The sequence below is a fragment of the Tasmannia lanceolata genome, unplaced genomic scaffold (genome assembly GCF_043159265.1).
Source record: "Tasmannia lanceolata isolate RefF3 unplaced genomic scaffold, GAP_Taslan_0.1 ptg000025l, whole genome shotgun sequence".
In the NCBI taxonomy this organism is placed as follows: Eukaryota; Viridiplantae; Streptophyta; class Magnoliopsida; order Canellales; family Winteraceae; genus Tasmannia; species Tasmannia lanceolata.
This window is the reverse complement of record NW_027518702.1, coordinates 1,830,678-1,891,301: the sequence shown is the minus strand read 5'-3', so window position 1 is coordinate 1,891,301 and position 60,624 is coordinate 1,830,678. Positions and strand designations below refer to the sequence as shown.

Genomic DNA, 60,624 nt, shown 5'->3' with positions numbered 1-60,624 from the left:
TGCAGCCTGAGCCTCGGCTTCGTAGCCGCCTTCAGGGTCAGGAACAACGTCAACTGCTACTTGATTCAGAGCCATGCGGTTAAAGGTCTGCTCATCAAACGGGGCAATGGGTGTCATGGTCATTTCGCCATCCAAGGTGATGCCAAAGTGGCGGAAGACACGAGTGAGAATCATGCCATAGGGCAACGAAGAGCGGTAGCGGCCAGCGGTCTGAAACATGTAGCGAAACATGATGTACGGCAGACAAAGCTGGCGGCCCTCGAGAATGCTGTAGATAAGATAGGCCTCTAAGGGTCTAAGGGCTTCACGCATCCCACCACGAGGGATGAAGATGTGGTACATAAAGTTGTGAAGCATACGCGCTACCGGAATGAGGTCGGCGGATTGGACGGGCATATCTGAGTGGTAGTGCCGCGTAATCCTACCATAGACCGTGTCATGATCGAGATCATCAAGTGAATGGGTCCCATCTTCCGGCCAGAAATAGTGGGTGAGGCCATCAGAGCTAATCCCAAGAAGAGTGGCAAAGGTGTGATAGTTGAGTTTGATCACTGTTTTCTTGATTTTGGATTCAATTTTGAAGAAGGAAGGAGAAATTGTGAGATTGGCGTAGAAGAGACGCACCAATCGAGGGTATACTGGTTCATTGAGGTGTAGGATGGATGTCCAGTGAAGGGCATCAAATTTGGCTTGTAAGTCAAAATTTTGAAGGACAGGGGGATCAATGTACCTGCCGGTGAGGATGCCCCTAGTGCCGATGTCGGCCCAGAGTTTCTTGGCTTTATCCCCAGTAAAAAATGAGTTAGGCACAACCTCAGCCGCTACAGCCTTTGCCTTTGCCTTCTTCCGAGAAGGCCCTTCTTCCTCGGGAACTTCTTCAGGAAAGTATTCAGGGTCTGCAGCTTGGGAGGAGCCTCCAATGTTGAGATTTTTGGTTTTGGGAGGCATTGTGAGAAGAAATGGGAGTGGAGAGATAGCCCTAAAATGAAGGAAAATAAGAGAAATAGAGAGAAATAGAGAAGGAGAATGGTGTAAAAAAACAAGGAAATAGCCCTAGAAGGGAAGAGAATAGAAGAAGGGGAGAAAGGAAGAAAAAAAACGAAAAAAGGGAGAAATTCTAGGGTTTGAAGGAAAAAAAAGGTTTGTTAGGAAGAAGAGAGTGATTTTGAAGGGTGAAAAGGGTTGTGGAAGGAGAAAAAAGGAAGAAAAACACCGAAAATGGAGGTAGGGTTTTAGGAGAAAGGGAAGGAAGAGGGAAAGAGGAGAGAAAAAGAAGTAGAAATGAACCGGATCCAGGGGTTTTAACGCTCCTGGACCGATTCTCGGAGCTCCGAGAAATATTCTCGGAGTTCCGAGAACACACGCAATTTTTTATTTTTCTACTGTCCGATTCTCGGAGTTCCGAGACATTTTCTCGGAGTTCCGAGAATCCTGGAAGAAATCTCGGAGTTCCGAGAAATTTTCTCGGAGTTCCGAGAAACGCTCCAGAGCCCTCTGTTCATTTCCTCGGAGTTCCGAGACAAAATCTCGGAGTTCCGAGATTTTTTTTTTTTTTGGAATTGAATGGGAGGAGAACATAGTTACATGTGATATTTTGAATTGCAACTTAACCATGATCCAATGCATGAACACACAGATGACTTTTCGAGGGTTTTGATGATGGCGCAAGGCCAAAGTTTTAAGTATCTTAATTTAGGGTGATGGTACCGACTCCCCCTTGAAATGAAGTGGGCTATGGGTACCAATTGAGTGATTTTTAGAGTTAGGGTTGGATCATCTAAAACCATGTAGTCACAATCAAAATATGAGATATATAGACATATACAAAGATAATTATGTTTTCTATTCATGCTTCATGTGCAAACTCTTTCATTTGATCTAGACTCCAAATGTTGAGTCCACTCCTAAGGTCACAAAATCGATCCTCATTAAGGGGTTTTGTGAAGATATCCGCCAATTGTTCATTGGTGTGGATGTACTTAATTTCAATATCCCCTTTTTGAGAATGATCTCTTAAGAAATGATGCCTTACCTCTATGTGCTTAGTCCTAGAATGTTGAATTGGATTTTTTGTCAAGTTGATGGCACTTGTATTATCACAATGGATTGGAACATTACTAAATGCAAGATTATAGTCCATGAGAGTGTTCTTCATCCATAGGATTTGTGCACAACAAGCGCCGGCCGCAATGTATTCTGCTTCGGTTGTAGACAAGGCTATCGAGTTTTGTTTTTTGCTAAACCAGGACACTAGAGACCTTCCTAGAAATTGACAAGTGCCACTTGTGCTTTTTCTATCAATTCTACAACCGGCAAAGTCGGCATCCGAAAATCCTACTAGGTTGAATTCATTCGATCGTTCATACCATAATCCTAAAGGAGTTCCTTTGAGATATTTGAATATCCTCTTAACGGCACTCAAGTGAGACTCTTTAGGACCAGATTGAAACCTAGCACAAATGCACACACTAAACATTATATCTGGCCGACTAGCGGTCAAATATAATAGACTACCTATCATTCCTCTAAACTTTTTCTCATCAACCGGTTTCCCACTTTCATCTTTTTCTAATTTGGTGGAAGTGCTCATAGGGGTTGGCTTGATTTGGGAGCTATCCATGCCAAATTTCTTAAGGAGTTCCTTAGTATACTTCTCTTGGTTGATGAAAATTCCATTTTTACATTGTTTGATTTGAAGTCCTAGGAAATAGGTAAGCTCTCCTATCATACTCATCTCAAACTCTTTTTGCATGGATTGTGCACACATCTTATCATTGGTAGCACCAAATATTGTATCATCTACATAGACTTGAACAATAAGCATATCTTTTCCTTTTCTTTTAATGAACAAGGTTTTGTCAACCGTGCCCATTTGAAAGCCACTCTTTAATAGGAAGGAGCTAAGCCTCTCATACCAAGCTCTAGGAGCTTGCTTTAGACCATACAAGGCTTTGTCCAACCTATATACGTGATTAGGGTATTTGAAATCCTCAAAACCGGGAGGTTGTTCAACATAAACTTCCTCCATAATATACCCATTTAGGAATGCACTCTTCACATCCATTTGATACAACTTAAAGTTTTTATGGGATGCAAATGCAAGTAGCATCCTTATGGCTTCCAATCTAGCAACCGGAGCAAAGGTCTCATCATAATCGATACCTTCCTCTTGGTTGTAACCTTGGGCTACCAATCTAGCTTTATTCCTTTGAATATCTCCATGCTCATCGAGTTTGTTTCTAAACACCCATTTAGTCCCAATAACCGGGTGATCACTAGGCCTAGGAACTAACCTCCATACTTGGTTTCTCTCAAATTGGTTTAGTTCCTCATTCATAGCAATCATCCAAAATTCATCCTTTTCAGCTTCTTTTATGGACTTGGGTTCTATTTGGGAGATAAAGGCCATGTTGGCACAAACATTCTTATAGTGAGATCTTGTCTTAACTCCTTGTGAGGTTTCACCTATGATTTGAGTAGAGGGGTGACTAGACATGATTCTACTATGTTTAGGAAGACTTTCTACTTCAAGTTCTTCTATAGGTTGACCTTATAAATTAAGATTTTCTAAGGGTTGGACAATGGACTCTACTTGACTAAGAGGCTCTAGAAGATTGACACCATCATCATCTTCATTAATGACATTAGGAGGTTCAAATGATTCGTCAAATTTGACATGCACGGATTCTTCCACAATTTGAGTTCTTTTGTTATAGACTCTATAAGCTTTACTATGGGTTGAATAGCCTAAGAAGATACCTTCATCGGATTTTGAATCAAACTTATGCAAGGTGTCTTTCATGTTTAATATAAAACATTTACAACCAAAAACTTTGAAATAGCTAACTTTGGGGGGTGTTCCACTCCATAGTTCATAAGGTGTTTTGTTAAGGTGAGGTCTAATGAGCACTCTATTTAAAATATAGCAAGCCGAGTGAACGGCTTCCGCCCAAAAGTTTCTTGGAACATTGTGCTCATTTAACATGGTTCTAGCCATTTCAATAATAGATCTATTTTTCCTTTCAACTACCCCATTTTGTTGGGGAGTTCTTGGAGCCGAGAAATTGTGCTTGATTCCATTTTCATTGCAAAAGGTATCAAACTCAAAGTTCTCAAACTCGGTTCCATGATCACTTCTAATTTCATTTATGAAAACCCCTTGTTCATTTTGAATTCGCTTGCACAAGTTGACAAATTTCTTGAAGGTTTCATCTTTACTAGTTAAAAATAACACCCAAGTGAATCTAGAGTAGTCATCAACAATCACATATACATATCTACTTCCTCCTCTACTACTAGTCTTCATGGGACCAAATAGGTCCATGTGAAGGAGTTGGAGAGGACAAGAGGTAGATAATACACTTATGGGTTTAAAAGAGTTTTTAGCATGTTTTCCATGAATGCAAGCACTACAAACTTTATCTCTAATGTATTTGAGTTTAGGTAACTCTCTCACAAGATTCTTAGAAGATAATCTTGAAATTAAATCCATATGAGCATGACCAAGTCTCCTATGCCATAACCAAGGGTTATCATCCATGGCGGAGAGACATTGGATGTTTTGATTTTCAAGGTCTTCTAATGCTAATGAATACATATTGCCATCTCTATATGCAACAAATTCAACTTCATTATTCTTGGAATTCAAAATTTTACATCTATCTTTTTCAAAAAGAACTTTGTGACCAAGATCACATAGTTGACTAATGCTTATCAAATTAAATGAAAGACCGTCAACGAGCAAAACATGTTCAACCTTAATGTCCTTAATTTTAATGGTACCTTCACCGAGGATTTTGCTTCTTGTATCATCCCCAAAGGTGACATTTCCTTGATGACTCATGGTGACAAAGGCGAACTTGCTTACATCTCCCGTCATGTGCCTTGAGCAACCGCTATCCAAAAACCACTTGTCCTTTGAGGGTTTTCCTTTCAAGCACACCTACAAGAATCAAAGCTCATGTTGAAGTTTTAGGTACCCACTTTTTCTTGGGTCCTTCAAGGTTAGCAACATCATAAAGCTCATTCTTTTTAACCCACATAAATTTTGTTGCTTTTGATTTCTTAACATTGCATGCAAACCTTAAGTGTCCTATTCTACCACAATAGTGACAAGTGGGAATAAAGGCACTAGTGTTAGCATGGATGTAGGAGAAATTTCCTATAGCTTTATTTTTGAATGAGGCTTTTCCTTTAGAAAAGGGTTGGTAACCAAGACCATTTTTTTCTAAAGAGACAAGCTTATTTTCAAGAATTTCATCTAGTTTATTTTTGCCACATGAGAATTTTTTAAATGTTAAATCAAGTTCTTTGCATTTCAAAATAAGTTTCTCATTTTCTTCTTTTAAGCTTTTATTTTCAAAGATTAATTTGTCTACTTCTTCATTCAAAGCTTTGTTTTCCAAAAACAATTTTTCACTTGTATTGGTTTGCAAATCGAATTCATTTTTCATGAACCCAAAATCCCTAGTGACATTTTGTAAGGACTTTTTCATTGTTTTGTTTTTGGCGAGTTGTAAATCTAAATTTTCATGAAGTTTTTCACAAGCAAAAATTAGTTCATCATTAGAGAATTCATGAGATATATCATCAACATCATTTACCTCGGATAAGGAGATGTCTTGTGTTACATCGGCGAGTCCCATGAAGCAAAGGTCATCTTCATCCTTTCCGTTTGATTCATTTCCGGATGAAGCACTCCCTTCATCCCAAGCCGCCGCACACAAGGCCTTTTTGCCATGTCTTCTATTCTTCCTATCCTTGTCATTGTTGTTGATGAGTGGGCAATTTGGCCGAATATGACCAACCTTGTTGCACTTATAGCATCTCATCTCCTCTTTGTTTGAAGGCCTATTTCTTCCTTGGCTAGAGTTGCCTCCTTTCTTGAATTTTAGAAATTTCTTGAATCTCTTGGTGAAGAGAGCAAGATCATCTTGTGTGTCTTCTTCACTCTCAACTCTTGCTTTGAAAGCTATTCCTTTCCTTTTTGTATCTTTCTTTTGTTTGTTTAAGGTTTCTCTTCCTTTTATAACCATTTCAAAAGTTATTAAGGAACCTATTAAGTCTTCTAAGCCCATTTTTTATACGTCTTTTGCTTCTTCAATGGCGGTGACCTTGGGATCCCAATCTTTAGGTAAAGACCTAAGTATTTTGGTAACTAAGTCCTTGCTAGACAATTGTTTACCCAAGGATCTTAACCCATTTGTTATGTTTGTGAACCTAGTATGCATTTCGGCAATGGTTTCATTTGGGTCCATCATGAATAGCTCATACTCTCTAAAGAGAAGATTCATCTTGGACTCTTTCACTTGATTTGTCCCTTCATGAGCTATCTCTAGCATATCCCAAATCTCCTTAGCGGTTTCAAGAGTAGAAACTCGATTGAACTCCTCGGGAGATAAGGCACAAATCAAGGCATTCATTGCTTTTGCATTGATAGTGGATTCTCTTCTTTCATTTTCATCCCATAGTTCCATATCAATATTAGGTTCATTATATCCATTTTGGATGCTTCTCCAAACATCAAAATCCAAAGATTTTAAAAACACTCTCATTCTAGCTTTCCAATATGGATAGTTTGAGCCATTGAAGAAAGAAGGTCTAGTGGTGGATTGCCCCTCATTGCTATGAGAAAAGGTTGCCATTTGAATCTTTCCCTTGTAGGTTTTCAAAGAGAATTCCTATGTAAGAGCCTATGCTTGATACCAAGTGAAATTCCACTTAGCAACCCAAGAGGGGGTGAATTGGGTATCTTTTCAAATTTTACGAATTTTGAGAACTTAGATTGCACTAGTTTTAGATTGAATAGGAAATCAAAAATAGTATTCAAAGCAATAGTGAAAACTTACCACACAAGAAGAGGTGAAGAGGCAAAGAAGCTTTGACACAAAGATTTTTATAGTGGTTCGGTCTTATCTCAAGACCTACTCCACTCTTCTCAAGTTACTCTCCTTGAGGATTCCACTATCTTCTCCAAGGAACTTAAATACGGCGTTCCTTCCGCCTTGTACAAATTGAGCTCTACGCTCCAAGGGTCTTCTACGGCGCCCTTTGTGCCAAATACAAAGAAGATGAAATGAAAAGGCTTGCTTGCCTCTAGATAGGCTAATTTAAGGTAAAGCTCACTCACTCTCACAAGAACAAGATGAACAAATGAAAGTCCTAAGGTCTCTCAAGAATAATCTAAGGTAAATGGCACAAGAGAGAGATTAAGAGTGAAGATCTTCAAGAGAGGGAGAATAAATAGCTTTTAGTGCTCTTGAAATATTTGTAAAATCCTTAGGTGAAAAACCCAAGAGTTCCTAGGTTCATATATATAGGGAGGGGAAGGAAAACACAAAATTTCGCTCCCCAACGGTCGTCTCGGACTCCGGGCTCGGAGCTTCGAGCGGCTATTTTTTTTGAACCTGGAACCATTCTCGGAGCTTCGAGAATTTTCTCGGAGTTCCGAGCTCGGAGCTCCGAGAATATTCTCGGAGTTCCGAGAAGCCTACGAACAGCAGAGTTTCCTTATATTTTTGCTGTTTTTGTTTGGGCTTTTGGAACTTTGATTTTTCAAGTGAAATGGAATGTCATGAGGGTCCAACAATGTTAGGACACCACTATGTTCATTCACAAACCCATTAAGTTCAAATTTGTTTGATTTTAGATCTCTTTTGTGCCATGGACCTAGATTAAACATAAGGACCATTTACATTCTAAATTTACTTGATCTTCGATCTTGTTGGCACCTTGTAGAGGCTTTGACATGTCTTCATGCAATTCCATCGATGCTTGAGCCAAGCTTGAACTTTTAAGATGATTTGCCATTCTTGTGCTTGAGTTGAGTTGCCATTCTTGTGCTTGAGTTCACCCTTGTCATGCACTCTTGAGGATGGTACACTGTGAACATCATAACTTTGCCGATGGAAATCATTAGTGTAAAAAGCCTTTCTTTTATAACAAATTTAGTTTGTTAATCATCAAAACAATTCAATGGGAGTACTTGTTGAACCCTTGGGCTAACAGGGGAGCTATGCATGGTATTAGAGAAGGGATTATGGGCCCTCAAATGGGGTAGAAGAAGTACCCTCGGAGGGTCCATCAAATCCAGAAGATGGTCCTGAAGTTGAAAGTCATGGGTTTTCAGCTACAAAAAAGGGGTTATTAGTACGTAAGGGGGGCTTCTCAAGGGAAAGAGAGGGGACCTATGGATGGTATTAGAGAAGGGATTATGGACACTCAAATGGGGTAGGAGAAGTACCCTCGGAGGGTCCATCAAATCCAGAAGAAGGTCCTCAAGGTGAAAGGCATGGGTTTTCAGCTACAAAGAAGGGGTTATTAGTACCTAAGGGGGGCTTCTCAAGGGCAACCGAGGGGAGCTATGCATGGTATTAGAGAATGGATTATGGGCACTCAAATGGGGTAGAAGTACCCTTGGAGGGTCCATCAAATCCAGAAGAAAGTCCTCAAGTTGAAAGTCATGGGTTTTCAGCTACAAAAAAGGAGTTATTAGTACCTAAGGGGGGCTTCTCAAGGGCAATAGAGGGGAGCTATGCATGGTATTAGAGAAGGGATTATGGGCCCTCAAATGGGGTAGAAGAACTTCCCTTGGAGGGTCCATCAAATCCAGAAGATGGTCCTCAAGTTGAAAGTCATGGGTTTTCAGCTACAAAAAGGGGTTATTAGTACGTAAGGGGGGCTTCTCAAAGGCAATAGAGGGGACCTATGGATGGTATTAGAGAAGGGATTATGGGCACTCAAATGGGGTAGGAGAAGTACCCTCGGAGGGTCCATCAAATCCAGAAGAAGGTCCTCAAGGTGAAAGGCATGGGTTTTCAGCTACAAAGAAGGGGTTATTAGTACCTAAGGGGGGCTTCTCAAGGGCAACCGAGGGAAGCTATGCATGGTATTAGAGAAGGGATTATGGGCACTCAAATGGGGTAGAAGAAGTACCCTTGGAGGGTCCATCAAATCCAGAAGAAAGTCCTCAAGTTGAAAGTCATGGGTTTTCAGCTACAAAAAAGGGGTTATTAGTACCTAAGGGGGGCTTCTCAAGGGCAATAGAGGGGAGCTATGGATGGTATTAGAGAAGGGATTATGGGCCCTCAAATGGGGTAGAAGAAGTACCCTTGGAGGGTCCATCAAATCCAGAAGATTGTCCTCAAGTTGAAAGTCATGGGTTTTCAGCTACAAAAAAGGGGTTATTAGTACGTAAGGGGGGCTTCTCAAGGGCAATAGAGGGGACCTATGGATGGTATTAGAGAAGGGATTATGGGCACTCAAATGGGGTAGGAGAAGTACCCTCGGAGGGTCCATCAAATCCAAAAGAAGGTCCTCAAGGTGAAAGGCATGGGTTTTCAGCTACAAAAAAGGGGTTATTAGTACGTAAGGGGGGCTTCTCAAGGGCAATAGAGGGGACCTATGGATGGTATTAGAGAAGGGATTATGGGCACTCAAATGGGGTAGGAGAAGTACCCTCGGAGGGTCCATCAAATCCAGAAGAAGGTCCTCAAGGTGAAAGGCATGGGTTTTCAGCTACAAAGAAGGGGTTATTAGTACCTAAGGGGGGCTTCTCAAGGGCAACCGAGGGGAGCTATGCATGGTATTAGAGAAGGGTTTATGGGCACTCAAATGGGGTAGAAGAAGTACCCTTGGAGGGTCCATCAAATCCAGAAGAAAGTCCTCAAGTTGAAAGTCATGGGTTTTCAGCTACAAAAATGGGTTATTAGTACCTAAGGGGGGCTTCTTAAGGGGCAATAGAGGGGAGCTATGCATGGTATTAGAGAAGGGATTATGGGCCCTCAAATGGGGTAGAAGAAGTACCCTTGGAGGGTCCATCAAATCCAGAAGAAGGTCCTCAAGGTGAAAGGCATGGGTTTTCAGCTACAAAGAAGGGGTTATTAGTACCTAAGGGGGGCTTCTCAAGGCCAATAGAGGGGACCTATGGATGGTATTAGAGAAGGGATTATGGGCCCTCAAATGGGGTAGGAGAAGTACCCTTGGAGGGTGCAGCAAATCCAAAGATGGTGCTCAAGTTGAAAGGCATGGGTTTTCAGCTACATAGAAGGGGTTATTAGTACCTAAGGGGGGGCTTCTCAAGGGCAACAGAGGGGACCTATGGATGGTATTAGAGAAGGGATTATGGGCCCTCAAATGGGGTAGAAGAAGTACCCTTGGAGGGTCCATCAAATCCAGAAGATGGTCCTGAAGTTGAAAGTCATGGGTTTTCAGCTACAAAGAAGGGGTTATTAGTACCTAAGGGGGGGCTTCTCAAGGGCAACAGAGGGGACCTATGGATGGTATTAGAGAAGGGATTATGAGCCCTCAAATGGGGTAGAAGAAGTACCCTCGGAGGTTCCATCAAATCCAGAAGAAGGTCCTCAAGTTCAAAGGCATGGGATTTCAGCTACAAAGAAGGGGTTATTAGTACCTAAGGGGGGCTTCTCAAGGCCAATAGAGGGGACCTATGGATGGTATTAGAGAAGGGATTATAGGCCCTCAAATGGGGTAGGAGAAGTACCCTTGGAGGGTGCAGCAAATCCAGAAGAAGGTCCTCAAGGTGAAAGGCATGAGTTTTCAGCTACAAAGAAGGGGTTATTAGTACCTAAGGGGGGCTTCTCAAGGCCAATAGAGGGGACCTATGGATGGTATTAGAGAAGGGATTATGGGCCCTCAAATGGGGTAGGAGAAGTACCCTTGGAGGGTGCAGCAAATCCAAAGATGGTGCTCAAGTTGAAAGGCATGGGTTTTCAACTACAAAGAAGGGGTTATTAGTACCTAAGGGGGGCTTCTCAAGGGCAACAGAGGGGACCTATGGATGGTATTAGAGAAGGGATTATGGGCCATCAAATGGGGTAGAAGAAGTACCCTTGGAGGGTCCATCAAATCCAGAAGATGGTCCTGAAGTTGAAAGTCATGGGTTTTCAGCTACAAAGAAGGGGTTATTAGTACCTAAGGGGGGGCTTCTCAAGGGCAACAGAGGGGACCTATGGATGGTATTAGAGAAGGGATTATGGGCCCTCAAATGGGGTAGAAGAAGTACCCTCGTAGGGTCCATCAAATCCAGAAGAAGGTCCTCAAGTTCAAAGGCTTGGGATTTCAGCTACAAAGAAGGGGTTATTAGTACATAAGGGGGGCTTCTCAAGGCCAATAGAGGGGACCTATGGATGGTATTAGAGAAGGGATTATGGGCCCTCAAATGGGGTAGGAGAAGTACCCTTGGAGGGTGCAGCAAATCCAAAGATGGTGCTCAAGTTGAAAGGCATGGGTTTTCAGCTACAAAGAAGGGGTTATTAGTACCTAAGGGGGGCTTCTCAAGGGCAACAAAGGGGACCTATGGATGGTATTAGAGAAGGGATTATGGGCCCTCAAATGGGGTAGAAGAAGTACCCTCGGAGGGTCGATCAAATCCAGAAGATGGTCCTGAAGTTCAAAGTCATGGCTTTTCAGCTACAAAAAAGGGGTTACTAGTACCTAAGGGGGGCTTCTCAAGGTCAATAGAGGGGACCTATGGATGGCATTAGAGAAGGGATTATGGGCCCTCAAATGGGGTACGAGAAGTACCCTTGGAGGGTGCAGCAAATCCAAAGATGGTGCTCAAGTTGAAAGGCATGGGTTTTCAGTTACAAAGAAGTGGTTATTAGTACCTAAGAGGGGCTTCTCAAAGGCAACCGAGGGGAGCTATGCATGGTATTAGAGAAGGGATTATGGGCACTCAAATGGGGTAGAAGAAGTACCCTTGGAGGGTCCATCAAATCCAGAAGAAAGTCGTGAAGTTGAAAATCATGGGTTTTCAGCTATAAAAAAGGGGGTTATTAGTACCTAAGGGGGGCTTCTCAAGGGCAATAGAGGGGAGCTATGCATGGTATTAGAGAAGGGATTATGGGCCCTCAAATGGGGTAGAAGAAGTACCCTTGGAGGGTCCATCAAATCCAGAAGATGGTCGTCAAGTTGAAAGTCATGGGTTTTCAGCTACAAAAAAGGGGTTAATAGTACCTTGAAGAAGTCCTCATAGAGGGGCCATCAACTGCCCAACATGGTCCCCAAGTTCACAGAAAAGGATTTCCAGCTACTAGTACCAAAAGAGGGTTTTCAAGGCCAATATAGGGGAGCTCTACATGGTTTTCAAGAAGGTGTTTTTGAAATCCCATTTCTCCACTCTACAAATTGTAAAATTAAAAGCCTAGCATTAACATATGTACATGAAACGAAATTGCATTTGTCCATTCCACAAATTAACGTCAAAAATTAAACCCTAGCATCAACAAATACCGTAGCATGCAACTCTATTTTACTCTGTAGGTGGATACGCATATATGAAATGAAATCCCATCTCTCCATTTCACAAATTAATGTACAAAATAAAACCCTACAATAAATAAACAGCAGAACGTTTCTCCATTTCACAAATTATTGTAAAACATAAAACCCTAGCAGAAACAAACAACATTTAAAAGCATTTACAACTATTTTACTCTGTAGGAGGAAATGCAGTAACTGACATGTATATGAACTGAAAAAAATAAAAAACATATAGCATGAAAAAGGATTTCCCCCCCCCCCTTTGCATCTCTCTCAACCTGATTTTCCTCTTCAAAAATAAATAAAAATGAGATTGAATAAAGGAAGGGAAGGAAACGACGTACCAGGTAGGGTTTCCTTCAAATGCGAGGTTTGATACGTACTTCACCTTGGTCGAGATCGCCGTCGAGATCGCCGGAGTGATTGCCGTAGAGATCGCCGGAGGGAGGAGAGGACGAAAAAAATTTAACAGAGACGAGAGGAGAGAAGAGGGAAGAGAGAAGAGGGAAAACGTAAATGTTTTATTTTTTAATTTTTCTAAGTCATTTCATTGTTTCTGCCAGAGGGGCATTTTCGTCCCACAAAATTTCAAAAACCAAATTTTGACCCCCTTCTGTCATTTCCAACAAACACTTGACCCCTCTGATATTATGTCTTTTATTAGTCCCCCCCTGTGTCAAATTTCCTTTTTTTAAAAAAAAAATTCAAGGTTTTCTCAACTTAATCAAGAGAGAGAAAAGAGAGGGATCCCAAGCCGAAACCCTAATTTCCCCTTTCATCTTTCCCGGCAAGCCTCCGGCCAACGATTGCACTACAGATCCTTCATATTCTTCATTTCTGTCATTCTTACCCATGCTTCAGCCATTAAAATCCTCAAATCACAGATCTAAGATATCAAACCCTAACCGTAGATCTCAGATTTTTCCGATCAGATTCTTCCTTCTCCGGCAAGTTTTTCTTATTATCCGGTCAGAATTCAACCAAAGTTTTGGCGAATTCATCTTATCAAGCGAGCTTTTCGGATTTCTAGTGTCGATTATCTTCTTCGGCAAGCATTCTTTCTCGCTTGCAAATTCATCTTCTCTATCCGCAAACTCCGGTGATCTTGAATTCTCAGTAGAGAGAAGGAGAAGAGAAGAAAGGGGATCTGCAATTCATCTCCTTCGAGAATCATTTTCCGATCCGGTGATCCTTTGCCAGAATCCGATCCTTGTTAGAAATCCTCAGATCCAGCTGATTCATGATAAGATCCGGCATATTACATCCATAAGATTCCTGAATCCAAGCACTTGCTTCGAAGGAAATTTTTCAAAAGCTCTGTTTTCAATTCACAAGAATTTTCTGATCACGTTGCAATCCAATCTTTCTTGAAGCATTTTTCCTTCATCTACTTCAGGTAACATCTAATTTATCTATGATTTTGCATTGTGGAATGAAAGAATAGTGCTCTGCATTTAACTAATTACATGAAAAATTAGCAAGCAATGCTTTCGATCTAAAATCTCCCATGGAAATTAATGTCTGATAATATAGGTGTAAATTTCTTTATGAAAGATAATGTATGATTTTTAAAAGAAAAATGATTTAAAAAAAGATGATTTTTTTAGTCAGGAAGTTATGAGGCTTATTCTTGATGATCTATGAGTTGGTCGTGTGTTTTCTGAAAGTGCTAATATTACGATTTTTTATTTATTTTTGGTCTCACTTTCTTTAGCATGATTTTAATCCCTGAATTTTTAGTCATCTTTCAACTTTGCTTGCGCTTTATGATTTTATGAAGTCAATACTTAAGTCTTGAAATTAATTCTTTCAATTTCTCCTCCAGCATGATTTCTGGTTCATTTTTTTTTTAATAAATAAATTGAAAGCATTAGTTGGTTCAATTATGCTGGCATGAAACTTAATTCTCAAAGAGCTGACCCCTATTAAGTGCATTTATAGGATGACTTATTTGCATGTCAGAATTCCACTATGCTAAGTATAATTCAAAGGACATAGAGAATGTTTAAATAATGAACTTCTTAAGTTGTTAGATGATCAGGTGAGTGTTAGACATATTTGGCACATTATTATTCTCTTCACTCATTAATTAGATTTTCCTGTTGAAGGTCTTCTGTGAGATGACGTTAATACAAACATGGCTCATTATATATGTTGCTCTACCTTATATTTTTGAAATGACAGAAGTGTAACCATGTCGTGATTGTGCACCTTAATTCCACTAGAAGTCATGGCAGCACTTGCATGCTTCAGAAAGCATATATTTTGATCCTATGATTATAAAATCATACCCAAAGTGTAATGTGGGAATGATTTTCCGTAGAGGTTACCTTAATTCGAATGGTAAATTTACGGTCTGTGTAGAAGGTAATTGACTTTATATGGTAGGGATGATTTGAGTCTTCTTGGGAGTTAGTTGATACGGTATAGAAAAGATGAATATATGATTATCTCAGAAACAGTGCTGATTACCTGATGACATCTGTTTATCTACATTGTCTGAGCAGATTTTATGACTTTAATTCAAGGGATTTGGGTTTGATTATTTGTGTGGCTTGTTTCCCCCGTCTTTGGAATAATAGTGTGTTGTCTCCTCTCATCTTGTTAAGCCTAAGAATGAAATTGTAAACAGTGTGTTGCTTTTGTATAAGAGCATGGATCTAAATATGTTTATACAATTATTTGGATAAAATTTTACAGGTAGTTATAAAATTTTACTAATATATGGTATGCTGTTAAATGATAGTGTCAAGATAACAGTGAGTGTTGGTCAGAAGAGTGCATGTTTAGTTGACACGCATGTATTTGAGGAGTTTAGCAATAAAAATAATTTTTTTTTTTAGGAATATGTTTTTTAATGCTTCTAGTTTTGAGAGGTGCAATAGTAAGGGCATTTTCTTCACTTTCAATTGTTTGGAACTCATAAATTTTAATATGTTTATCTGCATCTCTGTTAATGACAGCCCCATACCTTTTTGATTTGGACAGCCCTTGTACCCTTCTTGATAATGATTCACCCTCACACCCCCTATTGATAAAAACCACCCTTCACTACTTATTGGGTTCAGTTTTATGTTTGTCATCACTATATGTAGATCTTAGCAGCCCTCATTTTGTTGGCTGAGCATGATGATATCTACGGCAGCCAATCCTTACACTTTTGATATTGGCAGCTCATGTACCCTCATGATATTTACAAACCCTGTTGTGTGATTCGTTTCTCATGAATATTCACATGGTTTTTCATTCTGCCTTAGTACAAATATTGTTCACAGTATTGAGGCTGTTGTGTTTTGTCTCCAAGAAGGATAAGGTGATAATCAAGGTATTAAATTTGTGTGAAAGATTATTTTTCTATGAGATATGTATATACAAATGTGTATGTGTCTATATGTGTCCATGAATGTGTATATATGTGCCCTTCTCCCTTCATCGCGAAGGCGATGAAAGCGATAGCCCATGCCCATCATTAGGGGACTTGCTCAGTCCAAGTAGCACTCATCTCTTTTATTTAAAAGACTTGCCCAGTCTTTTAGATGTATACCCTTGAATATTAGAAGCCCATTCATTGCAAGGGCAATGAAAGAGACATCTTGAGCCCACCTTTTAGGGAGACAAGTTATGTCTTAGCAGAGAGTCATACTCTTTAAGAGAGAGACTTTGTCTCATTAGCGAGTCACACACAGGAGGCTTGCTTAGCCTCATCATTAGAAACTCCTTTCTTAGTTGAAAACCAACTTGGTCTGGTAGTTGCCCTAACCGTATATATCATTGCAGGCGCAATGATAAGGATACTTGGAGCCCATTCTGTGTTTAGAAGACTTGCCTAGTTTCACTAGCACCATTTTTTATCTCATCTTCTTTTAGGAGACTAGCCTAGTCTCACTAGCACTCCCCTATTAGGGTTGTGCACTAGGAGTCAGTCCTTTCGTATATGAATCGGTCCTTAGCTATAGAGTCTGTCTTTGGTTAGAGAGTCAGTCTTTCAGGAGTCTGTCCTATCATCATAGGGGTTAGGATTCCGTCCAACCTCTCATCAAGTCATGTGATTTTATCTAATCTTGCAAGGTATAAGATGTTGTCCAACCATTGCAGAGTCGTGATTCTGTTCAATTTTCCCGCAAAGCATAGGATTCTGTTCAACCTTTGCGGGATATCAGGAGTCTGTCCTACCCTTATGATGATATTCGGTCCTCTTGAGTCAAAACTCAAAAACACTTGAAAAATATATGAAAAACCAAAAATCTGAAAATTCTTGAGTCATTAGGAGTAGTTAGGAGAGTCTGTTTCCGAACTACGTTGGTTTGATCCTCTTCCACGAGGTACGCAGTGCAACTTAGGACTATATCCCAAGTCCAGTCAAACCTTTAAAAATAAACATTTCAAACCTTCCAAAAATACAAAAAATCTTCAAAACCTTTTCAAAAAGATCTTTCCCTAGAGTTAGGAGTCTGTCCTAGATATTTTGGGTGTTTTAGAGTTAGGAGTCTGTCCTAATTTGTGTTGATATGGTGTGTATTGTCGTGTGAGTGTCCCTAGAGTTAGGAGGCCTCGAGTCGTGGTCGGTTAGACATTTAGTCGAACCAATGGCTAGACTATGAAATATTTAGTTAGCACATGGTTTTCCTTAGGATGCACAGCCTAGTTACACATAGGATGTAGGGCCTACCTGCATCAGCTTAAGGCTAACCAACTTGCATTAGTCAGGGCATATAGAGAGTCCTAAAAATTACAATTCACTTGAACTTAAGCAATCGTACAAAAACCTTTAAAAACCAATCGAGTCTACTTGATCGAGTCTAGGATAGCGGTTCTAGATGGTTAGGCATCGTAGTTTATAATAGGTCATCGAACTTCGTTGATTCTGATTCTTTCCGAGGCCGGGATACGTATAACAGCCGGGATGGATGGTCATCCTGATCCGAGTCAAGTATTGCATTAGAGTCATAGGGTTCGTCTTGTCGAGTTGTGTGTAAAGTCGAGTGATATGTGTTTTGTTGTGTTTTCTTACTTTCTTATACAGACCTTATACCTTTAGCTGTAGCATGCATGTGTTTCCCCATCAGAACTTAGACACCAATTAGGCATGACACTCATAACCTAGCTATTCTTAGGTGACACTTCTTTTGTATGTGCTTATTATTTTCATCTCCGAGACATGCATGATTAGATAGACGTCTTCTCGGAGATATATGTTCCCATTTTACATGACTTTCGCCCAAAACTCTTCAAAATCAATAAATAAATGGCATAGGAGACCAAGTGTTTGCACTTGGGCGGATGAGGTGCTCTTCGGACCTTCCAAATTCGTAACCAGGCACGAACCTTCTTTTATATCTCTGGTTATCCATTGCAAATAGAGCATAGTATGGGATCCAGGGCTTACTTCCTTAGATGACGACTCTTCTTTGTTTAAGGTACGTCTCGAATCCGGGCTAGTCCCCGAATCGAGAGGTATCTCACTTTACATCGCCACTCATGCTGTGAGAGGCACCTTCTTTCGAGAGTTCCTTGGTAGAGCTCTCCATTCACGTGGATGATCTAGAGACTTTCGGGGGCTCGCCCCCCTCCTCTCTCGGATCGGGGTCCACACCATGCGTTTCGTAGCCTTCCTTAAGAGATCGAATCTCTGCCTCCATCCGCTGGTTTCGGATAGCATGACTTTCAGTTGCTATAGCTCTAATACCATATGATACGACCCCTTGGATAAAAGTAAAAATAAGAGAGAAAGAAACAATGTAGGCCTATTCGAGATGGCCAAATCTCCTAAAACATTCCTTGCTTTTCCATTCATACGTTAAAAAGAAAGAGATTACATACTTATAGAATTAGCATTTCTACTATTTAGGAAACAATCCAAACTTCCCAAATCCTAAGGGATACTTAGGAAACAAGATAAAAATAAAAGGAAACTAATAGTAAGGAGAATATCCTAGCTATAGCAAGAAATAAGAAAATATACTACTAAGGAAACCAAGAAGATCTTCCAGCTAATCTTGGGTACATAACACACAACGCAAATAGTTTGTGTCCCAAAAATCATTTCCATAGGATGATCCAAAAAATCAGTTGCTGTAAGCCCAATGGTTTCCACCTTGGCATTCCCATCTTATTTTGATGATTGCAATACACAAGTGATTTATGATCACTGATGTGTTTGATTGTCTAAGTTGTAGATTACATTGGTGCTAAGACAACATTGCTTGGATTGAGGCCAAGAAGATCTCATTGGACCACATCATGAAGGCAAAAAACATCGAAGTCCAAGACAAATGAAGACTTGAAGAATCCATTGAAGATCAAGTTATATTAGATTGTATTAAGATCCAATCCTAGTTTAGGATTTTGAAAGGCATAATTAAGAAAATAAACACACACCCTGAATATATAAGTGATTGTCTTTGTGGAGTTCCAACACCTTGGAACCCTCATAGCAATCCCAACTTGGTGTTAAGTTGGAAGCCTACAAATAAGAAATGAAAATCTGCATGAAATAGGCTTCTCGGAACTCCGAGAAATGGTCCAGTAGACTTTTTTCCAACTTCTGTTTGTATTCCCGGAACTCCGAGATTTTTTCTCAGAACTCCGAGAATTCTCGAAACTCCGAGAACACTACAACGGTCGGATTTTTAGCCGTTGCGATTTTTCTGAAATTACAACAATGCCATTGAACGGTCATATTTGGTTTTTCCTATATATATGGGCATTCCAAACTTCCAAACCATCAATCCTAACACTCTAAAACTTCATTTGAACATCCAAAGAGTGAACCAAACTTGATTATGCCTCTCATCCTCTAGAGATTAGGATTCGGATCATAGGCTCAATTTGTACATCTTCTGCAATTCTTGTAAACCTTTGTGAGGGATTTTTTGTTCTTTCTTTCTTACTCAAAGAACTTGTATTGGGCGAGTGTTCGGAGAAGCGTAGCCCGCTCTCCGTGGTGAAGATTGCCACCAAGGTTAAAGGTAATCGGAATCTGTAATCGGCACCGATCTTCGCCGAAGTTAAGAAGATCGCATAGTGAAGCCATCAACGTGTTTGGTTGGTGGAGTGGAGTAGGCCTCGCGTTTTGAGGACTGAACCACTTTAAATCTCGGGTGCACTCTCTCTTGAACTCTTGCTCTTTATTTGCATTTGCACTTTAGATTTAACTTGTGTGGTTGAATTTTATTGTTGATCTCTTAATTTTCAAAATTGGGTTTGAGTTTTCAAAAGAGTTAAAACTTGTTAGAAACCTAATTAATTTTCACTCCTCTTAGTTGCCGTACTCGGGATCATCCTTGGATTTTCACTTGGTATCAGAGCAAAGGCTCTTAAAAGATTTTATTTTCTATAAATCTTTGGTAAATTTTTCTTTATAAATTTCAACAAGGGAAAGATCATAAGATCTTTGGCAACTTTCTAATTGTGAAATGGCGGATAGAAATGGAACCGGATTTCCGGATGGCCATTCTACAACTAGATCTCCCTTCTTTAATGGGTCCAATTATGGACATTGGAAGACAAGGATGCGCATCTATCTTCTTTCGATAGATGTGGAGCTTTGACACATTGTTGAAAATGGATACATGTTGCCTTCCAAACCATTTGAAGAATGGAATGTCGTAGAGAAAAGGCATGCAAATTTGAATTACAAAGCTATAAATTCTTTGTTTTGCGCCTTATCTACGGAGGAGTTTAATCGAGTTGCTCTTTTTGATTCCGCCCAGGTTATTTGGGATACACTTGCCGTTACCCATGAGGGAACATCTCAAGTTAAGGATTCCAAAATAAACTTGTTAAAGAGCAAATATGAAATGTTTAGAATGGATCAAAACGAAAGCATTTCCGAAATGTATACACGTTTTTCTAAAATTTCTAATGAACTAGCAAATCTTGGTAAATCTTATCCTACTGATGAGCTTGTGAGTAAGTTGCTTAGGTCTCTTCCTCCATATTGGGACCCAAAGGTAACCGCCATACAAGAATCAAAGAATCTCAATACACTAACCATGGAGGAGCTTGTAGGATCTCTCATCACCCATGAGATGCTCCTCACTAGCCGACAAGAGGAGAAGAAGCCGAAAGAGAAAGAAAAAGAGAGTCGTTCTCTAGCTCTAAAAGCCTCCAAAGCAAACTTATCATCCTCTAGCGAGGCGGATAGCGATGAAGAAGAAGCTTTAAGAAAATTTAAAAGCTTATGGAGAAAGAAACATAAAAAGGATAAAACGAAGAAGAAAGTGAAGTAGAAGGAGGAATAAGGTGCTATAACTGCAAGAAGACCGGACACAAAAGACCGGATTGTCCTCTTCTCAAGTCATCCTCCTCAAAATACAAGGGAAAGAAGGAATGGAAGAAACATAAAGCTCTTGCCGCCGGATGGGATGCTACTAGCACCTCGGGAAAGAGTTCAAGCGAATGGGAAGAAAAGAAAGACGATCTTTGCTTCATGGCACTCACCCATGAAGATGAGGTAGACTCTAACCCCTCATGTTATTCATCTAGTAGTGATAGTGAAAAAATATCATATGATGAATTGTGCTCAACCTTGCACTCTCAAATTTCTAAAAATAAAGTTCAAAAGAAATCCATTTCAAAATTAGAAAATGAACTTAATTTTTTGAAAAATGAATCTTCTTCCAAATCTCAAGCACAACTTGAAAATTTTAATCTTGAGATTGAAACCTTTAAGGGTTGTTTGGATGAGAAAACTTGCCAAATTGCAAAACTCCAAGATGTGGCAAGCTCTTCCAAATCTTATGAAGATGAATTTAATGATTTTCTAAATCAAATAACCCATCTTCATAATGAAAATGAAAGGTTAAGATTATGTCTCAATGGATTCTTAAATGGTGACAAAATTATTGACATAATCTTAAAGAAGACTAGTCAAAGACCTAAACATACATATGATAGGACTAGTTTATCTAACCCTCATGTTAGATGCCATTATTGTGGAATTAATTGTCATTACCAATTCCAATGTGCATCTAAGATTAGGGATAATGGTGGAACCAAGAAATCTTGGGTTCCCAAAGCCCCAATATGATTTTCATCATATCTACTTAGATTAGGGGCTTGCTCTAAAATTGAATATCTTTCTATAGATAATTAAAATATTCCCTCTTATGTTGAATAAAAATTCTAAATAGGGGGAGTTCTAGGTTTGTCTTTTTTCTTGAAAAATGGGGAGCTTTAAATTGAATATTTCATCCTTTTGTTTCTCTTTTACCCCAATCTTTTTTATTGATGCCAAAGGGGGAGAGAATTCTAGTTTAAGGAAAATATGAATGCTTTTATTGGAAAATCTCTTGTGCTTGTCATCATCAAAAAGGGGGAGATTGTAAGCCCAATGGTTTCCACCTTGGCATTCCCATCTTATTTTGATGATTCCAATACACAAGTGATTTATGATCACTAATGTATTTGATTGTCTAAGTTGTAGATCACATTGGTGCTAAGACAACATTGCTTGGATTGAGGCCAAGAAGATCTCATTGGACCACATCATGAAGGCCAAAAACATCGAAGTCCAAGACAAATGAAGACTTGAAGAATCCATTGAAGATCAAGTTATATTAGATTGTATTAAGATCCAATCCTAGTTTAGGATTTTGAAAGGCATAATTAAGAAAATAAACACACAACCTGAATATATAAGTGATTGTCTTTGTGGAGTTCCAACACCTTGGAACCCTCATAGCAATCCCAACTTGGTGTTAAGTTGGAAGCCTAAAAATAAGAAATGAAAATCTGCATGAAATAGGCTTCTCGGAACTCCGATAAATGGTCCAGTAGACTTTTTTCCAACTTCTGTTTGTATTCCCGGAACTCCGAGATTTTTTCTCGGAACTCCGAGAACACTACAACGGTCGGATTTTTAGCCATTGCGATTTTTCCTGAAATTACAACAATGCCATTGAACGGTCATATTTGGTTTTTCTTATATATATGGGCATTCCAAACTTCCAAACCATCAATCCTAACACTCTAAAACTTCATTTGAACATCCAAAGAGTGAACCAAACTTGATTATGCCTCTCATCCTCTAGAGATTAGGATTCGGATCATATGCTCAATTTGTACATCTTCTGCAATTCTTGTAAACCCTTGTGAGGGATTTTTTGTTCTTTCTTTCTTACTCAAATAACTTGTATCGGGCGAGTGTTCGGAGAAGCGTAGCCCGCTCTCCGTGGTGAAGATTGCCACCAAGGTTAAAGGTAATCGGAATCTGTAATCGGCACCGATCTTCGCCGAAGTTAAGAAGATCGCATAGTGAAGTCATCAACGTGTTTGGTTGGTGGAGTGGAGTAGGCCTCGCGTTTTGAGGACCGAACCACTTTAAATCTCGGGTGCACTCTCTCTTGAACTCTTGCTCTTTATTTGCATTTGCACTTTAGATTTAACTTGTGTGGTTGAATTTTATTGTTGATCTCTTAATTTCCAAAATTGGGTTTGAGTTTTCAAAAGAGTTAAAACTTGTTAGAAACCTAATTAATTTTCACTCCTCTTAGTTGCCGTACTCGGGACCACCCTTGGATTTTTAGTTGCTTTATAGATCGGAGGGTTAGGATCATCCAATGAAGTGATTTATTGGGCCAACGTATTTATGTTAGGGTTTGGATCATCCTGTGGGCCGTACTGTACGTTTTGAAAAATACTGGACAATACAGGCTTACACCAAATAAAATCTCCAGCAATAGATGCACTAATGAGCTATGCTGAAAACACAGGTGCTTAAGATGACCGCTTTCCACCATTGTCGAGGTGAGGGACGTTAGTAGAGATCCTCTATCGATGGTTTCTTCCAACTGAGGAGTGATCAAGCAGCAAACAAAGCACACTGCTTTGGCAATGGGGCCTTAGAAGCATTCTCCAAACTAGAGAACAAGCCATTGAACATGTGTGTTACATCATAGTAGATGGCAAGGGGATTGATTTCTGGACCCAACGGTGGCATCCTGATGGTCCCTTCTTATCACGGATCTCAAGAAGTTCGATTGACTGAGCCATGGCTTGAATTACAAGCGCCCAAGTCTTTTCCAAGGGGAAATGGGATCCCCTATTCGACGAGCCATCTCTTCCTGATGCAAAAGAAATTCTTCAAAGATCCTTAGTCATTGCAGATCAAATAAATCAAGTAATTTGGAAGCCAAATGCCGATGGGAGATTGAAATCCCTGGTTATGGTGGCAACCCAAGAGGGGGGATGAATTGGGTTTCAAAAACTTTGCCAAATACAAGTGTGAAATTCAAAAATTAAATGGCAAGTTAAATCACAAAAAAGTAAAAATCAAATGCACAAACCAAAAGAGATAGGGAGATATAGAGAGAGTGCACCATGATTTTTAAGTGGTTCGGTCCAAGCCTAGGACCTACTCCACTCCACCAAGACTCTTGATGGCTTCACTAAACCGTTCCCTTAACGGAGGGGAATCAACCCAAAGATGAAGCTCTGCCTCGCAAGACTTGCTAACTCGGAGAAAGCTATGCATCTCCAACACTTGCTCTTGAGATGGCTCCACGTCTCTCCACTCTCACCCAAATACTTCTCTTGATGATGGAAGAAGAAAATCAAAATCCCTTCTCAAAGGGTTACAATGTGATGAAGAAGATATACAAAGTAAAGCCTATGATTCAATCTTTAATCTTGGGTTAAGAGATTCATAAACAAGTTTAAGTAACTCTAATGATGTTCCAAATAGGCTTAAGAGTGTTAGAATCATGTTTGGGGAAGTTTGGAACCCATATATATAGGCAACATCCCAAAACTAGCTGTTATAGAGGTCCAACGGCCAAGATTGACGAATTCTCAAACATCCACGGCACTAGCCGTTGGCCCTATATATAAAAATGTCAATTCCAGGGCCGGATGTCCGCATTACCCAGGACATCCGCGACCAGCTCGTTTATCTTTTTACTTCCGGACAAAATCTCAGACGGACATCCGCCCTTGTTCTGGGCAATTTTGTAGTTTTTTAGGGTCTATTTGTAAAATTCATATCTCTTTCGTTTCTTATCGGATTTCAACATTCTTGGGCTCTACATATATGAGAAGAAGGAATGGCCAAGGGTCAGCTAAGTGAGTACCTATTTGGATATTTTTCAATTCTAAGTTATCTTTGGAACTTGGGCTTCTGTCCATGGGTCTTTACCTTATGTTTTAATATTGTTAGGGACATTATTAATGACTTATTATAGAGGAGTGATAAATCGACTCCCATATATCTTAAATCGACTCCCCATGTGTCTTTCTCTCTCCTCTGGGTTAGAGAAAGAAACATGGGGCATCGATTTAAGATATTTGGGAGTCGATTTATCACTGCCCTTATTATATTGCCCAACATCGTTGATATTTGCCATCATCACATTCTAGCCGCAAGCCGGGAATTGGTTCCGTTTGCTTTCTCTTTCAATTTCTTTCTTCTTTTTCTCAAATCTATCATTCTCTTAAGTCTATTTCGATTGAGTCGCCCCACTTGAGGTGTGTGCCTGAAATATTGAGACGTGCTTCGTTTCTTTTGAAGTGCGTGCCCAAGAGTGTAAATCCCTTTTCAATGAGGATCGAAAAATCGACTCATGATGTCTTGCCCATCGAGTCTGTTTTTTTCGCATTGAGGCATTGGTCATCTTGTTAGAATCATTATTCCAAAACCGGTCATGACTCGCCCATCAAGACTTGAGTTCTATTTAGCCCATTGAGGCAGTTATTCGTTGAGGTTCGTAAGCCCACTTCGTGGCTTATCTTCCAAGTGATACATTCTTAAGCAGCATGCAAGAATCATCATCTTCTTCGGCAATCAACATCTTCAGCGGACATTTGGCAATAACATCAAGAGATATTCATCATTAGATTTCAACAGTGCTATTCAAATCAAAGGATTCTATTTTATTATAGGGAATTCTAGTGGAAATTTCTATTTTCATATTGGGGAATTGCATTGTAATGAAACATATATTGATTTTTCAATATCCACGTATGTTTGATGGGGCATGTTAGAGTGTGTAGATCTCACGATTGGATTATCTTGGTGGTAGATTAAGCATGTTGTTTGGATGAGGCAACTAGGTATATTAGGCAACCCGATTAGATTAGCAATTAGGTTAGACGAGTATATTTCCATATTTATGTCTTTTCACAATCAATGTTTATCTTTCTATGTTTATCCTTTGAGTGTTCTATATAAACACTCATTAAGCTCTTTGTAGTTAACCTAAGATTAATATAAAATCTCTTAATTTTGTCACGAACACATGGCGAGCACCCAACCAATAGGAAGTAAGGGCTCTTATCCCCCCTATAAATAGAGGCACAATCTCCAAGGTCTAAAGCTCAATTACTTTTGCATTCATTCAATTCAAGAGTTCTCATTAGAGAGCTCATACTATTATTGCATGTTCTGACTTAAGCATCGGAGAGCCTCCATAGAGTCCAAACTCCATGTGATTTTCTTAACTATCGGAGAGCCTCCCCGGAGTCCAAACTCCAAGTGATTTTCTAACCGTTTGCTCATGCTTCTAGCTGGGACCCATTAAACCTTAAGTCAGATTTCCACAGCAACATCACTCAATTTTGGACTCACAACCGGTTCTTAAAATCCAAAACAAGCAAGGCCTTAGAAAAATACATAAACTCATTTCATAAAATGTGGAATGCTTACGTTATTGCTATAATAATGGATCCAACCTTTGATTGACCTAAACCCTCCATTTGATAGGCCTTACATTGAGTGTCTTATGGCCCAAAAATCATGCCGATTGTTCGATTCTATAGCAATGCCTACATGGGCCTTGCTATTTAAGGGGCCCATACAGAATCACATTGGCCTATCGTACTTTGGCGGGAAAGTAAATAGAAAAGAGCCCCTCTTTCGCACCAGAGAAGCCCTTCACCTTTTCGCACTTCTCTTGGCCTTTTCTTTGTAACAGAACACATGAATTCTTTTCTTTCTTTTTTTCTTTTCATTTTATTTTTTGCTACATCATATCCCAGGAATTCCTACTCAAGGAAAGCAACAGAACACACCCTAAAAGGAATGGAAAATCTCTGGCAGGAAGCTATCCATGGGTCCTTTTTTTTTTTTTTTTTGAAAGGTAATTATTTTATTGATGAACTATAATAGGATTACATCATGGGGACAAGGTGTCCCACTGTCGTAACAACAATTACATGTTGTAACAACCCTCTCATTCCTCCTTATGTGCCTTGCCTGGTCCACCTAGATGCTATCCATGGGTCCTGTAAAGCATGGAATTTGGAGGGAGAGACAATCTGCCTTCCGAAAAATTCATGAGTTTGTCCATGTTTTAGCCTTATTTGAAGGAAGGGAAAGACATTCTACTAGGGTTGCAACTATCGACCCGACCCGAAAATAACATGGGTCGGGTTTAGAAATCATGGGTCTCTAGTAGGGTTGGGTTTTAAATTGGAAAACCCGACTCAATCTTGGGTAGGGCCGGGTTTAAAGAAAAAAATACCCGACCCGACTCATATGGGTGCACTGTGACTTTCTTAAACATCTCTTGAATAACATAGAAAATTATTTTCCAATATATTGATACAATTGTTTTGATTGAAGTGATCATGTCTGTTATGTGAAAATATAGCGTCCTTCTTAAAGTTATATACTTGATGACATAAATTTAGAAATTTTTGGTGTGAATATTTATTTTTTCTTCTACAATCTTTAAAATTAGTCACTATCCTACGCTTAAAAAAATTAAAACCCGACCAGACCCTACCCAAGAAACTATCTTGGGTAGGGTCAGGTTTAGGAATCTCGGGTTTTCCTGTAAAAAATTAAACCCGACCCGAGTTGCACCCCTACATTCTACCCTCCGAAAAATTCATCAGTTTGTCTATGTTTTAGCCTTGGCTCTGCTAATCGTTTCGTAAGCACCATGGAGTACATACCTTCGCTGAATTTAGCAGAGCTTTTGGCTAATTCATCACAAACCAGAAAGTCACAGGATGGCAATCGAGGACCTGTATTCGGCTCTATAGTTTCAAATTATTTTGGAGTTACTGTAGCAATAAAATCCTTGTTTCAGATCATCTCGCCATTTTCTTCTTTTCCTGACTACTGTGTTTTTTTTTTTTTCTTTTTATTGAGGTAAACTGCATACTTAAAACATCTAAGTAGACAGAGGAAAAGAAGCAAAAGTGAATCCTGTAATAGTGGTTGAGTAGAATGGGAGCAGCCTAAATTGTGAAAACGAAGTTTCGGTACAATCTCCTGGTCCCTGTGGAAAGGAAAAAGTTGTCGTCCTTCCTTTTAAACGCCCTGTTTGGTTTGCAGGAAAAACATTTCTCGTGGAAATTTTATTCCTAGAATTTTTTCGTTCCACAATTTATAGGGAAATGAAATGGTTACTAGATGTCATTGTAAATTAAAGGTCTCTGTTGGTATAACTTGAATTGCCGCGGTCCAATTTACTTTTTTCATGTGTAATCGGAATGGAAAACTTGGATCAGGTGCAACACCAAGGTCCTTGGTTTGTTCCCAGCTAAAACCCACCAAAAGAAAATTCTTAAACTTGATTGGTCCCAATCATATGAAAGGTCCGGATCAACCAATATTGTATGGGTGGGCCCAATCATGAGAAATCTTAAACTTGATTGGTCCCAATCATATGAAAGGTCCAGATCAACCAATATTGTATGGGTGGGCCCAATCATGGGATGTCTAACAAACATCTCATCTAAGAATAAATGGTAGGGTTCTAAATGAAAGTTTGAGAGAGCCTAAAAAAGGTTCAAAAAAGAAAATTGCATCTTCTTCAAGCATATGGATTCACAGTAACTATAATAAGATAGGGAGATGATATATAAAATATTTTTAAAAGAAAATAGTAAAATAAAGAAAATAAAAGATGATACCTGCACTCCCTTTTGATATTGGCACCCACCCTTTCTTTTTTTCATTTTCCATTCTTGGCCTTTCATATGCTTTTAAGGTAACATTGTTGCCAGTAGAATCACTGCATTATACACAGAATGCATGGCAAAGGAAGATTCTAACTTTCCAGTCCAGCAATAGCTGCACCCAAGAACACACCCAATGATGAAAAGTTGCAGAGAATTCTCGGCGGAGAAATGGACTACGCTGAAAACACAGGCGCTTAAGATGACCGCTCTCCACCATTCCATTGTTGAGGCGAGGGAAGTTAACAGAAATCCTCTGTAGATGATTTCTTCCCACAGAGGAGTGATGAAACAGTAAACAAAGAAGCATGCTGCTTTGGCAACTGGGCCAGATGAAAGGATCTCCTTCAACATTGAGTTATTCACAGCCTGCAATGGCAGAAAAGTAGCTGAATCACTAGAAGAAAATTTTACTTCATGCATTTTTATCTGAGTGAGCCATAAAGCATCTCAATTTTCGCTAAATGCAATAGCCCAATCGATCTGGATGATTGAGTAGATATGGCACTTCTTGAAATTATCGTCGGACCGATGGGCTTTCTTGTGGAGCTTGTCCATGCTACGCAACTGATTTGATGGTTAACATACATTTGTAATTTAAAGGCAATGGTTCATCCAAGAAGTGTCCATCAGTTGGAAGATCCAGACCAAGTACCCCAAAAAGACACAGAGATGGCTCAACTTGGTCAAGAACAGTGTCAAGTTTGTCCTATGAAAACAGAGAAAACTTGGATCGGGTGCTAAGGAAACTAGATTGAGTACAGAAAAACAAATCAAGTACTCAACCAAGTCTCCAGTTGGCTATGGATGACTTAGACTCCAATAGAGTCCAAATCGAAAACCAAGTTTTTAAACCTTGATTAGTTTTTTTTTTTTGAATCGTAAAAACCTTGATGTTCATATGGTATACAATGCTTGGCTGAGCAAGACAATTTCTTTGCTTCGGCCATCAAACTTTACAGGTGATCCGTTCTATGATCCTCCACTCCTTGTGTTCCATGCCCCGAAAGCCTCCCCCAATAGATGATCCCAGCCATCCAATCACTGGACTTTCTAAATGGAATGTGGACAATTTGTCTAATTCTTTAACCATTCATTTGCATGCCACAATTCAGCAGACAAGCATCAGCAAATGGCAGAGATCTTGGGGAGTGGCCCATGTGCGGTAGGGCTCACGAGAACGATGGGCCCTGTCTGTTAGCCAAACCGGCAATGCCATTTTGCTCGAGCCAAGCTTTATAATTCTTCAAATGCACGCATACCAGATGGGATGGAAAAAAATGACATGAAAAGAAATTTTTGAAAAATCAACAGGCACATTAACTGACCTTTGGACCGATTATTTTGTCTGCAATTAGAGATGTAAGCAAAACCAGTAACATCAAAAATCCAAAACCTATTGCGGCTCCCTGTATCCAATTCCTTCCTTCTGAAAACTTGTTACCCTGGAAGAAGTTGGCTAGCTTATGCTGATGTTTGGCAGTATGTAGCAACAGGGCAAGTGTTCCTACGAGCTCTGTACTTTGAAGTATAATAAGCGACAAGGCCTGTTCAATTGCAAATAAAGTTAGTGTCCTGATATCAATATGCAACTAATCACAAACTGTTGAGAAAATCTGCTAGGCAAATCAATCCGATCGTGCACAAATTAAACAGAAAAGTAAAAGTAACAAACGAGCCACAAGATTAACACCAAGAGATTTTACGTGCTTTGGCCAAGCCTACTCCACAGGCAAGAAACACGATCTTCACTATGAGAAAAACAAAATACAAGGATTACAATGGATTAAACTCAAACCCACAAACCCACAACCCTTTCCTTGCTTCTCAAACCGAAGACCGTACACCAAGAGAAAACCAAGAAGAAAGTCTACAAGAGGAACCCAAGAGCAAACCCGAGATTCTCTCTCTCTCTCTCTCTCTCTCTCTCTCTCTCTCTCTCTCTAGAGGTAGCCGACACACCTCTCACAAAGAGAAAACCCTCACTTGCAGCCCACGCAAGATAGGAACCGAGAGACTTTCTTTCTTTTTTTTGTATGCCTTAGGTTTTTAGAAAACCTAAAAACATTGCTATTTTGGTTCCCACCAGCCTCTCAAAGCATAGTGGGAAAATAAGGCAACTTTCCCAACAATCTCCACGCTGGCTTATTTTCCAGCCACCTGAAGATTTTCCGTTGATGTCGCCACCGGTCCGCTGTCGCTGCAAACCACCATTGGCCTCCCGAAGTACCAGCTACACAACATCGAATCATCCTGGTTCTAACTCCTACTCGATCAACACGGCTAATGCACATGTATAGCTGTCAACCCGTTGACTCACCCAGTCAACCTTGGAGATTGGAGAGGGATCTCGATCCATCCTCCCAAACGCAGGTATTGTCACTCTCACCATCGTCTGCAACACAAACACTAGTTTCTGCCCCAACTGCGAAAGAGACCCTACACGTGCACGCCCTACCACTCTGTTTCCATCTAACCATCGAGATCTTAGGAACACTAGCCACTGTGTCCCCGACCAGACGATATAATCCACCACACTCCTCTCCTTTCATCAGAACCATACAGCCTCGTGTGATTTTCATGGTTCCACCTGCAGCTGAAATCCTGCAACCTTTGGTGTTCAACCGGCCAAGTGATACTATATTCCTTCGCACCTTTGGGACATACGCCACACCAGCCAAAGTATGAACCACTCCATCGAACATCTTGATCTTCACCGTCTCAACTCCAATGACGTCACAAGTAGACCCATCACCCAAGGACACTACACCCGCCCTTGTCTCCTTGAACGTATCAAAATATTCCCCCCTGGAGCATACATGAACAGAGCACCTGCTCATCCGTTACCGCCACCACAGAATTCGTAGCATCATTGTCCACTGGTCAGCTCGCTTTGGACAATCCCGCTTAATGTGGTCATATCCCTTGCAACGGTAACATTGCACGCCCTTTCCGCCAACCCTGGATCTTTACCTGCCTTTTCCTGATCCCCTGTCAGATGACCTTCCTCTTTGATTCCCACCATGAACAACCAACCCATGCTCTTCACTTCCACCAAGAAGAGGTTTCTTCTGCATCTCATTCGATAAGAGTGACGCCGTGACTTCTTCCAACTTCATCGTAACCTTACCATACAATAAAGTTGTTGCGAAGTTGTCATACGAATCAGGAAGCAAAGTAAGAAGCATATGGGCCTTGTCGTCCTGCATCTTCAACCCGTATAACTGTCGCTTCAGATACAACCGGTTGGCCAAGCTTTTTGACATGTAAAGCTTTTCCAACTTCTCTCATAATTTAGGCGCATCTTCTTCTTCCATAACGTTCAACATAACGCTATCTGCCAGATATAGTCGAATCGTGCTGACCGCCTTCGACTCTATGTCTTCCCACTCGACACCCGTCATCTTCTTCGTCTTTCCATCATTTCCCTTCAACACCTTAGCCAAGCCCTGTTGAACTAGGATGTCCTTCACCCTCATCTGCCATAAGGTGAAACTACCCTTTTCTGTCAAATCTGTCGATGTTGAACAGAGTAGAACTTGATTTTACCGCCATCTCAGATTACTTCATAATTATCGGTGTATCGCTCCACCTCGAACAAGATTTTTTCTTGGACAATCTTTCTACTCCTAAAGATCCAACCACAACACCCACGATCACTCCGTCCGACCTCGATGATTGCTCAAACCACGGCTCTGATACCACTTGTTGGGAAAATCTGCCGGGCAAATCAATCCAATCATGCACAAATTAAACGGAAAAGTAAAAGAACAAACAAGGCGCAAGATTAACACCAAGAGATTTTACGTGGTTCGGCCAAGCCTACTCCACGGGCGAGAAACATGATCTTCACTATGAGAAAAACAAAATACAAGGATTACAATGGATTAAACTCAAACCCACAAACCCACAAACCCGCAACCCTTTCCTTGCTTCTCAAACCGAAGAAAACCAAGAAAAAATTTACAAGAGGAACCCAAGAGCAAACCTGCGATAACCAAGAAGAACTCTCTCTCTCTCTCTCTCTCTCTCTCTCTCTCTCTCTCTCTCTCTCTCTCCCTTACTCTTTCTCTCTCTTCCTCTCCCCTCTTTTCTCTCTCTCCCTTCTCTCTAGAGGTAGCCGACACACCTCTCACAAAGAGAAAACCCTCACTTGCAGCCCATGCAAGATAGGAACCGAGAGACTTTTTTTTTTTCTTATACCTACAAAATATTGTTATTTTGGTTCCCACCAACCTCTCACAACATAGTGGGAAAATAAGGCAACTTTCCCAACACAAACCATAGCTCTCAAACCCGTACAAAATTTGCCTAACATTAGAGAAATGACTGGAACATATATGACTCTAAAGTCTAAACAAATAAAAAGAATGCCATGGTAATCAAATGTAACTAAAGTAACCCAAATTTCTTTAGAGAATACATAGAAGATTATCTATAAAGAGCAAATAAAAAAAAGAACTGCTAAAAACATAAAACTTAGTCTACATATGCATGTGGATACACATACATAAGCATATCAAAACTTATGAAAGTACAGCAGTTCAAAAAAAAAAACAACAGCTATACATTATTCAGTATGGAAACAATAGTGGACATACGGTGAAGAATAAAATGCATTAAGGTTTGGACACATGGAAATCCATTTGTGTATCTAGACCCTTGTATGAGTCACTAGTTAGATTTAGAGTGAAAAAGGGAGAGAAAACAAGATTTTGGGAAGACCTTTGGTTTGGAGAGTTGTTTATGCCATCTTTTAGCAACCAATAGAGAAGCTAGAGTCTATTATTATTTGGATAGTGTGAGGGATAAGAGTGTGGCTTGGGATAAGAGGCATAGGCAAAACCTTAAGGATAGTGAAATTGCCAATTTATCTTCTTTGCTTGGGCTCCTTAATTCCTATTATTGCTCTCCCAATTTACCAGATTGCAAAGTGCGGGTCCCTGACTCTCAAGGCGTTCAATCTGTCGACAGATTGAACTCTATGAAAAGGAAGGCATCACGCTGGATTAGGGTCTGGAAATCAGTTGCCCCAGGGTTGTGGCATTCGCATGGAGAATGACGAGTAAGAAGATCAACACCTGTGATTGCCTCAAAAGAAGAAAGCTACATCTCACAAGCAGTTGCATTTTTGCAAAAAGAATGTAGTCATTGGATTGTTTGATGGTGCAATGTCCTTTCTCTCATCAACTATCAAATGTTTTGGTCTCTTGTGGGTGTTCCAAAGATCTATAAAGGATATATTCTTAAGTTGGTGTGGAAGTAGTCCCTTTTGTACTAACTTGGCACACAATGTTACCGGGATCGCCCTCCGACCCGCGATCCGGGGCCGCCGACCCCAAACGTGGGTCGTTTTCGACCCGGATCGCCAAAATGGTGACCCAGGTAACCCGCGGGAAAAGGAGTGATGCATAGAGGGGGAGAGAGAGAAGAAAGGGGAAATATAACAAAAATGAACTATCATTCCCAGCTTTAATCTAATCATACCTCATTGGAGGCAGAAAAAAGAAGAAACTGAGAAGACACAAAGAGAATAACCTGAAATAGATGTTGTTCCGATAAAAACTTCCATTGAAGATTGCCAATCGAAATACAATCCATGTACAGTATTGTAAAACCTCATTCCCTGCTTGCTTTTGTAGAGAGAGAAGGGGGGGTTGTAAATGGCATAGGAAAGGAGGGAAAAGAGAAATCGTGGAAGGCACGCGGCCACTTAAAAACCCTAAACAAAAAATCCAACCACAAGCCTACTGATATTGACACTACAAGTTTTAACCTCTTTTTTAAACATTTGTCAGATGTTATTGCCTTTCCCAAAAACTGATATTGGCACTACAAGTTTTAATCTCTTTTTTAAATATCTGTCAAATGTGATTACATTTCCCAAAAACTATCAGTAGCCACTAGTTGATATGCTTGACCGTCACATTTAAAGTAAGGCCTAACAATGCTTTAGTATCTCTTGACATAATATTAAACTAGAGAGAGCACCAGAGCGATCCAGATTAGTGCTCCAAACCAACCCACGACCCCATATAGCGAACCAACTTAGCCTACCCTCATCGTACCGCGTACCGGGCTACCATCGTACCGCGTACCCATTCCCTAACCCGTCCCGGAATGAACCGCGTTCCAGGTAACCTTGTTGGCGCATTTAGAAGGAAAGAAACAATCGTACTCTCAAAGAGAAAAATAATAGTTAAGGAAGAACTCTATTAGAAATCAAAATCGACCTTATCTCGTGAGGAAGAAACGATAAGTTGGCATCAAACTACAATTTGGGAAACATCTTTAGAAACAGGCAAACGGTAATATCAGTGAAAAAGGAATGAAGATCAAAGTTGCACCAAGATGGAAATCTCCACCAGCTGGTTGGATGAAACTAAATTTCTACAAGAGAAAGGCAATCTGAGATGTGCAGAAATTAGTGGTATCCTTTGGAATTCTAGTGGCAAGTCATTGCTATCCCTATTAGGATCAGCTGGGGTATGTGATTCTAACGATGCTGAAGCAAGAACAATACTATGGGGCTTAAGATGGCATGCAAATACTAGATCGGTCCCTTATCGAAGGTGATTCAGCAAGCGTGTTGTCATATAAAGCAAATGGACCATGGAAGCTAGCTACCATCATTTTAGAAATTACAAACCTTGTTCGGGAATTTTGGCCTCAATTCCAAAACACGGGGAGATAAGCAAATGAACCAGCTGATAAATTGGCAAAAGATGGGATGAATAAGGAAGGCGTGGAGATTGTTAATTCAGTCATAGAGGTAGCGAGGATGGAGATGGAAGACTACATGGATGGACTGTTTATGTTTCTGTTTTAGTTTGTTTAATGATGTACATACTCCGGGGCCGTCTAACCTAATGAAAACATTTCGAAGGAAACTCCAATGACAATTAAGGGCCTCTTTGGATACTCCTAAAAATTATTTGAATAAAATCTTGTATGCTTATAGTTCTAGTTAATGCGTTATGCGTATAGCTATAACCATTATAAAGAAACAACTGTCATGAAACCTCCAAATCTATCCAAGTTAGTGGCACCCAAAGTAACCTTGATTTCCCATTCGCAAATAAGATTAACTAAAAATAATCTAATCTGCACATAATGTCCGATTTTGGTGGTATCCAAAGAAGCCTTAAAATAGAAATACAAAAATCTTTTGAGGACCTGGCATGATGGAGGGCAGAAAGAAACAAGGAACCATTTTCAACCTCAAATAAATCCACAAGGAAAAAACTAAGAAAAACTCAAAACTATATTCCAGAATAATTGAATTTGTGCTTGTTATAATACCATATATAAGGACTTACGACTCCCACAACCCTAATGTACATGAATAGTTAAAATATCAAAATAGTAAAACACTCTAATTCACTTAAAACTTGTCATACCGTAATTCACTTAAACTCAACCTCCTAAACAAATCCAAGCACTAAAGCCATAAAGCTGACTAAATAAAAACTTACTAATAGGAGTTTTTATTGGAAAATTGAGAGTTGACCATCGTCACAATCATTTTTCGGCAATCCCTTTAAGGCCCAATGGACTTCTGTCAATTAGGTCTGTTATGGTGATGGTTGAGCTGATTCCAATGAGTACATCTGGGCCCCAATCAGATGCCTAGATCAAAAGTAATGGCCATTTGAAGTTTTGTTTTTTTGGGTTGACTTTTTTTTATCTTGGCCCATGGAAATTATTCTGCAACCATACCTATATCAGTATCCATCATTACTTAAGCTGGAGAGGCCATTTAGTCATTTCAAATTTTAACATAAATTTCAGCCCCCCTTCCATTTAGTCATTTCATGTTTCGACATAAATTTCAGCCCCCATTCCTCTTCTCCTTAGCAATCAAAAACTCTCCCAACTCCCAAAACCTTCTATATGGTGAATTTTCCAATAAGATCCTCGCAAACGAGGGGTCTCGTAGCCACTGCAAAATGACGACTGTGATGGTGAAAATTTTAATTATAAATCTTTAGTGTGAATCAAGATATTTAAGCACCAAAATTCAAAAGAGAAACAAATAGAATCGGCTTCTGCTTTCTTCTCTTGCTGGAAAATATGATAACCACAGCTCGGATCTCATACCATCCTCTCCGTAAACATAAGTACATAACAACCTCACGAGATACCCTCATTTATCTGATTAAACCATACTCATTTCCATCAATTCCTTAGATCCTATAAGAAATATTATATCTTTCATCATTATTATATAAGTATATAACTATCTGCGCGGATCTGTTAGTGGGTTTTCGGGTTTTCCATTTGAATCTGAAGCTCCATGTCCCATGCCTAACATCTACAAATTGTAGCTACATTATATACAACTCCATGGCATTCAACTAAATTTTAATTTACGGGTTTTATTTTTCTCATATTTCCCCCTTTCTTTAGTTGGTATCAGAAACATCTACCCAAAAAAGATGGATTGTTTTACTTACCTCTGTCTGCAAATCGAGAACAGGTTGATGCAGGATTTGAGCAACAATAGAAAGCCCTCCAAAGCTTAGAGGAATGTGTAAACTGAAAAGATGCACTGCCATAGTGCTCCATGTACTCCCAATGTCCCATGGAATATCTGATGAGAGCACCGAGAATCCCTAATAAAATCCAAACAATTTGAGAATAAGATCCGAAAGTCCAAACAAACAACTTGCAGAAATTGGAAACATCATAAAGCCCAATTCTTTCCGGGACAAAGAATTGCAATAAGAAAGCTAAAAATTCTAACTCCCATTAAGCGAAAAAAAAAAAATATATATATATATATATATATATATATATATATATATGAGAAATATGGTGGTGCGCTTAAGCGTACCATTTTTTTGGTGCGCTTAAGTGGTTATAACACCTCCCATTCGTTTAAATATTTGGGTCCCGCTTAAGCGAACCAATGGGAGGCATTATAACCACTTAAACGCACCAAAAAAATGTTCTCTCCCCTCTTAAGCGAACCAATGGGAGGTGTTATAACCACTTAAGCACACCAAAAAAATGTTCTCTCTCTCTCTCTCTCTCTCTCTCTCTCTCTCTCTCTCTCTCTCTCTCTCTCTCTATATATATATATATATATATATATATATATATATATATAGAATTCTCTAACTTCATAAAGCCTAATCTATATAAGAAAACATTAGAATATTCATTGATAGATCAATGTTCATAGACCATAACTTTACCCTATACATTTCTCAAAACACTATCAATAAACGCTCCAGGTTTTCAATGCGAATAATTCCACCCCTGTTTGGATTGCAGGAAAAAAATTTCCAAAATTACCTACTTTATTTACACATGAAAAAGGATAAGTTAAACCAATCCCATTCAATTTTTTTTTACATAGAGGGAGCTTCAAACTATGATGATATCCCTCTAAATTAACCATAATCATATTATTTCCCTGAGAAAAAAAAAATCAGTCGGAAATGTTGTTCTTGCAATCCAAACGGGGGCCTAAACTTCCAGAGAGAGAAAATCAAACAGAAAATAAAACATCAGAATTTTCTATTCGAACAGATATCATTATTGACTCAAGGGTTTAGGGTTTAGGTTAACCTGAAAGACGCTCGGTGCGTCTTGTTTGTGAGAAGAACAAAACTTGAAAGAAGAAGGGTTAGGGTTAAATTTGGAGGATAAAATGGAGACGAGATTCGGAGACGAAAATAGAGAATTGCTAAAACCTCCTCTAAATTTAGCGGGAGAATAACTCCTCACACTCATCTCTCTCTCTCTCTCTCTCTCTCTCTCTCTCTCGCATAATGATTGGTGTAAATTCCATGAATATACGTATCATCCTAGTCGAGTGGCCCCACTTTGAATTGGATGATCATAACCGTCCGATGAATGTTTGAATCAAAATGGATCTTGGACAATAATTTTAGTTCTATCCATTTTCATGGATCTATATTATTCCAATACTAGTAAAAAAAAACCCGTGCGATGCACGGGCGTACAAAGAACTGTACGTACCACATCATAGGTTGACCCAAACCGTCCATGTGATGGAACACAACATAAATAGGTTGTACCCCAAAAATCATTTCCATTGGTTGATCATAGCCCTCCAATCTATAGAGGTTTCCATAATATGTTGTTCCTCTTAAATCGGGTGGTTAAGATCACTCTATAGATTTTTTATTAAAAAAGCATAAAGGAGTGGGGTAAGATTGAAATTATATGGCTTTAATAGGTGCATTCTTAAAAAGCATAAAGGAGGAAGTAGGATTGAAAATATGTGGGTTGATTGGGTGCCTTTGTTAAAAAAAAGTCAAAAAAAGTGATGTGTAATTCTCATAGAATTTTCAAAAAATCCTCTCCTTTTCTCTTCTGCTATATAGTAGTAGATTCCATATTCAAGATCCGTGGATAGCTGGAAGTTTGAAAAGGAAAAGTATTTCTAAAATTTTCTATTAACTTGAACCAACCCTATTTAATTATTGGGATTATTTAGAGGAAACTTCAATTTATGATGATGTCATCCTAAATTAAAAATAATAATCATATCATTTCCTTTAAAATCGTGGAAAGAAAAAAAAAATTCTCCTATGCTCCATTAATTTAGACACAAAATGGGCGTGAAACAAATTTTATGCCTCCTTTTTTCAACTTAAAACTATGGATAAAATTTGTTTTACGCCCATTTTACATCCGAAAGAAACTGAGCCTTAGCAAACTGATTCATTTCATAGAAGGGTGGCAAGGTTTAACAAACGGCTGCCAACATGACGCCAACCCTCCTCCTTTATCCCGATTTGGGACTGGCTGTGAAAAACACAAGCGGAGTTTCGCAATCCAAATTGATGAATAAAAAAAATGCCCTCACCCGTTCTATATGTGTTAATACATATTATAGGTGTAGTTTATGCTCTAAACGCCAACCACGGTCCCTTTGGTAAGCCATTACTGTATATGAGAAAATTCTTTTCGACAAAAGGTGATACATTGGCCGTTGAAAAATCGATCTAATTGTTACATTAGATTTTTTATACATGTGTTATGGCGGCCAATGGGGCATCTTTTGCCGAATGGACTTCTCCCGCTAGGTCTGTCTTGAAAAATAGGGCAGGTGGGAGAAGGAGAGATTTGAGAGGATGAGTACATGGCTAAAAAATTAGGAAAAAGTCGATCATATTTGGACTGGAGTTTTTTTGTTTCTCCAAGATAAATTTCCATTGATTTATTTTTCTAAAAGGACCAATTACCAATGGGGGACAAACATTAGGCAAAATTATCAATAGGACCCATGCTTTTCAAAAATTATCAACGGGGGACAAAAGAGGTCTTGTCAGTAAAAGCTGGACGAAAATACCCTTTGGCATTTACAACACGTTTTGACCTTGTTTTCTCCTTCTTCCCTCTTCTTTTACTTTTTTATTTTTTACCCTGCTAGTCATCTTCCTCCTTGTTCAGCCACCATTGTTGTCTTGAAAACTTGAATGTTGAGTTCTTACCATCTATCTCTTTGTATTTAGGTTTTGTTTTTGTTTTCTTTTTTATGGTTTTGCACTATTTTTCATTTATTTGTTTCTGATTTATCTTGTTTAGGGTTTAAGCGATTTGTTTTTTAGGGTGAGTTCTGGAGATAATGCATGGATGACTTCACTCACTTTTTTGGAAGACAAGTGGTTGTATAGGAAAAAGTTGATGTAATACATGAATGGATGGCTACACATTTTTTGATTAACTTAAATTTTTTTTTGTAATACACAAATTGGGATGTAATACATGAAGCACATTTAATGAAAACAACACCCATTTCTTTTGTTATTTCTATCATGAGCAGAATTATAATGCCATTAGAAGAGTTGTTATAAGCAGGGGGTTTTGTAGCAGAAGGGATTTATCAACTCTCTGGAAGGGGGTTAGTGACTCTCAAAAGTAGGGTTACCAATTTTTGAATGGGCTTATCAAGTGCTTGAAAATTGGCCGAGGGTACTGGAGTTTTGGAAAAGGGTTTTCAAGTCTCTAAGATTGGGGTTGTCTAGTATAAAAAATGGGGTCACCAATTTCCGAATGGGTGATCAAGTCCCTAAAAATTAGCCAAGGGTACTAGAGTTTTGGAAGGGGGTTTTCAAGTCTCTAGGATTGGGGTTATCTAGGATAAAAAATGGGGTTGCCAATTTCTGAATGGGCTTATCAAGTCCTTGAAAATTGGCCGAGGGTACTAGAGTTTTGGAATGGGGTTTTCAAGTCTCTAGGATTGGGGTTATCAAGTATCAAAATGGGGTTACCAATTTCCGAATGGGCTTATCAAGTCCCTGAAAATTGGCCGACGGTACTAGAGTTTTGGAAGGGGGTTTTCAAGTATTTGGGATTGGGGTTATCTAGTATCAAAATGGGGTTACCAATTTACGAATGGGCTTATCAAGTCCCTTAAAATTGCCCAAGGATACTGGAGTTTTGGAAGGGGGTTTTCAAGTCTCTGGGGTTGGGGTTATCCAGTATCAAAATGGGGTTACCAAATTCTGAATGGGCTTATCAAGTCCCTTATGAACACGTTTTTACTTCTTGTTTTTTTCACTTGTTCATTTTCATGTTTTTTTCTTTCTACCGTACGATTCATCTTCTTCATCCTCCATTGAAAGGGAGAAGGAGAAGGAGAAATGCAAAACCCTAAAATAAATGAAAAACAAAACCTAGATATTGAGAGAGAGATGGGAATGAACTCACGTTTCAAATTTTTGAGTTTTCCTGCCTCCAATGGTGGCTAAATGATGAAGAAGATGACTGGTAAGGTTAAAAAAAACAAAGTTGAAAATGAAAAAGTAAAAAAAAAAAAGGAGGGAAAGAAGAGAGAAGAAGGAAAAGTGGAGAAGCAAAACGTGTTGCTTAAGAAAATGGCATTTTCATCAAGCTTTTAATGACAAGACCTCTTTTGTCCCTAGTTGATAATTTCTTAAAAGCATGCGTCCTGTTGATAATTCCACCTAATTTTTGTCCCTCATTGGTAATTGATCCTTTCTAAAATGGTGAGACTGACGTAGTGAAGGAGAGAGGAGAGGGCTTAAACGGGGAGAGAGTGAAAAGTGGGTAAGAAGTGGGAAAAACTAAATCAAAATTATGTTGAAAAAAAATTTCCTCTGTTTTTTTAGCCTTCTTTAGCATCTCATTACTCAGTCCATCTTAGGCCTCTGCTCCTTCTCACCCTGACCATTGAGTAAGAGCTAATATTCTATGGGAAAAAATATCATGGTTGAAACATGTTTGATATTTTGGCCAACTGCCCATCTGAGAGCTAGTTGGCAGATGGGACTAAGCTCATGACTCAGTTTCATCTTAGGCTTCTCCTCCTCCTCATCCTCACCATGGGCTTTAGCTAATATTCCATGGAAAAATAATTCGTCTTTGATATTTTACCCTCTCAGTACTCAGTCCATCTTCGGTTTTCCCTCTAGCCCTCACCATTGGATAAGCTAATATTCCATGGAAAACAAATTCATGGTTGAAACATGTTTGATATTTTGGGCAACTGCTAATCTGAGAGCTGGTGGGCCCAACTGCGCAGGATCGAAAGCCATGTTCATTTTTAAGGTTACCCTAACAAATGGTTTTGCCTTGTGCATAGTTTTAAATAATGCTACTATCACTACCTAGGATTGTTTCAATAATTCCGGGGTGGGTATGCAATTCCCTTGAAAGCAAGGAAATTTTTTCAATCTTGGACAAAATAATATATGGAAAATGTGCTTACCAAGCACTGGAAATCCAGTCTCCAATGTAAAAAAAATTTCCATACATCTGCCGGGCTTTTCATCTACTTCTCATAGGATAATTTACTTTATCTTACACACTATCACTGCCCAATGATCATTTCAAATCAGTGTAAAATGGTGGGCCTCACCCTAAGCACAGTCTTGGCTGGAGACGAAAAAAAAATGGAAAATGTCACATTAGTGATAACTTACCAGCTTAAGAAGGCTATTTTCTTGATGTTTTATGCCACATTAGTGATAACTTACCAGCTTAAGAAATTCTTCGAGCTCAAATCTTTGCATTGTACAAACTCTCCATCTCCTCCAGCTTACAACAACTACTATCTTTCCTGCAGCACATTGAAAAACTCATCGATAACAACAACAGTAAGAACAGTACTTTTCTACTGAAACCAACACAAAACGAAAAGTTTTCATTTCCATCTCCAGTGAAACTGAAAACAACAGAAATGCAAAAATCAAAACTGTGAGGTAGGGGTATTTCTAGTCATTTTACCTAATATGGCATATTTTTATCATTTTTATCTCATGATGGTATTTTTAGTCATTTTAGTCTTTTTTTTTATGAACCATGGGTCATTTTTACTTGATCTAGGGATATTTTAGTAATTTTTCATGATATTGGGTATTCTAGTCATTTTACCCTACATGAGGTTATTTTGATCATTTTTATGTCATAAGGGTATTTTAGTCATTTTGCACGACTCGGGGGTATTTTGTCATTTTTACCTGGTATAGGGGTATTTCGGTCATTTTGCCAGACTCAGGGTTTTCTAGTCATTTTACCTAATACGATGTATTTTGATCAGTTTTTAATGTCATGTGGTTACTTAAGTCATTTAACACTTTTTTGGTATATTTTGGTCATTTTAACCCCTTACAGGTCAGATTTAGATTTATAAATAACCTGTCGCAGAAACGATTTATAAATCCAAAAAATTACACTAACATGAGGAATTTGTAAATCTTGTGGATTTCACTCAAATCCAAATCCAGATGTCATAAAGGCTTGCCAAACGCCGAATTTGGATTTAAAAATCCAAATTCACCTCCAAATCCAAATCCAAGGGGTATCCAAACCGGCCCTAAATGTAATAGTATACTATAGGGATTTGCTAAGGAACATAGCAAAAGGCATTTTGCGGACTGGCGGTGGCATGAGAGAGGAGACACCTCAAATGAATTAAACGAAAATGTCAAAATCTATTGAAAAGTGAATCTATGTGGCTGCTCTCTCATGCAACAGCTGGTCTGCGAAATTCCTTCTGCGATGGTCCCTAACAAATTCCATATCAGTATGAATCACTCGTGTATTGGTCTTCGGGAAAGTGTAAGACGCCATTGCTCGCAACTAGTGTGTTCGATGTTTTTAAACTACTATGGATGGTTGTCTTGCTTATGTGAGAGCTTCTACGTGTGTATTTGTACTTATTCTGGAATTTCCTGAAGTTTTAACTTTAAATTCTATCATTTGCATATGTTTCCATATGTTTTATATTTTATAGAATTTTCATTGAAATTTCCAACTGAAACTGAAACATTTCCATTTTTGTGGCGACGAAATCTGAAATTTAAAACTTTGATACCAATTTGATAATAACGGTGAGAAAGTTTAAGTACAATAGTAATATCTAAAGTCAAAGACAAGAAAATTGTATTCACACCACATCTTTACATGTTGACATCTAGGAAGCATCCTAGGGGGGTAGGATCTATAATATTATGGTGGTGTAGCTCTTATTGCACGCCCATCTCCTCCATTAACGACCTAAACCAACCATGTAATGGCACCAAACTTAGATTGTGAATGTCCAAAGACTAATCTCATTGAAGGATCCTAAGCATCTCATCAATCAATTTTTGGCAGCAGAATGTGGAGTATTATGTGTATGTTATTTTATTTTCCATTTTCTTACTCCTCTAGATCAGACTCAGAGAGGGTGTGGAGAAGTGAGATCAATCGAGGTAGGTCTCACATGTAGCCATTAGCATTAGAGCTAGGCTCCACCATAATATAGTGGAGCCAGGCTATATAAATTCATTCCATGTATAACACCTATATAAAATATTTTAGGGTTTAGGGTTTAGGGTTTAGAGTTTAGGGGCTCCATCATAATATAGTGGAGCCAGGCACCATAAAATCATTTCCTGTATAATATCAACACACAATATTTTATTTCTAAGTCCACATGCATATAAAGTGAAAACATAAATGAAACAAGGGAAGAGATAAACATCGAGATTTTTCATGATTGATTGTCGACCTAACATTCTCCATTATATCATTCTAAAGACGGTGTGTCAATTTATTAAAACAACACCTGTTTTCTCCATTAAATTACCCAGTTGAAGCAGAACAACAAAGCAAATTGTCCAAGATTATTTCATTCTTTACAACATATAGTACTTAGGAAAGATGAGGCATTCCGCAAGTCGCATAAATTTGACTCAGTTTCACAATAATTATACTGATAAATAGAAGAGTACATAGAACACTGAAATGAAAAACACACCTTGCAAAAGAGTACAGTAGTGGTTGCAAGAAAGATGAACTCAAATTTTTGCCTGATTTGCAAGTGAAGCTATGTCCCATTCTGCCATCATTTGGGAAAGCACAAATGAGTTTCTAAGATCAGATAAAAGTTAGTTCTTATGTTAATGTTCAATAATTCCAGTGATTTGGGCAACAAACACCTAACACGGCTGAGCTGCGGTTTGGGTCTCGTAAGTGGGGTGTATCAAAGATCCACTTATCACAAAATTATATTATATATTCAAAATAAGCCATAAATTGGATAGAATGTGCTAAAATGTCATCAACAAGTTTGCGTACCATTTCTGACGGCGGAGAAAGTCTCGCATGTCCTGGTGTGATTCTCCACGAACAATTAGACGCATTTTCTTTGAATCTTCCCACAACAACCCACCGATCTCTCTTGCAAAGTCACTCGCAGCTTCAAAAACTTCCTGTAAGAGGAACATAAACATGTCATGTAATCAATTGAGTTGGGGAAAATGAGCAAGGGAAGAAATAGAAAAGTGTAAGTATGTCAATGTAAGGATGTTTGAAATGTCTACCTTAGATGGGAAATCTTCATAGAAATGAGAAGGAATCATCTCAACCCTATTCCGATCAGCTTCCCATAGTCTAATCTGTAGGAGAAAATCTATCTTATTAGATGACAAGTAAGAAGCATATTTCCTAAATGGGATTTGCTAGCCAATTTTGTGGAAAGCCATTTGACGGCTGGCTTTTGAATGTGAGAGCAGCCACCTCAGATGAAGTAAATGAATAAGAAAATATGCCAAAAAGTCAACCTGTGTGGCTGCTCTCACATGCAAAAGCCAGCCGTGAAATGGCTTTCCGTGAAATTGGCTAGCAAATCCCTTCCTAAATTAGTGTAGCATTAAAAGAGAAAAGTCAATGTTTCATAATCCTGAATAAGATCTGCTGGTTCAACTGGAACGAGAAAGTCTGTAGATCAGCTAGCCTCCAAGGACTTTCCTTAAATGACTTCGTGGTTTCTAAAACAAAATTTCTTTAAATGCCAATTTCTTACTGAGTTTTAACTTTTTATACCCACTAATTTTTCTTCTTTTTTTTTGCCTCCGGTATAAAAGTTACTAGTTACACTTAGAAATTGATATAAAATCATGACACGGGAAATGGGGAAAATTAAGAAAAAAACTAAAAGAAGAAAGAGGCAATTACATTCTACAACCCTCAAAATAATCTCTCTCTACACCTTTTACTCAATTATCGAATTTCTGATTTGTTCATAAAATTTTGTTTAACTAATCAGGATCAATCTAATTGAGGCCAGTCTGACCAGACTACATTTCTGCTAGTCCAATTTTTAGAAAAATGAAAGGGGGACCTGATCTGTAACATTCTCTGGTACTGCAGGTGCTCTTTCTGCAACGCGAGGATGTGCATTCTGCTGAAGGAAAGAAATTATCTGCAAATATAATATTTTACAAACATGTAGGTCAGTTTAACTGCTTAAGTAAAAATATATTTTACAAGAAGTCATGAAAGAAGATATTTGGAAAATAAAGAATCAAGAAATTCCCAATTTCTTCAGAGCTGAATATAAATTGCATGGTCTTGGAGACCAGTTTGAGTACATAGTGGCAAGGTTTTAAATTTCGGTTTCGACTATAATTTCGGTCCTCACCGAAACCGAAATTTCGGTCGAAATTTGGTAGAAGATATCGAAATCCCATATTTTTTCGGGAGAAGATATCGAAATCCCATATTTTTCTCCCGAAATTTCGGCTGAAATTCTGTAAAGGAATAAAAAATTAATATTTTATCAAATATTTCGCCAAAATTTCCGAAATTTAGACCAAAATTTGGTACATTTCGGCAATTTTGGTTTTGGAACGTTTCGATTTCGGTCCTCGCCAAAATCTGAAATTTCGGATTTCAACCGAAATTTAAAACCTTGCATAGTGGATGATATGATGAGAAATTTCTTGGGGTTTAAAAAACTCCAAAAAGGGAAAAGAGACTTGTAAGATAAAAAAATGTGCATTAAATTTATACTACAGATAAAGGGAAAACTCAGTTTCACCCATGAAGGCTTCGATTTCATGCTTTAAATTTTTGTTTACTTATCTATAACTTGGATGCAACTTAATCCAAATGATACGTTTGTGCTCGTATGGGATTCGCTAGGCAATTTTCGCAAAAGCCATTTTGCGGCTCACTTCTCAGGAGAGAAAAGACACCTTGTAGCAGATTTTGTCTTATTCATTTAATTCATCTGATATGGCTGTTTTGTCCTAAAAAAACTGAGCCGCAAAATTGCCTAGCAAATCCCCTATTATATAATATCACCTAAAAGGTAGGTAAAGAGAATTAAAAAAGAAACTGTCCACATAGTTGTGCATATCCAAAAGGAGTTTGCAACCAAAAAATATAGAAATTGGGCCAAGTCATAGTGATCATTTAAAAAAGTATCCGATATTAGTATAGATCATGTCAGACATCATAAGTTGGGCCTAGACAAGTATCAGGATATCCTAGTTGAGAAGTACAAAGATGCATTGTTGGATATCCGAAAACGCAAATAAAACAATAAGAGAAATTTTCCCTCCAGACCATTAGCTCTTACCTGCTCTGCCGTAATTCCTTTCTCAAAAGCAGTATATAAGCTTTCTTTTGTTATTGCTCCAACTATAAGGTTTGGAAGTTGATACTCAATCCTGCAATTTACCAATGAGGAAACTGAAACTTCAATAACTGATTAAAAGATGCTCAAAAAACAATAAGGGAAAAGAATTAAAGACAATAAGGGAACACATTTTCACAGTTTATAGTTTATACAGTCTATGAACATAAAAGGACCACATTTTTGTCACAGATTCAACTAAATAAAAAACCTCAAGAAAGCACCAGTGATGTTGAAGTCCTATGACATCCCATTCCTATAGAAAATTATGCATGATTCAACTTAAATCCTGTTTGACAAAAATGCATTCAAAAAGACAAAATGGTGTATGGTTATGTGTTCCTTAATGTGTTTGAAGTTATGTGAATCTAAGGCTAAGGAAATGGAACTGCTGGTAATAAAACTTCTACCATGTCTAACTGGTCCAGACATGTGATTCCTCATATGCAGACCATTACGATATAGCCATATTTTAATTTCCATCTGTTTGAGAACTTTTTACACATCAATAATTGTTCTAATTAACAGAATTCGATCCAATCTATCCTATTATTATTTTATGAAATGATTCAGTTGTCGGGCCACTGCTTATAAACAGTAAACAAAGATAATTTAATAAGTATTGAAAAGAAAATTCTTATATAAGAGAACTTTAATTTTTTTAAATCTGATTAATTTCAAAGAGCAACTCATCATATGCTAGCCAATATTTACATGAACAAATGACACAAAACCGCTGCATAAGTTCAAAGTGACCCAAAAATAGAAAACAATATTTGATCATCATAAGATGCTCACATCATAGGAACTTATTAAAAGGGATGCATACCTTGAGAAAAGACGTAAAATCTCGCAATGTAATTTAGATGATGAGTATGCATACAGCCTAAAGTTTGTTTCTACAACTACAATTCCCTGTGCAGAAAATCATACATAGAAGATATCACTAAATTGCTAACTTGAAGTCTGAAAATATGAACAATTTCACGCACGTTGAACTATTACAAACTAATAAAAAGAAAAAAAAAGTCTCAAACTAATTGGTAGAATACTAATTGACAAGAACAAAGAAAGCTTGATATGAATATTAGCTTATCGATATCATCTAACCTGATGGGATAAACGGGCAACTCACAATTATGTTCTCAAGAAAATATTGGATGAAGAAGTCATATACGACAAGGAAACAATAAAATAAATTCTTGACCCAATTGTAAATGCAAATCATTTCATAGTGCATAATAAATGGATAACAACCAGTTAACTATATTGACAACTCGCCATTCCCCAAAAAAAAAGAAAAAAACTATATTGACAACTCGCAATTGATGATAAAGCACCACAATCCACTAATATGTTGAAGTTGACATATTCTAACAGGCAATTGGACTAAAATTCCCTGCCAATTACGCGATTGAAGTTGACATATTCTAACAGGCAATTGAAGTTGACATATTCATAATCAAACTTACAGAAAGTCACAATCTGAGATATTCACTATAATTCCCTGCCAATTACGTGATCTAGAGCTCTAATAAGCTGGTTCGTGGCCAATTACGCGATCTAGAGCTCTCATGAACTGGTTAGTACGTCAAAAGGGATTCACAATCTTTAAATGGAGTCGGGAAAGAATTCAAAATGTAGCTCAATATAATTCTCCATGTAATGTTGAATCCATCAAAATAGTCTTTAGTGCAAATTAATAATAACCCCCACTTGCATGTCAAGTTATCAATCTTGGCAATTGGATCTGGTGTAGATCAAAGGCGTGATTTTTGCCCATAGGTACTCGAAGAAATGATGAAGAGAAAACACAAAAATTAACTAAAGAAACATACATGTGTGGATGAAAATAATAACTAAAGCTCACTAAGCATTGAAAGTTGGACAAGAATAGGCATACAATGGCAGCTCTCAAACAAAGAAATTTGTGATAACAAATCATCTAATAAGAAAAGGGACAAGTGGATTCACCATTCAGCTTGATTTAAAGTAAATTCGTGTGGAAAAATTGAAACCTGCTTGCGTGATGATGAATCTGACAAGCTCACGGAAAGATTGGTAGCCAATTTGGTAGGAATAAACCAACTTTCTTTCCTACCCTAAGGGAAAAAAGAGAAGAGTTCAGTATTCCAACGTAGAGAAATACTCTTCATATTACCAATAAAAAGATTTTGCATTCATATACAAGTACAGTAGGGGTGGTAGTATCAACCTGTTGAAGTTTGACTAATCCCAGGTGTGCCAGGTCCTTGATAGCCTTGCTCTGAACCTCAGTCAGGGAATTCAGATTATATGCCTATAACATATGGACGCAGGGATAAGCCAAACATGAAATGAATACAGAGAACTCTACATGACTGATATGTTTTTTTTAATCAGCCAAAATATGCATTTACTAGTGAAAAGCAATCATGAATACAGAGAACTCATCTACTACCTCACCCATAGCATGAAAACTGAGCTCCAGCAAAAATGAAATCAAATCTGTCGGATCCAACCCTCTTTCCTGCACCATATTGAAAGAAAAATCCAGAATAAGTATATCTAATATAAGGAATCAGTACATGCTCCCTCAAGTACTACTTAGAAACCAGAGCCATGGTACGAGTAACACAAATTTGTCTCCATCGACACTCCAAAAGTGACTGGACTCAGTTACAAGCACAATAAAGGCGTGCAGAAAGGTAAATCCAATGAAGAATATAAATTTCAAAAGCCAATACCTGGGCAGTAGAGATGTATTCTCTGATAATGTACCAAAGTTGGGCATTGGTATCCATCAACTGTGGTTTAAACATTCAACAAGATATGATACTATAAGACGCAACACATCAAGGTAACAGGCCAGAGTTCAAAATGATACGCACCAAAAACTGGAACCCACTTTCAGTTAATCTTGGAGTTTCATTGTCCCTGTATCAATGGCATATCAGCACATATGAGCAACCCGGATACTCATCCTACATCCCCAATTTTAGCAAAGGACCATAAGATAATGCCTAAAGCAAGGTTCGAAATTTCGGCCGAAATCCAGAAAAGAAAAAAGAATTACTTTTATTCGAAATATATTTTTGGAAAAAAAATCATTTTCCCCAAATTTCGGCCAAAGTTTCAGAAATTCCAGGTTCGGGAGATTTCAATTTCGGTCCCAGCCAAAATCCGAAATTTCGGTATTTCGGACGAAATTTAAAACCTTGACCTAAAGAACAATCATCTTAACAAAGGAATATTAGAAATCGATGACCTTGCACTCAAAAGGCCTCGCTGGAAAACCTTCATCATTGAAGAGCTAAAGTTTGCCGGCCTTTCCACTTGAGCTGAGCTAATAAGTTGCAGCAAGAAGCACTGGTTTACCACAATTTCAAGTCATAAAAAAGGAACAAACTGAAAATTAATGGAAGTTCACATTGACCACAGGAAGAAACCAATTTTTTAATCCCATAAAACGTGGGATGAGATAATAAAGTTAGTACTGGAAATATGCAATGAAGTGCCTGCAAACATACATAAACAGGCTATGAAATCATAAGAACGGAGATGGCAACCTCCCATTGGTCATGTGCATAAGCTTCTAGATCATCCAAGGTCGGCAGCCTCACGGTGATACTCAAAGGCATTGGCTCTCTAGGTAAAGCTCCACTGCAAATTCCATGTTTATACATCAATATCAAAAAGTCTTAAATTCTCTTCAACAAAAAATATTAATTAAGCCCAAAACAAATTATTATTTTCAGATGGATAAAGGGTATGGTCAGACATGCACCCTGAGGGTGTAAAGAATGTTGTCACCCAACAAAATCAAAATGTGTATTACACTATAGGAAAATGTAAAATAGTTGACAGTGTGATAAAAGGTAATGATTGTTATTGTTAGGAGGGATATGTGGATTGTTTGGTCACCAAAAGTCCAAAAGTATCTAAAAATGAGCAGATAACAAATTTCACATCAAAGTGTAGGTGCAAGTCTGCAGCAACTGAAACCTCTTCGCATTTGTTGAAGGTGAAATGCAAAATTATGGGGAATTACAAATTACCCTCATCCAAGCATTAGATAAATCCCAACCTTAGAAACCTAAACAGACAATCATCCAAATAAATCCTCACAACTCAGACTGAATTTAGTGATTCGCCAGGCAAGACAGGCAGGTGAGCCACAGAACATGAAAAAGAAGGAATGCATCTAACAATAACAAAACCCTCTCTTTACGTGGATAAACATAGTTGATACTTATGTTGATTTTAGATGGATGTTTACATGATTATAATAAGTGGAAGGTCTAATAAAAAATATATATAAATAAATATATATATATATATATGAGGAATATGTTCGTGCGCTCAAGCTCTAATAAGGAATGGTGCGCTTGAGTGCACCAATCACATGGGTCCCACAATTTCTGTGAGGATCCAAACCATTCATTTGCAAGGGCCTATCATAGATAGGGTGTGTACCAAAAATCAGCTCCATTGAATCATCCTAACCCCTCCAAAAGTGGAGGGCAAAAATGGGCAGATTTGTGGTCTGTCCATTTTGACCTCCACAAATGGATGGGTTAGGATGATCCTATGGAGCTGATTTTTTGTACACATCCTATCTATGTAAGGCCCTTTCTAGTGAATGCTTTGGATCATCCTAACAATGTGGGCCTCAATGGTTTTTGAGCTCAAGCTCACGAATATGTTCCAACGCTCAAGCTCACAATCCTTTTCCTCTATATATATATATATATATATATATATATATATATATATATATATATATATATATATATATATATATATATATATGTTTTACATTAGTTTTTTTTTCTAGTGTTCTTCACAGGGAAGCAGGAATCTCTACTCATAATGGGGAATCACTATTCCCCAAAACGCGATTCGGAAACGGGAATCTTCTCGATTCCCCAATTTTTGGGAATCTCGTTTCAGAAACGTGGGAAACGTGGTTCCCACTCTAAGGCTCTGTTCACTTGTTTTCCCGGGAAAGGAAAAGAAAAGGTTTCCCGGGATTCTGACGTGGCATTAGGAAAAGAAATCCAGGGAAAATGTGTAGGAAAAGGTTTCCCGCGCCTGTTCACGTGCGCAGGATCTATGCAGGAAAATGTTTCCCGAGAAACTGCTTGCCCACCTTTTATCACTAGTTTTCCCGGGAAAGCAAATCCGACCAAAATAATGGGATTTGGTTTCCCACACTACTGAGAAAAGAGACATTTCCACGTCATTTTTGGCAATTCCATGTCATTATTTGACATATTCCACCCAGGCTTGTTATTTTCTCAGGAAAGCAAGTGAACACCAGAATTATGTCTTGTCAAGGTCTTGTCAAGAAAAAAGGAGTCTGTTTCCAGGGATTTGCTTTCCCGGGAACGCAAGTGAACAGAGCCTAAGGGAAACGCGTATCCCACTCTATGGGAAGTGTGTTTCCTATCTACTCAGTTCTCTTGCTAGTCCTCTTCTCTTCTGGGTGGTCCTCTTCTCTTCCTCTTCTTAGTATTTACACGTAAAGTCATTTAAGTAAATGTCTTTACTATTTTTATTGTCAATTTACTTACCATGCAAAAAAATTTGTTGATTTACTTAAGATTTACATGTAAAAAAGGGCATACGTCGATTAAAAATAGTTTCGCGATCCAAATCTAAAAGGATAAAAAGTCAACTTTCCAATTCTAATACAAAATTCGAAAAAAACGGGTTTGGTTAAAATCTTAACTTCCAAAAGATGGAGTATCCTTCCAATTTTAAAAATTCATAAATTATATCATGTCCAAACATTATTAAATCTCAAAAGTCCGGTAAAAAAATCACATAATTTAGTTTCTAAAGTTTTTTCATCTTGTCAGGCACTGGTCGACAGAATGGTCAACACAGGCATTCCAGCTGATAGCGATTTTCCTTTAAGTAAATGTTGGATCTTTTAATAAAAAGTGCTTTTTAATATTAGGTTCATATAATTATTTCTTATATTTTTTAGTAGTTTTATTTTATTTTTATATTTTTTTTTATATTTAACTATTAAAAAAATTCTCCAACCCTTCACGCTTCCCGCTCTGGCAACCTTGGTTCTTCATATCTTTTTTTAGTGACAAAAATTTCGCTTATCTTTTTCTATCTTTTGTTCTGGCTTTAGCTTCTTAATTTTTTTGTCGCAACTTTATCGAATCAAAAAACAGAAATGAGCGCAAATGCGGAAATGTTTCATTCCAGAAAAAAAAAAAGCAGAATGCCGGTCGAAACGGAATTGACAACTATTTTCATGACTTTATCTAAAAATTCAATAACTCTAGTATTTTGTCAATACGATATTTCATAAATTCGAGAAAAAAATCATTTGAACTTTTCTTACTGAAGGTAATTCAAAGTCATATAGGTGCGATCATACTAGCACAAATGCACTAAATCCCATCAGAACTCCGAAGTTAAGCATGCTTGGGCGAGAGTAGTACTAGGATGGGTGACCTCCTAGGAAGTCCTCGTATGTCACCCCTCCCTGTCACTTTGGGATGATTGCTGGATTTGGATCCCTGATTCCCAAGGCGGATTCTCGGTACACTCCTTCTTCCGCCTACTTACCAGAAACCAAGGGCAGTTATCCGAGCATGCAAGAATATGGGGCTCCAATGCTCCCCCGAGAGTATCTGCGTTCGCATGGACTGTAGGGCACAGGTGTATTAATACTTGTGATAGATTGAAGCAAAAGGGCTTTCACTTGCCCAATTGGTGTGTGTTATGCCACGAAGAAGAGGAGACTCTGGATCATCTGTTTGTACTCTGTCATCAAGCCTCATATCGAGCATAGGCGAATATCAGCGAATTCATGTGCTGATGCCCTTGCTAAGGAAGGGGTAGACATCACTCCGACGCGCATTCTCTTACCAGAAGGCAGGATTTCTCTGTAATTGGGCCACTGTGCCCTATATTTTCTCTTGTACTCACTGTGGGACATCTTGTCCCCTGTTATATCATGGAATAAAATTATCGTTAACTTTCCAAAAAAAAAAAAAAAAATCAAAGTCATATTCGCTGAGAAACTCTTTCAGGTCATCATACCCACTTCCTGAAAAATAGCATCCTTAAGCGTTTCCCTAGCGTTTCCTAAAAAATAGAAATTTGTTCCTAGAATTAGGAAAATAATTTCTTATTTCATGTGAAATCAGTACGACTTTTAAGTTCCAACCTCTTATGCCATGATGTGACGAATTTTGTGGGTTTTTTTTTCTGAACTATGCTAGTGCAATTTAAAGAATTAGCAAAATGTTCTGTGACTCTAGTTTCTATTACAAACTTCCGTAACAGGTTATTGTTCAATCTTGATTATTCAGAATAAGAAGTTACACTGGAGTTATCCTGGATTATTAACTGGATTTCAAGATTTACTTGCGAATACTAGATTTCAGCTGTAGTGATCTGATATTGTTAGTTTAAGATATTACGATTTAGGACTACCGAGATTTAAGGGGCTTAACTCATCTTACCCAGAGCTCAAAATAACAAAATGTTTTCTGTCTACATGACAAAGTATGATGCCGACAACCTAACACAAATTTCGCATCCAGGAACATAGTGGGACATAAACGAAACTATTTGATGTGAGATGAAAAAATTCCACATCCAGGAACATAGTAAGACATAAACGAAAGTACTTGATGTGAGATGAACCAAAAGATGGCAACTCATGACAATTTTCTAAACTCTAGAAAAACTGCATCGATAAATATGAAGATCAGATTTTGAGTGATAGGGCAGCTAGAAAACCAATTGATATGAGATCATGATTTATGCCTAATATGTGTGCCAGTGGTCTGCTTTCTTCTCTTTTCAATAATTTATAGGCAAGTTACATGCGCATCATCATAGCAACTATGATTCATGAAGTCATTCTACCACACAACATTTTCATTCTAGGATGCGCAATACAAATTTATTGCATGGAAAATTAGTAAACGTAAATGGGGATATCAGTAATACATTAGAATATGCATGGAATGGAACTGCCTTGTAACTGACCAATAACAAGCTAACGAGGAGCAAGGGGGTGGAAAGATTCACATTGCACCAAAAAATTGAAGTGGCATTCGGTACCAAAGGAATATTAATTTATTGTAGATAATGAAACTAAAGATTGGTTTGAAAATCAATAATATCAACCAATAGCTTTTAATGGACATAGGTAATAAATAGATTGGTTTGAAAATCAATAATATCAACCATTAGCTTTTAATGGACATAGGTAATAAATAGAGCATAAATACAGTTCTTATATTCACCTCGTTTCATAAAACACATTGGAGCTGCAAACACGTACCCATATATCAAGTATGTCTGAAGATTAGTTGAAACTTGGGATTTAGTTTGAAACTAGTTTCCCTTTTCCTGGCAGTATAACAAGAAGAGTTTTAGCAGAAAGACAAAGCCACAGAGATTGCAACACTAGCAGAAAATTTTCTCAATCTCGGGATCTTCTCTAGGAGATTGAAGCATCCATTTGGCCATTTGGAAAGAATAAACAATTAAGACAAATAAAATCATTACCGTTATGTTAAAAGAAAGAATGCAAAAGAGTAACACTGCTATACCAGAGGTAGCATTAGAAAGACCCGAGCATCTATATGAATTGAAAATTTGGAGGATACATGAATGAACATCTTAGTGATGTAAACAATATATTTTTAACACAATTACCATTCAAAAAAACACAATTATACAATAGTGTGAACTATTTATCGTGTTGGAACTACCAGGGTAGCCCATAACCACGCCTAACACTTCATGCACCTATGTGAGTTTACAAAATCACGGTATGTGTGGTCTTCAAAACAATGCTCACAAGTCACTGCTCGTTTTATTTGAGCAAAGCATAGCAGGCTGTTTGTGTGAACCCCTGAAACATCTTGCAGTTCTTTATGCAAAGAAAATGCTATAATTGACAGAAATTTCCAATAGATAAAACAACAAATCAAATGGGAAAGAACAACACCCATGCTAACATTCAGCAATGTGCGTAAAGTATATTCTATTTTGAAGCAAAATAGGTAACCCCACATAGAAGGTAAGATAAGATGTTAACATCTTGCTACACTTCAAACATAATATGAATCACCTTGCAGGGTTTCGTTAGCTCCTACTATCCAATCTAGAATATAAATAAAATGCACCAATCACATTATAAATTGTTGTAGAGATAACTCAAATTATAGAGCCGTGCTAGCATTCACCAATGTATGCAAGGCATATTTTTGTGTTAAAGAAATAAAAGTACTCCATACAGAAGATAAGATGTTACATTATGCTACACATCGAACATAAAATGAATCACCTTGCATGTCTTTAGCTTCTAAGATCCTATCTAGAATATAAACAACTTACACAGGTACTATAATATCTTATACTATCAACAACTTGCACAGATAATAATTTAAAAAAAAAAAAAAAAAAACTTACACAGATATCATTAGAAATTTTTTGTATAGTAATTTATTTTAAAGAAAAAGATAAATATTTCATACCTGTCAGTAGCTTCAAGGAATATTCTTAATTGCAATAACCTATCAATCGCAACTTTATGCTTGGAGAACCCATCTGAAAGCACCCATTCCTCCATTGACTTGGCAGTGACTGGGGCGTCAACATATAACATCTGCAAAACATAATTCTTTGCCAAAGGAGGCAAAGACCTGGGCACAAGAAACAACAGAAGATAGTAATATTAATGTGAATTTATTTTGAAAAAAAAGTAATATCAATATGATATCTATTCCTTCTTCTTTTTTTCTTTTCTTTTTTCTTCCTCTCTCTCTCTCTCTCTCTCAAGATACAATTCCCCAAAATTCATTGGAACAAATTCTAAGTATGCATTCAGTCTTTGCCATAGATTACACAATTTCTCTTACATAGTTACATGGTTATGTGGTAACCCTTGTCCGAGCACAGGTCTGCGGTTCGTAATATGCTAGTCATTCAATGAACCCAGTACAATCAGGTAGGATTAATTGGTTCGATGCTGGATTGACTTGTTCATTAGTCTGGTTTGCTTAGTTCATTAATTTAGTATATGCCCAAGTATAACTTCTTTAATATACTTTAAATTTAGTGAAATTGTGTGATCTATCTCATTAGGTAATAATTTAATAGCATTTTTATCGCACAAATAAATCTATGCGTCTTCTTGTCTCTCTACCAAGGCAAGAGCGGTAGAAAATTGCATGCGGTAGAGATCCATGGATATGAGAATGGATCAAAATTAAATGGAGAAACCCGAGACTTATGAACCAAGATGAACCATACTCCAAACCCGTGCATTTTGTACCAGTTCAGAATCCAGTATCCATATTATTGAACCAGCTAAGGTTGTTGGTCGAAAAGACTGAACATTCTACCAAAACCTACAAGATTCCATTAAATGGACCAAATCTACATAAATACAAAATTCTAAAATTAAAAAGCATCATCTTCTCATTCTTTTGGCACAAATTTAAAAACAAAAATAAATCTTACAGAATCTTTAAAAAAAAAATCAATTAACTACCAAAAGTTTGAAAAAGAATTCCAAGCTTAACAATGACATTTGTCAATATGCAAGCTGATCTCAACCACCCATCTGTTCAAATCATTGAGTGTGTTTTCCATTCAAAATCAACTTCGTCAAACCATAATATGGTTTCCCTATTGTACTTGGAATTGAACAGAGAACAAAAATAAGCCATCATTCGACCAAAACATATAAATCCCATTTATTGCCACAAATTTGATAAAGAACATCAAATGCTCATTCTTTAATGAAAACTTCTTTTAGGAAAAAGGACAATGTATGAAAACATAAAAACAATATGAGCATCAAATTAAAGTATACATCACATCTATTGTACTAAAAATTCAGGAAAAAATGAAAGAGAAGGAATGCCACTCTAACAATACCTTGAACAATCCATTAACGGCCGCACGTTCGAAATTGACATTTTGAAATTAAAATTCCCTGGTTGTACCGATGAATTTATCGACAGAATAATGCAAAATTCAATGTAAATACGATCCAATCCAATTTTAGATAATAAAACCTAAAGGAATGCAATAGAGAATGAGAAATCAATCAAGAACACGTTTAAGTGTCTGAATTTAACAATTGGAGACTGTTCTGCACTCTAAATGGATCAATTTACACATTTTTAACATAGAATGAGAAATCAAACAATGCCTTTTAGGGTTTGAATTTAACAATTGGAGGCTGTTCTGCGCTCTAAATGGATCATTTTACACAATTTGAACGTAGAATGATGATACGTGTCTAATGTTAGTGAACTTAGTGGGGAGAGTGGGGTGTATATGTTGTGTGTTGTGGGCTGCCACGTTCGAGAATTCAGGGGTGTTATTATCAAATTAGGTTTGTGTCAGTTAAGAGTCCTTGGTATTGTGAATAGTGGAGTTACGGGTCTAGTGATGGAAAGTCATGGGATGTATGGTTATTGTAACTGTTGGATATGCTTTGTATATTTTGGGCATGAATGAATGAAGAAGACATAGATTTGCACAACCAAATTCCTGGTAAATGATAGGAGGCTTCGGATTTCCCTCGAAGTAAATTCAAATCACTCTCTTCTTCTCTTCTTCTCTTCTTCAACATCTCACCATAGGTGGTAAGAGGGGCGGACGTAACAAACGAGAAATCAAACAATGCCTTTTAGGGTTTGAATTTAACAATTGGAGACTGCTGTGCACTCTAAATGGATCATTTTACACAATTTGAACGTAGAATAAGAAATCAAACAACGCCTTTTAGGGTTTGAATTTAAAAATTCGAGGCTGTTCTGCATTCTGAATGGATCATTTTACACGTTTTGAACGCAGATAACTCTCAAAACCAGACAGAAAACAGAACAGAAGAACAAATAAAATTTAAGATCAAACGAACGCGAAAATGTAAAGATCTGAAAGTGAGAATAAAAGGAGAGAGTGGCAAAGAAAAACCTTAAAACGGCTTCGCAAATGAAAGCATTCTCGTAGAGCTTGTCGAGTTTCATCGCCGGTAGAGCACCAACCATGTCCATGAAATTCTTCGCGATGATTCTTACTTGTGGCATCTCTGTTAATCCAAGATCTGAAGAAAATTAGGGTTTTACAGAAAGATCTGAAGAAAATTAGGGTTTTGCAGATAGATGGAGCGAGAGAGACGCGATGTTCAGTAAGCAGGGTTTAGTGGAGGGGAAAAAACTCATTCTCTTCATTCTCATACGAGAAACGGAATGTTTTTTGTTTTTTTTGAGACCTCATACTGCTAGAATCGCGTTCCGAAGACAAAATCCCTCTCTTAGACTGCTAGTGCCATGGTTTCAAATTTCGGTTTCGGAATGCGTTTCGGTCCTCACCGAAACCGAAATTTCAGCTGAAATCCGAGGACCCCATTAAATTTAATATTTTATTCCATACCAAATTTCGACCGAAAATTATGAGAAAATAGTGGATTTTAGAATCCAGGTTTTTAGTTTGAAAACAGTGATAAAAGGTGATTCATGATCAACCTGCTGCTTCTGTCCTGGCAGTGTTTCTTGGATTTAAGTAATAAAACCTGGTTTTATAAACCTCTCCTCAATCATTAGATTTCTAAAACCTTATTTTCTTACTTAAAATCCAAGAAACGCTGCCACGACAGCATTCAACAAGTTGATTACGAACCCTTTTTACATTGTTTCCAAACTAAAAATCTGGATTCAAAAATCCAAGTATTCAAACCGGCCCATAAATAATAAAAAAGGGAAATGATTTCGGCGCTCCAATGTTTTGATAAACATGCGCTCACTTGTTTGCCGTGTAGTATTTAAAGGGCTTTAAGAGCTTTTTGAGAACCGTAATATCCTCTGACATCCCTTTAAATACTACACGACAAATGAGTAGAGCGCATGTTTATCAAAACATTGGAACACAAAAATCATTTCCATTAAAAAAATCTAGAATTTTGGATAAATTTCCTTAAATTTCATATGAAATTTTGGTCGAAATAATGTAACGATTTGGATATTCCCAGTTTCGGTTTCAGGTTGCCAAAACCCGAAATTTCAGTCATTTCGGTAGAAATTGAAAACCTTGCTCCTAGACTCCCCTCACCACATGAAGAAGCTAATTTATCATGAAAATAAATTCATGGTAGCAATTAGCAAACATGCCCTTAGTAATTTATCACCAAAGTAAGGGTATTTTTGTAATTGGACTAGGATTTTTTGCCAGACCATTAAGCTCTTATTTCTTGCCTTCTTGTGCTCCTATAGCAAAACCAAGAACTCTGTCTTTGTGTATTAGCAAAATGGGTTTCAATTTTATTTTTTCAAAAAATACTTTACGGCCTACAACATATATGATCGAAACCGTCCATTTGATGGGCCACATTTGATGGGCCACAGCATAAATAAGTTGTGCCCATACAATCATTTCTATAGGACGATCCTAGCCCTCCTATAGGTTGGAGGGTTGGGATCATGGAAATGATTTTTTAGGCACAACATATTTATGTTGTGGCCCATCAAATCAACGTTTTGGAT

At 38.1% G+C, this 60,624-nt stretch overlaps 1 protein-coding gene and 2 pseudogenes across 2 annotated transcripts; 1 reads left to right on the top strand and 2 right to left on the bottom strand.

Moving 5' to 3' along the window:
- Positions 1–28,016: 28,016 nt before the first annotated feature.
- On the bottom strand, positions 28,017–37,956 carry LOC143858005 (uncharacterized). Its single transcript, XM_077368587.1, has 4 exons — positions 37,765–37,956; positions 36,645–36,803; positions 29,517–29,735; positions 28,017–28,557 (listed from the first exon to the last, which is right to left on the bottom strand). Exons 1-4 carry the CDS (start codon positions 37,927–37,929, stop codon positions 28,216–28,218), a joined length of 885 nt encoding a protein of 294 aa, XP_077224702.1. The 5' UTR covers positions 37,930–37,956; the 3' UTR covers positions 28,017–28,215.
- A 3,925-nt stretch (positions 37,957–41,881) lies between these two features.
- LOC143858088 (general transcription and DNA repair factor IIH subunit TFB2-like) lies at positions 41,882–59,434 on the bottom strand (annotated as a pseudogene). The gene is made up of 18 exons (XR_013238858.1): positions 59,060–59,434; positions 56,605–56,772; positions 55,404–55,471; positions 50,647–50,740; positions 50,346–50,446; positions 49,969–50,014; positions 49,825–49,884; positions 49,539–49,607; positions 49,314–49,397; positions 49,117–49,200; positions 47,928–48,013; positions 47,042–47,132; positions 45,800–45,880; positions 45,000–45,074; positions 44,755–44,888; positions 44,435–44,515; positions 42,168–42,250; positions 41,882–42,066 (listed from the first exon to the last, which is right to left on the bottom strand). The product of XR_013238858.1 is annotated as a general transcription and DNA repair factor IIH subunit TFB2-like (transcript).
- Positions 53,467–53,587, top strand: LOC143858352 (5S ribosomal RNA; annotated as a pseudogene).
- Positions 59,435–60,624: the final 1,190 nt, after the last annotated feature.

Excerpts from the sequence above, each read along its gene's own strand:
- LOC143858005 (XM_077368587.1), bottom strand. The coding sequence starts at position 37,929 with ATGAGTGTGAGGAGTTATTCTCCCGCTAAATTTAGAGGAGGTTTTAGC. Across the intron at positions 36,804-37,764 it reads ACGCACCGAGCGTCTTTCAG|GGATTCTCGGTGCTCTCATC; the intron begins GTTAACCTAAAC and ends GGATTTTATTAG. Across the intron at positions 28,558-29,516 it reads ACAAAATAATCGGTCCAAAG|GCTGTGAATAACTCAATGTT; the intron begins GTCAGTTAATGT and ends CTGCCATTGCAG.